This window comes from Cavia porcellus, unplaced genomic scaffold, assembly GCF_034190915.1.
Source record: "Cavia porcellus strain 051 isolate PalLab524CR breed Dunkin Hartley unplaced genomic scaffold, mCavPor4.1 scaffold_5, whole genome shotgun sequence".
NCBI classification, from domain to species: Eukaryota; Metazoa; Chordata; class Mammalia; order Rodentia; family Caviidae; genus Cavia; species Cavia porcellus.
The window spans coordinates 94,869,255-94,941,343 of NW_026947488.1; the positions used below are offsets into that span (position 1 = coordinate 94,869,255).

The 72,089-nt window shown below is 39.8% G+C and overlaps 1 long non-coding RNA gene across 1 annotated transcript; it reads left to right on the forward strand.

Annotated features, from left to right (window-relative positions):
- The first annotated feature begins 3,705 nt into the window (after window positions 1-3,705).
- LOC134475906 (uncharacterized) lies at window positions 3,706-56,090 on the forward strand. The gene is made up of 7 exons (XR_010047232.1): window positions 3,706-4,065; window positions 4,945-5,194; window positions 7,050-7,168; window positions 9,247-9,419; window positions 16,831-16,915; window positions 17,900-18,158; window positions 55,986-56,090. It is a non-coding gene; the product is annotated as an uncharacterized LOC134475906 (long non-coding RNA).
- Window positions 56,091-72,089: the final 15,999 nt, after the last annotated feature.

Here is a 72,089-nt window from a genome sequence, read left to right on the forward strand (position 1 = left end):
GCCTTATGTGTATTGGTGCGGTGTCTGCTATTGCCTGTTTCTCAGAATTGGGGGCCGAGGAGCCTTTCTTGTTGCTGCCTCTTCCCATGCTGCCTCTTCTTCTCTGTTCCTTATATATGCAAGCTTATATAAGAGGCCCAGCTTCTCTCCCAGTCAGCCACAGCCTGATCGAATTGCGCCAGTTAGGTGTTCCCGCTCACCGCTGCGCACCAGGGAGTTACGGACCAGGCAGCCTACGCATCTCCCCTCCTGGCCACCGTCAGGCTCTGGGATCTGGGTTGGGACAGCCTACCGGGTCCGCCGGCAGCTTCACGCAGGCCAGGCGCTTTTCACCAATCCCGTCCAAGAGGGGGATGTATGTCTGGAGTCGCCACCGCGCCCTGCTCCCGCAGGACTGCTCGGCCCAGAAAGTCCTCTGCTGGAGTCAAACTGTGGTAGAGTGTCAGTTTCTCTCACTCACCTCACCACAAGTCAGTGCACGCCTCCCTGCCGTTCGCAGATTGCCGTTCTCAGAGCTTCTGCGCGTCTCTCTCCTTGCCGAGCCGATGTAGAGGCAGCCAGCCGCTGCGCGGCGGGAAACCCAAATCGCGACTTACAATGGCGCGGGGTCCAGCCTCCACACCTAGGCTTTTCTGTTCCTGTTTTAGCACCAGGACTGCATTCCAAGTTGGTTTCTCTCAGCCCAGTTCGTTCCTGAGTCAGCAGAGCATATCTCCACCTGCTTATGTCTTCTTAGTCCGCACCATTCCTGGCTTCTGAGCCTAGTCTTTCAGAGAGCCTCCGGTAGTTGCTGTTATCTGTCCGCCATGTTCTCCCTGCCAGTTCCATTTATTCAGGGGTCTGGACCACTGTTTGGCATGTTGCCATTTGGTTACACTCCACCTCACGGCACTTAACGCTAAGGGGCTTCTCTGTCCTTCTGTGGACTGCAGTCATGAATGTGTTAAAGTTTTGAGAGACAGAAAGACCAGTGGCTGCTACTTTGTTTTCTCGCGCTTCCTCCATCTATGAAATGTTCTGATAGATCTGCAGGAAGAGATTTAGTTGCAGATGGCAGAGGTCAGTGTCTTGTGTATTCAATGTAGTCAATAATAAAGTCAGGACTTATGCTAACCGAATGCTAATCAGGAAGCACAAGGACCTTGGAAAGTCATTATGTCTGGCCGTCGCTTCATGATATTACTCCAGCAGGCTCAGGAGGCCAATGCAAGGAGACTTTTAAACAAGTATCAAGAAAAGGCCAGAAAAATAAGGAAATGATTGAAATGCTACATAGATCCTGAGATTCATGTGATATACTACAGTAGAAGAAGGAGAATTTTAAATGGCATTTCTTTGTAGCAGAAGGAATACTATTATTTCCTATTGAAGGAAATCTGGTCTTCACTCAAACATAAATGTTCTATTTTTCTTGCCTAAATAGTATGATTTCTTCTAAACATATAATAGGTTTCTATGGGTGCTAGTTATAGGCCCTTTGAATGAAGTTGCTAACATACGCCTGTAGCACTCCTCATGGGAAGACATTCCCGCATCCCTGCATGTGGCTGGGCAGGCAGGGAGGAGCAGAGCTGAGAGCATGGTACGGGGATGGGTCTAAGGATGAGCCAACACACAGCTCCCATCTCTGCACCGTCCTCCGAGGCGTCAGCTCTGCATGACCGCTGACTCTCTGTCTATACATTTGGGCCAGACATGGTTTCCCCCTTTGCCTCTTTCTAGTCCTTTGTTCTTTATCTTCAGGGAACATTTATTCCCCTAAAGCAGGGAAAGAAGCTATGTGGCAAAAGTTACATACAACAACTGTGAAGACAATAAGATTCATTATGATGCCCATTCTGGTTGACTATTATCTTCTTTTAAAGTCCTGTAAAGTCTCCAATACTTTGGTTGTATTCGCTACTGTTTTGTTCAATTTTATTATAACTGATGACATAGGTAATTCTTCTTAAGATTGCAAGAGGCAATATGGTAACCATTGTTGATCACCTTGTATTTTGTTTTTACATTATCTATTATGTCTATCCTTTTGATTTGACTGACTCTTTTCTGATATGTCGCATTTGGTTTTACTCTCTTCAAAAAAAGTAATAAGAACTGTGGAAGTAATAAAACCCAAAATGTGTACTTGTCATTGTACAAAAGAAAAGAAGGTGTTCTAAAGGTTACAACTGCATATATGTTTGAGTGTATAAGATGGATAACCATATTACTGAGTTTTTTTGGATCATTGAACAAAACTGTTTGCACTCTCAATGTTTGAAAGTCCACTTTATATGCTTCAATTTTGTTACTTGAACAACTATTTCTAAGATGAGAATATGTAATCTATTAACTAGTAATTTCTTACTGTTTATTTTTTAAATTTTGTATTACTTGTACCCTTTCTGTTTTTTTTCTCCTTAAATAAAAAAAAAAAAAGAAAAAATTACACACACACATAAGTAGAAAAACCTTGTCAGCAGGCAATGAATGATAAGGCCCACAGGGAAGCACTGATTGCTGCCTGTCCATAAAGAGATAATGTTCCTCTAGGTGGGCCAGTGAGATCTTCCCCCGTGTTATTCTCTATGTGCAAGAAGTCGTTACTGCACAGGCTTTGCTAATTGACTAATGTTAAAAGATAAACACATAATGTTAGACCTTAAAATCATTTTAGCATTTGTCCTGTTTTCTCTTGCTATTTTATATATCTGTGCACTCACCCATTTACCCATCCTCCCACTCCCATCTACCCATCCACGCATCCATCCATTCACCTGTTTATTCTTAAATCAGCTTGCTGTGATTTCTAAGAGTATTTGCCGTCTGTTTGGAAGTTCTCATCTTCTTGGATCATAGACTTCTACCATTTTCCTCTGCCCTTTCTGTGCTGCCGGTGGCAGCGCACATGCCTTGTGGCTATTGGTAGTGTACCCCGCTTGTTTTATTTGGGATTCGTGTCACCTGGATCTTTACTGTTTAACTTTGTTGTAAATATAGCCTGTAAGTTTCTGCTCTGCTGCCCTGTTGCTCTAAATTTTTGAAGAGGAGAGTTGAGGACACTGCTTTGGCACTGTCCCTTCCTCAGATCTACTCTAATTCCTTTGAAGAACAAACTTGAAAGCCTTTGTGAGCTTTTCTATTAAAAGGACTGGCTCCCCGTTCCATTGGAGCAAAGTATCCTGGGATCCCATCAGGACTTGGCTTGAAGTAACAGGTTGCTCTAGACCTGTGGGGCTTTCCCCCCGAGAGGGACTCACAGTGGCTGATTTTTAAATTTCACTTTACATGGCGTGTTTTTGGAAATAGTGTATCAGTATGCACTTCAGGCGGGGCTTGAACTCACTAGATCGCCCAGGCTGACCTCAGACGTGTGGTGATTCTCCTGCTTCAGCCTCCGGAGTGTGGCATTACAGTCATGGCCAGCTCACTCTCAGCTCTTTTCCTGCTCAAGCACTATATGTCTATCCTGGACCCTTTATAACGTATGTCACTCCTTTGGCTAGCTACTTAGTTCTTATATTTTTTTGTCATTATATAAAACTTCAATATGAACTTTAGACTTATTTAGGCTGGAAGTTCAGCTTTAATAAAACTCAAAACACATATATATGACTTATAGAACATAAATGTGATATATACATCGTAAATGCATATGTATATATATAGTAACTCATATGGTATACCTAGTTACTTTATAGAATTTCAGTGTTGAAGCATATTTGCATATCCTCTAACAATGTTTTTTTCTTGGCATTACTGGCATTTGGGGCCAGATAATTATTTGGAGACTGTCTAGTACACTAAAGGTAATAATTTGTCAGCTTACCTGGCCTCTACCCACTAGATGTCAGTAGCACCCCCCAGTTGTCCACCCCAAATGTCTCCAGAGAATGCCAAATGTCCCTGGTGGGAGTGGGAGGGTGGATGCCAGTGGGTGGGGGGTGCTGCTATTGAGAACCCCTGGTCTCACAGTTTTCTCCCTGTATAGTTGAAGAGCAGGCAGAGAGGAGCAATTATGTATACACAAGTTTGCACCACTGTTTTCTAGACTTTCCTGGAGGACATAATCACAAAATACGGGTAATTATGTCTACTAATACTTTATAGTTTGAAGCAGAATGTTTGCATGTTTGGAGATGAGAGTGTCGACTTTTAGGGACCAGATTATTATGCAGACAGCCTCTCCTGTGGGTAGGGACTACGCAAAGAGCGCTCACTGTTGGCTCCTGGAATGCAGACGAACACTCCACAGGCAAGCGTTTAGACTTCGAGGGGAACTGGAGAGTCGTTGTTTAGACAATGGGATCCTGTGGGCTTGTCGATTTCTAGTAAGAGCATTATTTTGAGATTGCCTTCTCTTTTGGAATTTCCTTTGATGGCGTTGGCCAAGATGAAGAAGAAAAATACTATTAAGTATTCACCATCACTAAAGACTACTGGGAAGGCAGCCAAACTGGCAAAGGAACAGAAGGCTACTAGCATCTTTTTAACTAGTGGGAAGAATACTAAATTCACTTTGGTAATACCTTTTTCTGTCACCATCTGCTAGAGATCTAGACAATATACTATTGCAAATCCTGCCTGACAACTGGCAGAAATGAGGGAGAGAAAGAAAGAGAGAGATAAAAGGGAATAAAAAGATGATGTACATTAATAAATTTGGCAAAGGTTTTGTTAAATATATCTTAATGGTAGCATCACTAATTCTTTTGGTGTTTTATCAAATAATGTCTTACTATTCACATGTTTTTCCTAAAAGTGTACATTTTAGATATACTAGAAGAAGAATGTGAGGGAGACTTTCTTGTTTGTGGCAATAAAGCTGGCCTATATAGTTTCATAGATGATTTTAGGGTGTGTTGTGGTATATATGCATGAAATATATTTTTAGATTCAACAGATTTTCTCTCTAATGCTATTTGTAGCTGTCAGCCAATGGAATTACCTTATCATCTCCAGGTGTGACATTCAAATGTGGATTTTCAAATCGATTGGTGTGGGAGCCCCTGGTGAGGGGTGAAACACCCTTCCTGTGTGTCTGCATGGGGCACTGTGGATGTTACAGCTCCCGCTGGCTGCTTCCTCTTTGGAGCTCCCCCCTGCGCCACTTCCTGGCCACCATGAAGTAAGCAGCTTGATGTACAAAGTCCTTTAGCCATGGTGTTCCTGCCTCGGAGCCAGCCCACTGGATCCTCTGAAACTGAGCCGAGTAAGCCTGTTCTCCTCATGGTTGTGGGTGTTGGGTATTTTGTGCTGGCAATGGGAAGGTGGACTGAAGGACTGGGTGTTCTTTTCCATGTCTGTCTCTCCCACTGGCTTTGTTGTATCTCCGGGGCAGGGAAATGCTTGATTGGACTTGGTACTTCTGCAATTACCTAGCATGCTACCGGGCTCATCCAGGATGACCTGTAATGACTGCAGCATCGGCTTGCTAGGTTCTGCTGCCTTCCCAGCCACCAGCTCTTTCACCTGGAAATGTTAGCAGCAGCCTGACTGTGCCCTCACCGTAGCTATTCGGGATGCAACGAATTTTTCACAGAATCTGTTCCCACTTGCCATAGAAGGCAGGGCATGAATGAGCTCTAGGGCAACTTAGGAATCCGAGGGACTTTTAACGTTTTGTTAACATGGACTGCGGATCCAGACAGACCTACGTATGAACCTTGGTTTTGCTGTCTGCTAGTGTTGCCTTGGGGAAGTTTCATAACTTTTAATGCTTGACTTGGAAGTGCTCAGTAAATATACTGTAAGTGAATTCATGGTATGTAAGCATCATTTCTGTTTTCCTTAAAATGGAGTAGATAGACAGTGCTGTTAAAGTATTCATCTGGCACACTCAGGAGGAAGGTAGAGAAGTAATTAGATGTTTCACAAACAGACTGTTGGGTATTCACCTGCCATTTGTGTGCCCTTTCTATATATTTGTAATTACTTCTGACACACACACACACACACACACATGTATATAATTTTAGGCATGATTAGCACATAAAATTATTTTGTATTACTATGACTTCCTTTGTTTTCATGCATATGCTTAATTTTATCATCACAGCAACTATGTAGAGTCATCAAGGTTATCATCCACATTTTCTTCAGAAAGATATCTGAGGCCCAGAAATTATTTGCTTTACCTGAAGTTACAGCACTGAGACTAGAACCTAGATTTTCTTAGAATCTTCCAGGCTGTGCCCAATGCCCTGTTATTTTCTTAGTGAACAGGACTTCTAAAATGAACCGAACATTTATTTACCTCTGCACCCCAGGTCCTTTTGATGAAATGCAAAGGGCAAGGGAGTAGAGCCCCAAGTTATTGGGTGGCTTTTATGCTAGGCCATTTAAGTGACTTTTTGATCTCCTCAGTGGGTTTGTGGATGGAATGTGGAGGGAGAGAAACAAAAAAGTAGCCCCTTAAGCCCAACAGCTGTGTTTGTGTTTGCAGCTGGTCTTGTGCACACAGTACCACTGAGAGACAGAATAGCTGGTCTCGTGGCTGTGAGCAGGTTGGGGTGAGGGCAACACAGGCTCCTTTGTGGGCATTTAGGGGGCTTTCTGAAGCATGAGAAGAGTTAAGGAGAAACACTAAACTCTTACTCAAACTACAATTCTCCAGTTTGAAGCATGACTGTCTCTTCTTTTAAAAATAATAGATGAGTTCATGCCTGACAAGCTCCAGGATATAGGCTGGCTCTTGTAGGGTTGCTGGAGGTGAACTGGCTGCTGATGGTTTCAACTGGCATAGAATATTGGTTTCAAGTGTGGATTATGGAGCTAATTGGGCATTTACCAGGTCTAGGTGCTTTGGATATAGTGGTAGGAAAATAATCTCTCATTGCAATGAAGTTTACATATTAGGAGGAATAGAAAAATAAATAAAATCAATAAGTAAACAGTATAATACATTAGAAGGTTACAAGTGTTATGGAGAAAAATTTGCCTGGCAAAGGGGTCCACTACTGGTATTTTCCTTTCTTGTCTGCCCCATGGTAAAAGTTTTATGATGCAATTTTTTATGCTTAGCTTCTAATTCTTGATTCTCCCCCACTAACCCCTTTTGTTTCTAGGGCAGAGTGTAGGTCCTGAGGTTCGCATCTGGTGGGAGTTTGATGTCTTCAACATGGCAAGGATTCAGGAGTAAATGGAGAAAAGCAAAGGAAGACGAGGAGATGAAAATCCCTGACAGGTAAGTAGGCACAAAAGCCCACACTAAACTTCCGCTTTCTTTGCTTTCTTTCACATATATTTAATACCCCTGACATTGGATTAGCTCCAACTTGTCTAAGACTCAGTTCCAGCTATAGAAAATCTTACTGCCTGGCAGAATGCTATTTATAATCTCCATACGGTCCTTTTTTCTATTCAAAAGAAACTTGGGCATCTGCTGTCTGAATGAAATAAACACAGCCAACACAGGGAAGTCCAGACCAAGGAAAGGCAGAGTCTGCACAGATACCAGGGCTGACATTCAGAGACCTCTGGGTCTTCCAGCAGTCACAGCTGAAGGGAGGCTATGCACCAACTTACTCCGATAGGTGAAGCCTTTCTTACGTCGGATTTCTTATGGAAATTCTCACACTGGACAGGCAGTGAGGGCCTGGGACGATGTTGTCACTCGCAGCGGTAGAGCAGATGTGAATCTGTTGTGGGATGTGCAGGAATGGTCTTCCTTCAGTTTCTCCCCATCATCCAGTGAGTTCCCTTTGCTCCACTGCAAAGACAGGTGGGAGCTCAGGGCTGTGGAGAGAAAGGAGGATGATTTCTGTGGCCGATTCCCCATCTTTCATCTACTTTCAGCCCTCTCTCCATGCTACCAAACAGTTTTGGCCGTGCAGTACACTAGGATGTTTATCTTGCCTAACCACACAAGGCACATGATCACACTTGCCACGCAAGCACACACCACGCACATCCCCTCAAGAAGTTCCCCCAAAGTCCCTGAGCAATATTTTCTCTTGTAGTGCATTGCTCTGATTTTTAAAATGCTATCAGTTCATTTTTAAATTGTTGCTTGTCACCAACTAAAAAATTAATTTCATGACTCACAAATTGGTCACGACCTGTGATTTGGATATCAATACCCTGAATCATTTGTTCTCAGCGCAGACAGCTGTTCAGACTTTACTTATTTGTGTCCCTAGACGATGTAATCACATCCATTGAAGTGTGTGTGTGGTAAAATGTGATTCTAGTGTGCCCCTTATCATCCTCAGTCAAGTCAAAGTGACAAAATTATAGGAAAAATAAACCAAAGGAAGAGAAGAAGGGAAAGAGAAGACGGAGAATTCTTTCTGTGCTTTAGAGCACAGCTGGTCTCTTCTGTTCCAGGGAGTACCAGCTCCTAATAGAAGAAAGTTCTGGATTCCAGTTAACATGAAAGCTGGATGTGAGGGCACACGTCTGTTATGCAAGAACTCTGGTAGGCTGAGGCAAGAGGTTCAATAGTTCAGCCCAACCTGGGCCACTCAAGTGAGATCCTAAGTTAAAAACTAAAATTCTACACATACAGATAGATGAATGAAAATTAAAAAAGAAGAAAGGGAAAGGGTCTGGGATATGCTTAGTACAAAGAACCTGTTCAGTACCCACTAACACACACACACGATAGGAGTAACTGCACTACAGTTCTCAGGAGGCATGCCGAATATATTCATGGAGTAAAAATGACACTAAATGTAAGGCAAGTTCACCCTACTTAAAGCTGGCCCTTTCATCCTTTGTGTGTTTAAGAAAAGTTTTTCTTTAAAGTCTGAGTTCCAAATGCAGTAGCATGCAGGTTCTTGAGTGCAGGTAATAAGGATCGACTGCAGCTATATTTCTACCTCCATCTAGATGCCCAGTGACCTGGAGAGTCTAGTCTAAGTGTTCCTGGAGTTTAATTTCCTATGATGCATTGCAACAGTGTAGGGAGTGGCTCAGAATGGCTGCCGCTGTCCTGCCCCTCCCACCTGAGGGCATTTTCTGTGTCAGCCTACATTTCCCATGATCCTCCCCTTGCCTACAATGCACATGACATAAGCATCTTCCTGCTTCAGCCTACATCTCCCATAATCCCCCCTTGTTGACATCACTTCCACTTACCTATGTGCCTACGTATGACTTCCTGCTAGTCTGATAGGCCCAGGGCATATGAGGAGATCCAAGCCGGCCCATCCTATAAAGCCACATCCCCTTTGACTCTATATAAGCCATGTTCACTTCCTGAATAAAGGGACTTGATTGGAATTGGTCAACTTGTCCTCATCTCTCTTTTTTCTTGCCCAGCCCTCCATCCCCTTCCCCTTTCCAGGTGGGGCCTATGGACCGATCCATGGGCTGGATCACAGCAGGGTGGCCAGGATCTCTGCAGACAGGATCTGCATGGCAGAGAAACACACCAAGTCCAATACAGGGCAATGATCTCTCTGGGCTTTCAGCCTAGGCAAACAAAGCAGATGGTAAGTGTGAGCCATGCCATATTTTATGTCTATCATATTTGATACCCAGAGCAATCAACCTTTACTAACTTTCCTTCATGTGAGAAAATAATTTCCAGTTATAATTCTGAAATGAAGCAAAAATGAGTTGAAAAGAAATGTAGTTGATGTTTTGAAATTGATCTTGATCAGTATAATCATGCTAGTAAAAAATAAAATTAAAAACTTAAATAAAATAATAACATAGTACAAAAAAGAAAGAACTGTAGGTGAAAACATTTAATTACAGCAAAGTTTTAAAGTCCTTTATGTCACAATAATGAAAATTGACACTATAACTTCAGTTTGTTCTTAAAGCCTATCTTCTGCAAATTTGTCAATGACATTGTTAAAACTGTTCTCGATATATTCATGCTCAGAGTCACTATGGTCAGATATATTCATCTATCTTTGCTCATAGTTGATTGAAGGGCTTTTTTTATTAAATTACAATTTGAAACCCTTCTTTCTTATGAAGAAGCAGATATCTAAAATAGGCAAGGGCTTAAATGTAATAAGACTTGTTGGAAATTCTTAAATGATTCCATTTCACAAAAATAATTTCAGAAATTTCAATAGTATTCATTTTGTTTTTCTTTTATTTCAGTTTTAGAAGTTTGCAAATATCTCTGCAGTCCAAAAATTTCCACTGAAAATCTTTAGTGATGGCTTTATTTTAAATTTCTATCATTCAGTGATATCTGAGACATTTTGTCTTTTGCAAAAATACAAAATTTTCTAAACAGTAGTGAGCATCAACACCACTTAACTCACTGCTGGGTACTGAGTTACATAACTGAACTGACTCAAGTTCTGTTTGTTTGTCTTTAAAATTACTGTGCTATTAACATTTATTAAGAAATTACTTCTTAAAGAGATATGTGTATAACACCAGGCATTGGAGAATCCAGAATGTAGCAAGCTGGAGCTAGTGTGTGAATTAACTGCTGTGTATAATATGATATTTATCAAAGTGCAGTGCAAATGTAATGCTTGGGAGCTTGTGCTAACATTCAGTACCACCTGATGTGTAGTACTGATGGTGCATCATACAAAGCAGACCAGCTGTATCTGTGTTTCTGGGGATGCCATGGGTGGAACCCAGGGTCTTGGGCATGCTTGGCAGGTGCTCTACCACTGAGCAGCATTTCCAGCTTCCATGGTTTCCTTGTTCTCTGTTAAGTTCTGCACAGGCTTTAACATTGCCTGCACGGGAGTGGACCATCAGTGCAGTCTCACTTCTATAAAACACCCTTGGGAACAAATCTTGGTGAAGATTTGAAGATTTGGTGTCTGAACTGTGTCCCAGTGTGACAGTTACCCACTTCTGTCCTCCCTGGCACCCCAGATAGATTCAGCAACTCAACCCTCTCAAGTTTCTCCTCTTCCTGAGCTCCAGTGGCACGAGTCTAACCTGGGACTCTATCACTTCTCTGTGAGCAGAGAGAGGGAGGTGGGTAGAGAGGAAAGAGAAAAATGAATTTAATCTCCAGCAAGGCATTTGCTACAAGGTACATAAATCTTCATTTTGTACCAAATTCCAAGCCTTGAGGTTCTGAGCTAGCAGCTGTTCTCTGTGGAGGGAAACTCATGCTTTGCTGTAGCCCAGTCTCAAGACAAGAAGTAGCGTGCGCAGTGTCCGAGGTTCCCAGCATTGCACCCCCAGTGTAACTGTGGGCCAACTACCAAGTACTCTGTGTGGAGTAACCTCCTCACTAAGGTGGGATCATAACAGTGTCTGCCTCACAGAAGCCCTGTGGAGACTAAATGGGATCGTGTATGCAGGCTGCCTAATCTATGCCTCATGGATACAAGAACACTCAATAAAAATTAATTAGGGGTTTCACTCTTTTACCAGAGAAAGGCCAACCAAAAAAGAGAACTACAGACCAATCTCTCTAATGAAAATAGATGCAAAAATCCTCAGTAAAATACTGGCTGGCAAAATGCAGCAAGTCATTGAGAAGATTATACACCAAGACCAAATGGGATTAATTCAAAGAATGCAGGATGGTTCAACATACAGAAATCAGTAAATTACATCATCATCTCAACAGATGAAGAAAAAGCTTTTGGCAAAGTCCAACACTTATTCATGATAAAAACCTTACATATAATCAGAGTAGATGATCTTTACCTCAATCTGGTAAAAACCATCTATGACAAACCAACAGCCAACATCCTTCTAAATGGACAAAAACTGAAAGCTTTCACTTTAAAATCAGGAAAAAGACAATGATATCTACTAACATCACTCCTATTCAATATAGTTCTGGAAATATTAGCCAGAGCAATCAGACAAGAGAGAGAAATAAGAGGAATAAGGATAGGAAACAAAGAAGTGAAATTATCATCATTTGCAGCAGCATATAATGATCATTAAAGGCATGAAAGAGACACACAAGTGAATATAGACATTTCTTTCACAGGCTTATTAAGTGCTGCAAAAATTTTGTTTCTGAGACTGACTTGATTCTAGTTTAAGTGAAACCTGGTTTGTCCTTCTAGCAATATATTTTTAAAGGCTCCATCATTAGATATTCTGACTCTAGGTCCATGGGACTAGACTGGATCTGAGTCCAAATGACAGGAGGATCTTGAACCTCAAGTTAGCTTTATTGTGCACCAAATCAAATTTTTGTGAAAACCATCCAGGATCCTTTGTGTGCCTTTTGGAAGTGACCACACCATTAGGAATTCTGATTGTGCTGCTCTAACTGGCATTTTTGAGGGTGAGGGCTTTGTTCTCTCTTTCATCTGTGTCTGTCAGAGGTTAAGTGTCAGAAGCTGATGTAGGTTCACTGCCATGTTAAGTCCAAAACAGTTTGTCTCAGGAATAGGGAATACAAAACTCAAAAGGCATATTTCAATGGAATTTGATACACACTGTATTTAGGGTTTACACATGAGAGAATGTCATTTTTAAAATAATGTTTATCACTAGACACAAAAGAGCCTCTAACTGCTCTTTTAATTTAAAATACTTATTTAAATGTTTAAACCCTAAGAAAGACCATTTGTGCTTCTTCTGAGAAGTGTCTTCATTTCACTTACCCATTTTTGATTGAGTGTTTTATTCTGGGTAGTCTAATATTTTTTGAGTTCTTTACATATTCTAGATACTACTAGTCCTCTGAGGAATAACTGAAAAAATTTTTCCTATTCTGTAGATTTCTTTATCTCTCTGTTGATTATTTCCTTTGTTGTGCCAAAGCTTTTAAATTTGATCTGATCCCGTGAGTTGATTCTCAGTGCTATTTCTTGTGCAACTTGGCTTCTGTTCAGAAAGCCCTTGCTATGTCTATGACCTCAGGAGTTTTGCCTACTTACCTTCTAGCAAGTGCTTCTGTGCCAAAATTTAGATCTTCAAACAAACACGGAATAATGAAAAAAATCAAAGTATTAAGAATGAATGCTGCGCGTTTAAGGAGCAAAGATGGTGGATAGATAACAACTGGCTACAGAAGCTCCCTGAGATAGTCAACTTAGAATTCAACATCCCCAAACAGAGGGAGATAAATTCTCTCATCCCAAGAAGAAATTAAGGCTACTTGCCGACCATCGAGGTCCCGTTGCAACTGGCTGAGGCTGTGACTTGCTGGGGTCCCGCTGCAACTGGCTGGGGTTCCACCGTGACTGGCCAGGGTCCTTCCATGACTTGCCAGGGTCCCGCCGAGACTTGTCGAGGTCCCACCGCGACTTGGCGAGCCGTCTGAGGTCCCACTTCTTCAGCTCACTGGAGGCACAGTTACACTGAGTTCAAGGGTCAGCAAGCCGAACAGAGAGCTGAGTTGGTGGGGAGCCTACATGGACCTGTGGTGAGTGATGGAAGTGGAGCCATTCCATAAAGAGGGGGGCCCCAGTGGATACATTCTGGGACCCGGCAGGACTGGCACGTACAAGGGGCAGCAGTAACTTCAGTCAATTGTTCCCTTCTTGAATAGGATTGGTGGAGTGAGCTAGGCCTGGGTCATATGACCCAGTTGAGACCCAATACGTTATCTGAGGTCAAGTCCCTGCAGCGTTGGTGCACACTAACCACACTGGCCCAGTGAGGCCTCGGAGGTTTGGCTGCTCCGGAGGGGAGGTGGCACAAAGTAATACAGTAGTGCAGGCCACAGCAGCTTGCCTGATCTGGGGGGGGGGGGGGCTGGCATATGCTGTCCCTGTCTGCAACTCACTAGCACACTGCAGTGGGTCATCTAGCCAGCACACTTCAGAAGAATTGTAACCAACAGAGAAAGAAACTGGGGCGTCCTGGAAGAAGCAAAAAAGATGGGAAGAGGAAGAAACAACAAAAAGTCCCCAGGCCCCCAAACCTGAGAACACTGACCCAGGACAGGTAAATACAAAGACGAATGAGAACAGTAAACATACAATGTCAGACACAGCACCAGTGGACATAGAGAGATATATTTGGGACCGCATAGATGAGTTCAAAAATGAAATATTTAGCCAAATAAAGCAAGATATAAGAAGATTAATAAAAGAGATACTAAGCATCCCTCAAGCAGACACAGATGGAAGAAGGGAGGAACTCAAACACAGGAAAGAACCACTTGGTGAAGAATATAAAAAATATAGAATACATGAAGCAGATTCAAAGACATCACCAGGAAATTAAAAACTCTAAGGAAAGATGGCAAATCAGCTTGAAAGAAACTAAGGATAGATGATCCAAACTGGAGGACAATTTTACAATGTGGGAGTATGAAAGGGAAAACTTTTAAAAAATAACAAGGAAACAAGCAGTAACAATACAAAGGCTAGAAGATGACAAGAGGATCTATAACTTGAGAATAAAGAATATGAGTAAAGAATCAGGAGTACAAACACAGAACTACAAAGATTATACACAGAAATAATTGAGGAAAACTTCCCAAACATAGGAGAAGGACATGCTATTCTGATATATGAGGCATATAGAACTCCAGCCACCTACAACCAAAACAGAGCTACACCCAGTCATTTAATAATCAAGATCCCAGAAATTCAACATAAGAACAGAATATTAAAAGCTGTTAGAGACAAGAAACAGATAACCTACAGAGGAAGGCCCATCAGAATAATGGCAGACTTCTCGACACAAGCATCAAGTCAAGAAAAGCTTGGAGCAAAACATTTCAAGCCCTGAAAGAAAATAACCTCCATCCCAGAATGATATACCCTGCTAAACTGAAATTAATGGAGAAACAAGATGCTTCCAAGACTAAGAGGAACTTGAGAAATTTGCAACCACCAATCTAAATCTACAGAGAATACTGCAGGGCATTATATATAGAGAGAAAAGTACTAGGATTCAGTGGCAGGAACAGTGGCAGAGAGGCCTCAGTGAATGGAGCAAAAAACAGAATGAAGAAGATAAGCAGACAACTGAGCATAACAGACATGAGTCAGAGAAGATTTTATTCAAAACTGATGTGATTGATAGTATCAAGTCTGAGAGTATAGGCAACTACACTGAAGATGACAAGACTCTACGATACACATTCTTGTTTGATAACTGCCTGTTTTTGAAATTCTATACTATATACGCAGTTGTGTTTTTATTAATACTGTTATGTACTGACATATTCAGTTATACTATGTCTGATGATATAGCCAATTCTATTGGAGATAACAAGAGACAACACAGGAACTATGGTAGAACGATTTGTACAAAGGTCTTATATGTTTATTCCATTTCATGTGTTTATAGAAATATGGTTTGTTTTGCCTTGCTTTGTTTTGTTTCTCCCTCTAATATAGAAAGGATAGAAATACACGTTAAGACTCATGCATGTGTAGAATCTGTAAACAGTTTATGAGAACTGATCTTATGACACATGATGAAATGCACAGATACTTTGAAGAAAAAGAGACACTAAAATGCCCAGTGCTGATCCTGGAATGTCATAATGTGAAACCCATCAATAGTATTATTTTTTGTTCAGAGTGATATTAGCTTGCTTAGATTTATTCTATCTCAACATAATTGAAGATATGGATAACTGCATGTATGTTTAAGTGTATAGGATTGATAACCATATTTCTAAGTTTTTGATGGATTGTTGAACAGAACTGGTTGCAGTCTCACTGTTTGAATCCCCAGTTTATATGCTCCACTGTATTATCTTGAATAACTATTTGTAAGAGGACAATCTGTAATCATCAATTAGTGATTTCTTACTGTTTATTTTTTTCTCTGAAATTACATATTATTTCTACTTGTTTTCAGTTTTGTTTAGTCTTTCTTTAAATAAAATTAAAAAAAGAAAAAGACACTACAGTACCCAGTGCTGATCACGGAGTATCATGATGTGAAATCCAGCAATACTAGTATTACTAGTATTCTTTGTTCAGAATGATTTTAACCTGCTTTAGTTGTTTATTCTAAACATAAATGAAGTTATGGATAATTGCATGTATGTTTAAGTGTACAGGATTGACAACCATGTTGCTAAGTTTTTGTTGGACAGTTGAATAGAACTGCTTGTGGTCTCACTGTTTGAATTCCCACGTTGCATGTTCCATTTTTGTATCTTGAACAACTATTTGCAAAATGACAATATGTAAACATCAACTAGTGATTTCTTACTGTTTATTTTTTTCTCTGAACATATGTATTATTTCTACCTATTTTCTGTTTTGTTTAGTCTTTCTTTAAATAAAATTTAAAAAAAAATTATGAATGCCGTGATTTCTAACTAGCTAGCCAAACGGAACGCTTTAGGAGGCATCTCTGCACAAAGGCGCCTCAGGAAAACATTAATAATCTGCATTCTATTTTTTCGTGAACTTATAGGAAACTGGAAAATTAAAACATGTAAGACTTGGCACATCCATATTTATATGACGTATTAGAACAAATACATTTGCAATAATTAAAGAGCGCTTGAGAGGTACAGCTGACTTAGGCCACTGGTATAATTCCTAAAGATAAACCTTTAGATTCTGACTTGAATCATCTCAGTTTTTCTGATGGAAAGTAGAGAAGTTGAGGAGTCTCACACATATTTATTTCCTCCTGTTGCATAATGATTATTTATTCAGTATAATTCTGGAAGCCTTTATCGAGTACCTACTATCTGCCCAATTATCACGTACCTACTGTCCAGTGCTCTAGTTGACTCAAAATTAAATAAGATGCCCTGTACTCTGGTGACCAAGACATGTATTACTGGCTGTGACTGTAAACACGGGTGCTACGAGGCCGAAAGCAAGTCTATCTTGGCAGTTCACAGAGAGGAAGTTCTGCTGGTGTGAATTAGAGGAAGAAGTATGAACACAGGCCCATCTTGGAGGGTTTAGAGCTATGAGGTGGACAGTAGTGACTCTGAAGGGCAGGGCACAGGGCAAGCAGGTCACCGCAGGAGTTCCCTTAGTGTTAAAGGGTATTGCTTCTCTTCCACAGCAATGGAAGAACACCAGTGTTTACAAAACAGCATGACAGGCGAGCTAGTGGGGCGATTCCTGATGGCCCTGAGTCTCCTGGAGCAGTAAGTAGCAGAATTTCTGCTGAGCCTGGGAATTTGTTGTTGATGTTGGGATACTAAGGGCAGTGTAGTCAGGGGCTTACCAGTTGCGATGGGGACAGAAAAGGAAGTGACCAGCACTGAGTGAGGGTTCTGGAAAACTGCAAGTAGCGGAAGGTGGAAAAACATTACAAATTTATCATGCAGCCAATTAACACCATTGTACCAACTTTTTGTAGTGACATTCAACAATCAAGGTGAAGACAGTTGCATTGATATTATTGATAACTGCTAATTTCATAGGTACATGTTTTTGTGGCCTTCCTGGTCCCCCAAATGCCTCTAGTCATTCATCTTTCATGGAGATCCATGAAGAAAGCTAAAACGTGCTGGTGTGTCCTGAAGTGTAGGGGTGGAAATATTTTACCAAGAGCAGACGTGACGCCTTTTTGACAAGAGACAAATGTTTCATTCAAATGCTGCATTTCGCATATTGGAAACCGTAATGAATTCCCATGCACCCCTCTCCCCAGTTCACAGTGTCAGGCCAGGCATGGTGGGACCTCAGGCTTCCCTCACAAAATTAAATTTAATGCTACACCCTCCAGTAGAATGATGCATAAATCAAGCCTTTGATTTGCATGGACTGTAGCAAGCTGCTCCATTCTGCACAAATATAAACCCGACTCTGAATATTATGTCAGGGACAGGAACAAAGCAATCTAGGACTTCCAATAAAAGTAGGGTACCCAGTGTAATTCATGCTGATATTACACTGCTCTGTGTCAAGCCTGTTATTAAAACTCTTGTTTTAGCTTCCTTTTTTCATTTCAAAAGAAAATGTTTTTCTTGACCTTCCTGTATTCAGAAAACCAGTGCACAGTCCAACCAGTACTGTTTATAAACTGGTGTCCACAAGAGACACCGTAGATGCATCTATTTTCTTATTTCTGGCCTCCAGTGCGTGCTGAGTTATAACTTTCTTTGCTCCTATTCTTCCCATTGCAGAGGAGCTGACCTATGTTTTTAAACTACAAGAAAAATCACTGGGATCTGAAATGAGGGAGGCTTTGATAAGGAGCATTTTTAAAAATGCAGCATGAACCTGTTCCAAGTCCCCAAAGAGCAGAAACACATCGTGGTCCCGCGCATCTTCCACTCTGCACCAAGGCCCGGCATGTTTACCCTGGAAGGAGGTGGAGTCTGCCTTGTTCCTCATGCCAAATACCTTCCCATGAAACCACAGCTGACAAGAGCAAGTTGCCAGGTGAGCACGTGACCTTGGGAGCTGGGCAGATGACCTGGCATCTGTGGTATAATTTCTCCCAGCAGAACACGAACATTTGTGAGAATTTGGAATGCTCCAGGATCTGAATAAGTGAAAGGCAATGTCTGAGAAATGAATTTATGGCATCTTTAGGAGAGCAAATTAGGATTCATTCAGGCCCTTGTGAATGGAATATACATGAATATTAATTAAACGGCCACAATATGTTAGCCATTCTGCTCAGTAGCATGGGACACATAAAATGAATTTCAAGGAATTTACTGTTAAAGTTAAGGTATATGAGATCTGATAAAATACTGTGCAAGTTGAAAGTATCTGCCTTAAGATCCATAGATGTGAAGGAAGCATACGTTTCTAATTGAAGGAAACTAGGGAAGGCAGAGTGGGTGCAGTTTGGCCACGTGGGATGGAGCCAGGAAGCGGGGACTCCTGGATCGTGGAACCCCATGTATTGGTCACGGATAAGGAATAGTGGCTAGACCCAGCCTCTCCCTAGTGAGTGAGTGAATGAATCCTAGAGGAGAGAAATGAGACTGGAAAGGTGGAGAAGGTGGGGGTGACCCCTGAGCACTGGGTCAGACAGTTCTGAGGGCGAGAATGAAGGCCTGGGGTATGCCCACAACCTGACCTGATCTGTGCTTCTGGAAGACTAATAGTGTCACGGGAGCAAAACAGATTGAAGAGTGGAGAATGGTGGGGGGGGGGGGCTGATGAGTTCTGGAAAGAAGGGACAACAGACCCAAAAAGGAGCGTGGTGGTAGAGCTGACAGGAGGGAAGTGGGTGCTGTGCAAGTGGCAGCCATAGTCCTGGCAATGGAAGAGGACAAAGAGGGTCAAAGGCAGTGCAGAGATTCTGTTGGTTGCACAGAAAAAACATACAAGTTAACAAGAATAGCTTAAAGAACTTCCCTCCTTCCTTCCTTCCTCCCTTCCTTCCTTCTTTCTTTCCTTCCTTCCTTCTTTCTTTCCTGTCTGTGTCTTTCTCTTTCTTTCTCTCTCTCTCTTTCTTTCATGCCAGGAATCAAACTCAGAACCTTGTGCTTGCCAGGTGGGCACTGTGCCACTGACTTATATCCTCAGCCCTTTCTTTTGTTTTGTCTTTTTGAGACAGGATCTCGCTACGCTGTTCAGCCTGGCCTTGAGCTCACTTTGTAGCCCAGGCTGGTCTTGAATTTGTAACCATCCTCCTGCCTCAGCCTCCCGACTGCTGGGATCACAGGTGTGTGCCACCATGCCTGGCTCATTTTTACAAATGTGTTATTATCTTTAAGAACAAAGAAAGAGCCAGGATGTGATGCTGATGCTTAGTATCTTTTTACTTGATGTCAAAATGCAAGTTAATTTGCTCTTGTAAGCCCTTCCATACACCGTAATCTGGGTAAAGTTGAGCAACTTGACTTGGACTTAGGAGAAATGAAATTTTTCCAAATGGTTGCTGTGGTGCAAAATCAGCATAAAGTTTCTTGGTATCTATCATTCTGATTATCCCACTAATATTTCTAGAAATCGTCACGGAGCTCCAGAGTTTCACAAGCCCTAAATAGAGCAAATGGCAAATTTCAGGTACATTAACTTTGTTGATCATGAGCTGCAGATTCATATTGGAATAGAAAAGCATCACGTCTAATCCAAGTTTATTTTGAAAGTACAGTCAGTCCGCTTCATGGTTAAGGTGTTTTCTAATTGACTGAAACACCAGGCTGGCTGGTCTGTAAGCCAGCCTGTCAATACCCATTCTGAAAACAAGGGCAGCCCCGCCGCCTGCTCTTAGGCCAAGTGATTAACTGTGCATTGGTCATTTAGTGTAATAAATGTGAAGTCTGAGTGCCGCCCCAGGCCTCCCGCTGTGGAAATACCGCCCTCTCACCTCGGCAGGTCTGAGCAGGCCCAAGAAACTTATCTTAAAAGGGACAACAGTGAATACTGCTACAGTGCAATGTGGTGCAAAGGAGAGCCCAAAGCAGTTGACTGGACCAGCCAGGCAGTGTGTGGTGTGCTCTGACCACTGCCTCTCAGTCTGAAAGCAACCTACTTTCATGGGAAACAAAAGTGGACCCTTCAGTGATCCTTAAGCTCTCATTTTTTTAACATTTGACGTGTATGGGCTTTAATGAGTGTTACTTCTAGTTTAGGAGAAACACATGGATCCTAGTTTACAGGATGAGTGAAGGTTCCATTCTGAAAAATCCCTTCCCTGCTTTTAGGAATCAGAGCAGGAAGAAGAGTAGAGGCTGGGATGATAGAATCTATTTATCACTGGACAGCGGCACAGAGGCATTGCTTTTTGTTATCATTCCACAGCCAATTAAGGAAATGGGCTGCATTTAATTCACCCAATTTTGACTTTGTCAATTTATTAAACCAACAAAATAGCTGGTGTAGTCTGGTTATTAATCCTGGTTAATGTCTCTGCCTAGATTCTTTGATCCAGGTGATTGCTACTGTAAAAAGGATGTGGTATCACAGAAAATGCAGCAACTGTTTGATCAAAGTAAGCGCTGTCACTTGGGGCAGGGCATATTGAAATCAATGTCCTCACACATCTGCTTGTGATCCCCAGAAATTTGCCTCTGACCTGCATTAAATAGCTGTGGTTCTTGAGCTATTTAAGCCTGATTAAGGTGTTTGTTATGCATTTGCTGGTACACTGTGGTGCACTGTGTCAATTCCTAACTGTCATCGTTGTGATTAAAAAGGGTAGAAGAGAGTGACCCCTATGTGGGCAGTTTGCAATAAATAATAAGAATGCCACAAACCTCTACTCCAATCACTGAGTTTAGCCAAAGTGAATAAAAACCTTTGGAAGGTCTCTAACCAAAAAAATTCCTTAGCAAGTAATGCTGGATTTTCTTATCAATAATTACTTTCTGTTGTTCAGCTATTGTTAGGAAATCTTGTTATGAATGCAAACAAGAAGAATGTAGTTGACTTCAGAGAAGCAGCCCATCCAGGTGAGGGCTGGTGTAATTGGAAGTGTTTTAATTTGGAAAACAATTTATGCTGAGGAAGACAATCCAACCAAAACTTCGGCAATGAAACTAGTTCTATGCTGGGTTAAAAAAATCCTGTAAACCTGTAAAAGGACATGTTCAATGGCTCATTGTTTGCAAGTCCTAAGGAAGGGACAAATGGCAGCAATTAAAGTGTTTCTTATCTGGAGAGCTGTAAAGACCAGCAGAGTAATGTCAAGCAACCAGTATACCTGACTTATTCACTGAGCTGTCTGGGACACTCTTCTTCTGTGGAAGCATACTTTTTAGCGATGATGAATAACAACATTAGGTTAACAACAGGAATAACAAATGTTAATTACACCCTCTACTGAAAATTCTCTGTGACTTGGGCACTCTGCTGAATGCTTTGCATGAATTTTTTTTTCTCCTAACATCAACAACCCAGGTTGATAGTATTTTTACATTTTTCAAAAGAGGGAAAGGTTAAGTAACAGGCCTTGCATGGTGTGTGATGGGTTTGGCCTTCAGTTTAGGTGGTCTGACTCTTGTTCCGGGTCTTCCCTCCATTATGCTATAATTCCTTCCTAAATGCAATGCGTGGGGACAGATTTTTAAAAAGAAGATGCTGTTTAATCATGTCAAGATTCTTAAAGTCATGATGTTTATAAAAGGATTATCATTCATTCATTTAAGAAATATTTATGAAGTATCTGCCACGTGCCTAGCACCACTGATGTTAAGCAAGTGAAAGATTAGGTAGGATTCTGATTTTAGAAAATCTTGTGTCAGCAGGACTAATTTAAGTAAAGGTACGACTCTATTCATACTCATCTCTGCAGGGCGTAGTCATGATCTTTATGCTTTTAATGTGCAAAATAACCATGAATGTAGATTTCCATGCCATGAACTCTAGGATTTGGTTTGCGTAACTGGATGGGTAGTGAGGTCTGTATGCCATGCCGTGAGCTCTAGAACCTGGTTTTTTATTTTTCCAAAGTGGAAATAACTTCTATTTTTGTGCCCGATTGTAAAACAAAGAAGGCAATGCATAATACCATGAAGAACACGAAATCTTCCAAAATCCTTGTCCAGCAACAGTCATTATTAGTGCTTTTTGTTTTTATATTTCTAATTTCCGTCAAAATTTTTCATTTTCTTTTTTCAGAAACTGAGATATAATGTCCTCAGTGTTTCATACCCTACCCATATACCTACTAATGATACCACCTTTCTGTTGTGTCAAAAAATATATACATTTAGAAAATCAGTTAATTCTACATAGTATTTTATTTAGCCATACTTTATTTTGACAATCCTTTAATGGCCAATTAAACTGTTCCTAGTATTTCTATATTTTTGTAAACAACTTTTAATTGACTCTTGTATATAATTTTCTTTACTCTCCCTCATCCTGAAGAGTAATTTCCAGTAATAGAATTGCCAAGCAAAAGGCCACGCTCATCTTTGGAAAGATCTTTGCTAAAAGTTTACAAATTATTTTCTAGACAGTTTGTAGTAATCATGTCTCTGAGAAGTATTGCCTGAAACTGCCTACTTCCAAAGCTCTTGATGGTCAACACAGTGAAAATAATGGCTAACATTTAGACAGGATTTGATCAAAATAGTGTTATAAAATACATTATGTTATTTCATGTGTGCCTTACGACTCCATGAGGTCAATGAGGGCAATTTATTATACTCAGTTTATGGCCAAGGGAGTCAGGGTTTTGAAAGGCAAGACTCGTTTTGAGGCTGTACCCTCCTGGGGTGACCTCCTGCCCAGCACAGGGACGCCTGTGCAGCTCTCCCCCACTTTTCCTTTCAGCAGGGCCTGGCAGAGGCCTGTGTTACCCAAGAGCAGAGCCCACCCCACTAGGGCTGATGCCAGAACCTCAGGGCAGCCAGGGAAGAGGTGAGCATGGAGTAACCCTTTGCCGCTGGCTCCAGGCTCTCCCTCGTCTGCAGCCACTGAGACTAATGAATCAGACATGATTACAGCGGTAAAAATCCGAATGCAGATTTTTGCTGTCCTTACTAATGAGAGAAAAATATAGTAGACCACTGGCCTGAAGGCTCCAGATGCGATTCCATTGTAACTTAGAGTGCATTAAAAGAGCTTCAGTCAGCAAGATAAGTTAATTTTTTTATGACCTTTATAAACTCTTTTAGCCTGTATCTTGGGAGCTTCTCTTAAAGATTAAATTTTTAAAAATCCTTTTAGCTCAGGCCGAAATGGCAGCTGAATCTTTTTTGCTTCAAAGGCTACATCCAAAATCTATAAAGAGATTGTGTTGGTGACAATTATTGTCACAGTAATGATTAGCCAACATGTCATTTTTAGTTTTTACCATTCATGTCTCTGCAGTAATAATCCAATAGAGCACCCTTCTTCACGTAAAAGTTCCACGAAGGATGCACCGTTCCCAGTTGTTTTGCCCACCTTTGCAAATTCTTTAAAAAGCAAACTGGATTGTCACTGAGGCATCTCTTTCACGTGACTCTAGGGTCAAAGTGGGGGTGCGGGACACAGATATCATGGTTTTATTAAAAGGAAAACAAGTCTCCATTTAAGAACTGCTGTGCTAATAACTGAGGCCATAGGCTTTAGTAATGGTACGAGTCAGTTTCCCTAGGCGATGGGTGCCCTTCGGCAGGGAAAGAATGTTGGGGGAATGGGAAGCCTTCTTCAAGGATGGTGTCCAAGATTCAGTTTGTCACATGAAGTGTACAGCTTCTCACCTCTTTGGTTGTAGGGCATCAGTTACTTTCAGACACTGAGCCTTTGCCTGGTGTCACCTGCTTTGGTGACTACAGGACCCATCACCCCCGGTGTCTGTCACTACCTCTATTATATCCAACCTACTGACCCAGAACATCTGTGGCTGACACAGTGAGTTCTGTGTGAGACTCATTCAGCATTTATTTAATCCCTGACATCTACCTACAAGGTTGTATAGAAATGTGACCACCACATCTCTGGGTAATGGAGGTGCAGCCCTGCCGTGTGGGGCTGAAGCAGACCTGGAGCCCCTTGTAAGATGCGCCTCCAAAGTAACTGGATGTGTTAGGATGTGCGTGTGCTTTGGTGGCCTACACTCAGGGTGTGTGCCGACTTCAGGAGAGACTCAGAAACAAGCACACGGTAATCATAGTAACAATTGTAATCAGAGAAAAACAACACAGGCTCGGGTTTTTGCTCCATCTAACTGCTCTGGGTCAATTCATAAACTGTGTTCCAGGTTTGCTTCCCCAGTTCCCTCTTGGAGTCTTTCTCCTCTATTTCAGAAAGTATCTTCCTTGGAGACTGAGCTATCTGCCTGACAGTTATCTATTACTTTCCATGTACACCTCCCTGCTCCCTCATTATATAGAAAGGGTACAAGGCTTTTTTCAAGGCATATAGATAATTAGCTGCCAGACTCAGAATCCAGCTTCAATTGTTTATCTTATAAATATATTGACATCGTCCTGTGTGCTCTAAAATCTAATGATCTGCCTTGATCATGAATCATCACAGGATGATTTTACTGAGAAATGAGCAATGAGAAAGAATAGGGAGGACCATATGAAATTGCAGTGGTGGCCTTTGCTGACCGAATTCACCTATCTAAGAAGATGAAGTTATTTTCCATTTAATCCTTTATGCTGCAAGATTTCAGCCTGGACTGAAAATCATACATAATTAAATATAGTTAATATTTTTGTTGATTTCAAGCTTAGTGATATCTCTTTCTTTCTTTGCTTCTTTCTTTCTTTTTTTTTTTTTCTTTTGTCTTTTTGAGACAGAGTCTCCCTATGCAGTTCAGGCTGGCCATGAGCTCACTTTGTAGCCCATGCTGGTCTTGAGCTTGCAGTGATCCTTCAGCCTCAGCCTCCTGGGTGCTGGGATTACAGGTGTGCACCACCATGCTGGTTTTTCTTTTCATTTCTAATAACTTAAATGAAATGTGCACACACCACATTTTCTAGAGAAATTTCCTTTTTGGTCCGAGATAGAAACGACTGGACTGAGGGCTCTTAAAGTGAATATTGTTTGTAAATTCCTTCTGATGTCCCTCTATCCCCTGACCACCCAGGCAAAGAAGATAGGTGGCTCTGTCCATGATGAAATGCTTCCAGGGTTCCTGGAGCTGATTTTTGCTCTAGAGCCACCGTGAAAGGTCTGAAGATCATTATTTACTAGAAATAAGAAACAAGGCAGAAATCGATTGCTTCACCCTGAGATTTATGTTCCCATTGCTCTTTGTGTGCATCTCTATTTGTCCCAACTTCATGAGGAGGATATTTAATACATAACAGAAGGAGCCTGTTGATTTTGATTTATTTTTTATTTATTATGTGTGCATTCCATAGAGAAACTTTGGAGATCAGTACTTGTCTATGTGTATTTCCGTGTCCTGGGCAGGGTGTAGTTCTAAAGGTTCTGAAGGGATGAAGGAACTTCCTCTGCCCTCTGGGCTCTCTTTTAATACATCACGTTATATCACTGCTCCTGGAGAGGAGCTGGTTGTCTTTGTGTGTTTACGTGACATTGTAAGCACAGATATGAAGGCTAGTTAATTATAATGATGACAGAATGATGCTTTCCAGTATCATCTTTAGGCTATTGTTTTTTCTCCAGACCTCAAGAGATGATTCTCACTAATCCTATCTAATGCTATCCTGGTGATTGATTAGTAAATTAGGTTCATGTAATTCATAAAAGTAAGAATATAGAGATGCTATGAAAATTTAAATTTATTTTGGATTAATAAGAAGATGATTGATAGGCTGATAATATGGGCCCCATCTTTAAAGACTTGATTATTAAGTATTTAGGGTGTTTTAAAAGGCAGGTAGACAGCCAATAAACACTAATTTTTCAAGAACAATTAAACAAAATTGAAAGGAAAGGAAAGTATTATGTTGAATTTCTAACAGAGAAAAACTAAGGACAAAATGCAAAGAGAATGAATATTGTGAGATCATTCAATGTTACTTTGTGTTAGAGGACCATGGGCAGGTGAGCAGGACTACTTTAAGGACCCTTGTTGAAACCCAATATGTACTTGGACCAAATGATTGCTTTTGAAAATACTAGAGAGATATAGCTAAAAGAGTTCAGATTAAGGTCCACTTTGTATAAAATAAATCCTAAGAAAGAGTTGCAATTTTACAAATGGAGAAACCAAGGTAGAGAATCCTGTTCGTAGTATTAAATAGCGAGCAGAAAGATTCTGGGTGGTGTCTTGTAATTTTCCCATCCGGGAGACACAATACCGGACATCCGGAATTTAAAGGAGGGTTATTGTGTTTCTGTGTTACATGGGTCTCATGGGGGGTACCTGATGGAAACCTTACCTAATAAGTGGGAATTAGCAGGGGACACCAACAAGCAATATTCCTCTTGAATTTGTTACGTCTTATGTCTAACGCAACAAATTTCATAGTAAAACCCACCTGAGAAGGTTCTACAGGCTTTAGCAGTGACATGCAGTGATCTAGAGAAGAACCTCAGGCCTGGTGTGCCTCTGTGGACTGGACCTGAGCTCACCCTGAGTTTGATCTAATCTGACTTTTACGTGGAGTTCTTTTACACCTCCAGGCTGTGGATCGTTATTAAAATATTACCCAGTGTGGTGTTTTGGTTATATCTAACTAAGATGAAATATTCTTGGCTTCAAAATACTAAAGACAGAGGGAAAATAACAGATAGTATCAACATTAAATGTTTTTCAGTTTTCATGTTTTATGAGTACATTTGTTTTCAGTACGTAATGATCGCATTCGTAATAGGGAGTTAGCACACACACAAAACACGGCTTAATTCTTGTTCTCATCTCCTTTTCTTTCCCCCTACCACCCATCCCTCCATCTCTCAGTCCCTTTCCTTTTTGTAAAAGATCTATCTTTCTCATTATTTATCTTTTATTTGCTCTTTATTTATACTTCGGGTTTTTCATATGAAAGAAAGCACGCGATGTTTAATCTTGTGTGTTTGATTTATTTCACTTAATATTATGGTCCTGAGGTGCACCTGTATTCCTACAAATGACTCAGATTTATCTTTCTTTATGGTGGGGTGGTGCTCTGTTGTGTGTAGACATCACATTTCAAAAGAATAAGCAGTGGCATTGTCAGGTGAGGATGGAGGAGGTGGGGATGGAAGAGGTGGTAGAACCCAAGCAGAAAATTCTTTTGGGGTGCATTACTGGCCAAAGGGAGAATGATACTGTAACAATTTATTCATATATTTAGGAAGGCAGCAAATTGAAAGCCTGCCCTGAGTGGTACAAATTGGCAGCTATGGCATTGAGGATAAGGTTCTGATCCTGACATAGCTGGCTTGTTCCCAAGTCTTAGATTTTTGCCTCAATGTACACCTTGTCTTCTAAGATAACTGTGGAATTGGAGTGGTTCAGATTTCCTTGGGAGAGTATTAGTTATGGCATCCAAGAGGACAAAATCTTGAGGAATAGCTCCTGTAGGGATACAATTCCAGAAGAATGAGAGAGCAGGAAGGGAGCAAGGAGCTGCTCACATAGGGTGAGGTAGTGTTTGCATAGATGCGTCTTCTGTAGGCCTTTGACCGCCTCCAGATTACTTACAATGTCTAATACAGCAGAAATGCTATGTAAGCGGTGGTGATGCTGCATTGTTTGTGGAGCAGGAAAAGGAGAGATGTCTGCACATGTCCAGGACAGATGCAGCGTTTTCTTTTCCATATATTCGGCTGTGGTCAGTTGAGCCCGCAGTGCAGAGTGTGGGAATGTAGAGGACAGTTGTGTGGCTGCATGAGAATTGCATGTTGCTTTGGGTGTGCTCACAATAAATGACTGTTTGCATAGGGCATGCATTTTTCAAGGGACTCATGTGAATGCTACCAAATATTTTTAGCTGTGCTGTTTCTTATCTAACTTATTATTTGTTAATATTCGCCAAAGTTAGTGCATTTGTACAGAGTGGGAAGTGGAGGGAGGTTCCCTCTGTGAAGACACAGGGAAGAATTGGTTGAGCTATTGATTCACTTTATTTTGGCAACTTCACTGGAAACACTTAATTTTCAAAATGTTTGCTTCCCTTCTAAAATCAAGGGATTTAAGAAGCAAAAATTTGGACATGAGCAGGATGGGCCCAGACCATCAGTTTAATCACAGCTCTCCACCTGGCCCCGTTCACACACAACTCTGGAGTTGGTCAGTCCTTGCTTTGGTGGCTCCCAAGAAGGCAGGGATGGCTGTTTATATTTGCTTTGCCACCTATGAATCCCAGAGGTTAATTTCTTTTTTTTTAATTTTTTAAAAATTTTATTGAAGGAGAAAAAAGAAAAAAAAAAACAGAAAAAGGGTACAAGTTATACAGAATTTTAGAAAAAATAAACAGTAGGAAATCACTAGTTAATAGATTACATATTATCATCTTAGAAATAATTGTTCAAGTTACAAAATTAAAGCATATACAGTGGTCATTCAAACAGTGAGACTGCAAACAGTTCTGTTCAATGATCCAATAAAACTCGGTAATATAATTACCTATCTTATACACTTAAATATGCATGCAGTTTGTTCTTTAGAGCACTTTCTTTTCCTCTCTTTTGTACAATGACAATTACACAATTACTTTTTTTGAAGAAAGTAAAACCAAATGTGACATAATAGGACAGAGTCAGTCAAATCAAAAGGATGGACATAATAATGTAAAAACAACATACAATGTGATCAACAGTGGTTACCATTAATGCCTCTTGCTATCTTAAAAAGAATTGCCTATATCATCAGTTATAATAAAATTGAACAAAACAGTAAAGAACAAGACCAACAAAACCAAAACATTGGAGACATTAGAGGACTTCAAAAGAAGATAATAGTCAACCAGAACGGGCGTCATAATGAATCTTATTGTCTTCATAGTCGTTGCCTATACTTTCGAACTTGGTACTATCAAGCATAACAAAATAGAGGAAAATCAGTCAAAACAAGATGGTGAGAGCAATACAGGGTTTCAAATCAAGTTAATAGGAAATCAATGTGGGTTACTATAATATATTTTTTATTTATTTATTTTTCCCTTAATTAAAAAGATAAAAATGAAAAAGTAGATAATAAAAAGGAGACTGAAATAAAAAAAGAGGGCATAACAACGAAATAATGGTTTTAACCTGTTGTATCTTATTGGACTTTATTATATGTGATAATATAAACAAAAACTTTTATAGACAAGGAGATTATACAGAAACCATTGTTCATTTTCTGTTATTTGATTCTAAATACCCTGTAATACTGTCATTCTCTTGAACGGTTTTACATTGTCTTGATATGTTTGATGCTACAGTATACGAAGTTATACCCAAAGATTTTAAAGAAAGAGACACTATGGTAACTACTTTTATGTCGAGATTATCTTGTGGTGAAACACTATTTTGCTTAAATGGCTATGTTTTGACCAGAAGTTAATCTCTTTATTTTGAGAGATACTAATATAGTATGCTTTTAAATAATGAATATTGTTAAAATTAATAGCTATGAAATACTAAGCATTTACCGAGTGCTGTGCATTGTTGTAAGCACATTAAGTAGTATGTTAGAGGTGTTACCTTCTCCCTCTTATGGATTGGAAATGTGAGACTTCTGCTCCCCCAGCAAGTAGCTGGAGACTAGGATCATGTGTCCCTGCACCCATGGTGTTCAAGCTTTGACCTTGAGCTCTGCTGGTATAGAAACTGTTCACACACTAGTCCTGATCACTTTCACATGGTGGTGCCTGGCTTGTTATTATTCTGCCCTCAAATTTGGTGCAGTCATAACTTTAGGTACAATCAGTAATTGTGAAGCTGCCTAGACCTCTATGGTAATCTTAATAAATGAGATGCTTATTAATAATATCTTAAATACCCTATTACTCTTTGAAATGTCAAACCAAGCTAAGAATAATAGTATATTATATGATATGTTAAAATAGTCTAGAATTCAAAGCAATCATATTTTTAAAGAACAAAACGAATGATTGCTAGTGTCTTCTCCAGCAAATAGGCAGTACAGAATCTTTTCCTGAGTTGTTAAATATGGTGCTGGATTTAAGGTTTCATCCAATAGAAAGTCACTCTTTTCTTAAAAAAAATTACACTTTAATATGGATTAGAATGTAGTGGGCACCACCACTCTTGACAAGAAACTGGTAAAGCTGAACTGTGCTACACAATTCCATCATGTTATCAGCCAGGTCAGATTCACAGAGAAAGTGAAGCAGGGCCATCGTAAACAGCTGGAATGCAGAGATTCTGAGTGTATTGACTTAGGAAACATTCCCTCATGTGCATATACATGAAGGACAACAGGGCTTTGGCAGGCCCAATGCCCAAAACACAACTGAAGCCTCAGAAAATAAAGAAAAGCCACAAAGAAAAAATACTCACCAGTGCCACGCCAATGGCACTCCCCATGGCACTGAGGGCCGCCCACTGGGTCCTCCTGGGAACCAGGTCTCACGCTTTTGGAAGATGCCCTAAGAGAGTCTTGTGTACCTCAGTTTCATGCAATCAGAGAAAAGCTGTCCTGACTTTACACAGATTCAGTGGACAATAGCTTCTGAATGAAAATCCACATCATCTAAGAAAGGAAAATACTTGCCTGCATTCTCTCTTCATGAAGCCCTGTGACCTCAGTCCTCAGTGGGCAGCACCATTGTCCGGCTTTCGGCCCTGTTGTTCAGTGAATGACAGTGAGAGGGACAGAGGGCCTGGGTTCGAACCCCCAGAGCTCTGAAACTCATTTTTAGCAGCTGTGTGGCAGCGCAGGAATGAACTCTGTTCTTGTGGGAGCTGAAAGAGGAGGCCTGGCCAGCCTGTCGGGAGGTCTGCCCTTTCTGGACTATGCTGCATGGGGTGTTTTAGGCTGCATAAACTCTGAAAGTGCCAGAACATTTATTGATAACAATTTATAGCTGATAGATAGCTTTGTGAAATAGGGTAGGAATCCACAGAAGCCTAACCATGGGTCAGCAAACCCACAAGGGTTTGCTCTAGGACTGGGACCAATGTCATCAGCAGAATTTACGGGAATGCCACTCAAGCCGGCAGGGCTCTCAGCAGCCTTTCTTGGATCCCATCAATTACAGTTTAATAAGTCTTTCCTACCTTAGGGAGAGGCTCTCACACTCTGCTCTGCTGCCCTCAGGTGCACATAGAAGACAAAAACAAACACCTCTTTGTTGCTATGTGGCCCCCGAGCAGTGTGTCCTGGGCCTTGTCACTGATCTTTGGTTTTCCCTGGTGGAGTCTGTTTGCTCCATAAAACATTTCACACTCCTACATGGTTGTAAAGTATGCATTGAATGTATCTGTCACTCAAAAGAGCATAGCAGCTAAACTTGTGCTTGGACACAGCCAAAACCTTGTGTGGAAGGAAATCGGTGGTGTGCTGGGTGTGGGTTGGCTCTAAATTTGAGGTCCTGCAAAGCTGGTCACTGCAGTCCAGATCAGCTAGGTGTTGCCCTCAAGACTGCTGCAGGGTCTGTTGGACTCACTCCTGTCTTCTCCTTGAGAGGCTGGTCTGAGACTGGCTCTTAGGGAGTCATCAATGGGATCAGCGGCTTGCAAGAGGACTCTTGGTCACTCGCAAGGAAAAGCTCTTGCTCACACAAGATAAAGCCACACGACCTTTGAAACCTGGGACATATCCTGAGAAGTGTGTCCTTTGGTGGCATCACTTAAAACCCAAAGTGTGAACACTGAAGGATATACTTACACAAACTAAGAAGTGGCAGCGCCATTAGGTGAGATGATTTGCAGAAACATTGTTGCATATGTAGTTTGTTATTGATGAAACATTGCCATGCAACACATAACTGAGCACACATTCACAGCCACACTTACACATTCATGTTTGTACAGATGGACCTAATGTCCATGTACATACGTGTATGTGTCTCCACAAGTTTTAGAAGCGCTATTTTAGGAATGGCACATTTTAGGAATGATCCATCATTGCTTGTTGATTCTTCTCTGCATGACTAACACATTATATTCCTTATCTGATCACAGCAGCCTTTGGTCAGTAATGGGTTGCTGACAGGAGCCAGGCTTCCCTCTAAGACTTAAGAGACATCATGATTCAGAAAGGCGTCTCCAGCTATGCTAAGCAGATGTCTAAGGTAAAAAGAAATCCATGTGGGAAGAAATGGGACAGTCTTGTACTAATACTGCTCATTCCTTATTCTTAAATGTTATGTCACTATTTATGTCACCATGGGTCGATTTCACTTTTCACCATTATTAGTTTGGAAAATGAATTCAAGACCATCAAATCCTTATTAAATAACATAAATATAAAAGCATAGGTGAAGCCCACCCAAGAACTATATTAGCTTGTTAGGTGTCCATAACAACTGTTCACTGAAGCCAAGGTGGTTTCAGACAGCAGACATTTATTCTTTCATGTCTCTGGAGGCCAGAAGTCTGCAACTGAGGTGTCAGCAGGGCCATGGTCTCAGGAAACTGTAGGGGAAATTGTGTCCTATGCCTTCCTCTTGGTCTCGGGGTCTGTCAGCAATATTTGCTGTCACTTGGCTTGCAGATGGATCACTCCCATCTTGCCTCTGTTAGTGCTTGGCATCCTGTCTGTCTGTCTTCTTTTATGGGGACACAGCCATCTTGATTTGAGGACTTGGCTAATCCCTGTATAACCTCATCCTAAGCTACTACATGCATTTCCAAACACAATCTGAGGTCTCTGGAAGGGCTTCTGGGGGACACTGGCCCACCGAGGGTGACCCTTAGGGAGACCTCCGGCCCTTTGCTCGCATACTCCTTACTGCAGTAGGTGACAGTGTATTAATGTGTTGCTCCTTAGAAAAGCAGACATGGCTGACCCAGCAGGCAGGCCGGGGAAATAGAAAATCTCCACACATGGGTACCTGGTATAGCAGCTGTCATGGGCATTTACAGAGCTCAGTGGATCAATATTAAGCAAATTCAGTTTGTTAGTCTCATTACTACACTCTGAATGCTCAGGGGCCACGTGTGGCTGGGGACGGCACCACTGAACAGTGAGTGACAGAGTGGCTCCATCACTGCAGAAAGTGTGTCGGGCCAGTGTGGGCTTGAATGTGGCACCTGAGAGCCCAGGTTGGGGGCTCGGGAGGGCTGGCCTGGGAGTGGGCATGGAGGAGGAGGGCCTGGAATACTGGAGGAGGGAATCTTGCTCCGTGGTACTGTGATGTTGCCCGAGCCCACCTTCTGCCAGGTGTGACTCTGTCTCCTTGATGCTGAGATTTATCTTACATGCAGCAGGTGCTCCCTGTGTGTCTGCCACACCTCTGAGGGAAGGTGAATCCTCAGGAGTGTGTAAATCTAGAACACCATTTTGGTGAAACCAGTCCCGCCATGGGTAGCAGAGTGATTAGTCCCCATAGCAGGATATCTGCCTCCGGCCATTTGCTATTAGTATTTAAAAACTAAATTACCACTGGTAAATATTTAGGGCTTTGAAAGAATTTGTTCTGCAAGCAGCACTGACCTTTTTGGAAGGAAACTAAAGAACAGGTTCAGCAAATCACAAGCGGCATCGGCAGCTGCTCTTGATGAGCCCAGTGAAAGACGGTGTTGATCAGAGGGCCAAGAAGGTCTGCAGTGACTTCCCCTGAACGTGAGGAAAGGAAAAGGATAAAGCCACAGGCAGCCAAGTGGAGAGAAATACTCTTTAAGTAAGTAAGATGACAGTGTTGGAGGTGTGCGCTGTTCACAAAACCGTGCTCCTACAAGACCGCGACCATTTTTTTTTCTCTTTCTCAGGAAAGGGAATAAGAGGGAGCCCTCTGTGATCCTTTTCATTTGCGGGGAGAAGCTGAGCACTGCCTACTGACTAAGCAAGACTGGGAACTGAGGCTTTATCTCACTAAAGGTTCAGGGCTCAGCCAGCACAGAGAAGGACTAAAGGGATGCACGCCATCCTCTCCTCTCGCCCCATTGTCTTTTTTCTGGTTTAATTTTAAAAGGAATAAAACAAAACAACAGAACAAAGCAGATCAGGACAAAACAACGCAGGCAACACAGGACTTCACAACAAGACAACCAGAAATCAGCAGTGGCTACCACGGTGTCTCCTGTTCTCCCTGAAATAGTTGTCCAGATCTTCACACACAATGAATTCAAACAAAACAAAACAGCATAAAACTGATTATAACAAAAGAATGAAAGCATTACTGGCCTTCAACACCAGACAGTAGGAAATCAACAATGGCTACCACAGCGTCTCTTGTTCTCTTCAAAGTACCTGTCCATATCTTCACACATACTGAAATCACATTGTAGAAAACAGACTAAAACCAATCAAAACAAAGAATAAAAGCATTGTTGGACTTCAAAACAAGATGATAGGAAATCAGCAATGGCTATTACAATGTTTCATTTGCCTAACAGTAGCTGTTCATACTTTCAAATATAATAAATCATTTCTTGTGAATTCTTTAGGAGAAATTCTAGGCATGTTTAAGCCTAGGCATGTATAAGCCTAGGCATGTACATCTATCCTCTCTGTATTAGAGGGAAAAATAAAATACAAGAAAAATAAAAAACAAAAGAGACACATAGCAATAACAAAGAACCCAAAACGATAACAATATATGCTTTCAAAACAAGGCAGTAGGAACATAACTAAGGTTGTTTTGCATAGTTACCTTCAAAAGAGTTACTCAGATTACCAGATATAAACATGCAAAGTTGATCTAATCTGTTGAATGCTAACTGCTTTGTTCCAAGAACTAATAGAATTAGTAGTACAACCATCTTAATTATCCTAAATATACATATACAAATTTTTATCTTTTTGCTTTTCTCTTCCTTCTTATCTCCTGTTCCCTGAGTTACTTTTTCCCCTTTGAGTAGTTTCTTACACTTTCGCCATATTTATTGAAGATTTTGTATCTTATTTACTCTCTCAGTTCTTATACTAGGGAGACAACATGATGTTTACACATGTGAGTATGATTTATTTCACTTATGAGTATGGTCTCAAGTCACATCCATCTATCTATAAAAGCCTCAACATGATCCTTCGTTATAGCTTAGTAGTACCCCATTGTAAAACAATACCACATCTTTTTTATCCATTCCTCAGTTGATGGGCATTTAGGTTGTTTCCAAGACTTGGCTATTACAAGTTGTGTTGCTATAAACATGGATGCACATATATCACTGTGGTATGATGCTTTCAATTCTTCTGGGAGTATGCCCAGATTTAGAATTGCAGGTTGAAATGGGATTTCCAATCCCAGCTTTCTGAGAAATCTTCAGACTGACCTCCACAGTGTTTGTGCCAGTCTACATTCCCAGCAACAGTGCAGAAGAGTTCCTTTTGCCCCACAGCCTTTCCAGCATTTGTTTTTGTTGGTTTTCTTGATCCTGGCCATTCTTTCTGGAGTGAGATGGGATCTCAACGTTGTTTTAATTTTCATTTCGCTAACAACCAATGATGCTGAACATTTTTTCATGTATTTATTTGCCATTTGTATTTCTTTATTGGAGAACTGTATGATATCTCAGATGCCTATTTTTGGATTGGGTCTTTGAATTTCAGGGGTCTGATTTTTTAAAATTCTTTATATGTTCTAGATAGAAGCCCCTTGTCTGAAGAACAGTTGACTAAGATTTCCCCCCAATTTGTGGGATTTCTTTTCACTCTGTTGGAGATTTCTTTTGACATACAAAATATTTTTGATAAGACAAGATCCCAGTTGTTGATTCTGGGAAGTATTTCCTGTGCAGTTTGATTTTTGTTCATGAATCCTCTGCATAATCTTATGTCTTCAAATTTTTTACTTACTTTGTCTTCCAGCAGATTTAGTGTTTCTCTGTTTTAATATTTAGATCTCTGATCCATTTTGACTTTAGTTTAGTGCATGGTGATAGGCCTGGATCTAGTTTTTGATTTTGGCATATGGAAAGCCAGTTTTTCCAGCACCACTTATTAAAGAGACTGTCTTTCTTCCAGTGAGTAAGTTTGGTCCCTTTGAAAAAGATAGGTGGCTGAGTGTATTGGTAGTTGTGATCATAATTTCTAATCTATTCCATTGATCTTCAGGTCTCTTTTTATTCCAGTACCATGCTGATTTTATCACGATAGATTTGTAGTATAACTTCAAGTCAGGCATTGTGATGTCTCCTGCCTTGCCTTTATTGCCCAGAATTGCCTTTGCTATTCTAGGTCTTTTCTGATTCTAGACGAATTTTAGGAATGATTTCTCTAGATCTGTGAGATATACAAGTGGTATTTTAATTGGGATTACATTAAATCTATATAACAATTTTGGGAGAATGGCCATTTTCACAATGTTTGTTCTTCCTATCCATGAACAAGGAATGTCTTTCCATTTTTTTAAAAAAAATTTTTTATTAAAGCAAAATGATTCTCTTCAATTTATTTTTTCAGGGTGTTATAATTTTCACTGTATAGATCCTTTACTTCCTTTGTTAGATTGATTCCTAAATATTTCATAATTTTGGATGCTATTGTGAAGGGTAGGTTTCTCTTATTTCTCTCTCCGTGATTTTATTGTTTGTGTACAGGAATGCTATTGATTTTTGAGTGTTGACTTTGTACCTAGCCACATTACTGAATTTGGTTATTACATCTAGAACTTTTTCAATGCAGTTTGGCGACTTTTCTATATAGGGTATTAGATCATCTGCAAATAATGATAATTTAACTTCTTCCTTTTCTGTCTTATTCCTTTTATTTCTCTCTCTTGTATAATTGTTCTGGAAAATGTTTCTAGAACTAGGAGGGGTGATTGTCTTGTTCCTGATTTTATAGTGAAAGATTTCAGTTTTTGACCATTTAATAGGATGCTGGCTATTGGTTTGTCATAGATGGCCTTTATCAGATTGAGGTAAAGTCCATCTATTCTGATTTTCTATAGGGTTCTTATCATGAATGAGTGTTGGACTTTATCAAAAGTTTTTTCTGCATCTATTGAAATGATCATGAAATTTTTCTCTTTGGCTGTATTGAAACAGTACATTACATTTATTGATTTGTGTATGTTGAACCATCCCTGTGTTCCTGGAATGAATCCCACTTGATCATGGTGTATAATCTTGATGACTTGCTGCATTCTATTTGCCAGTATTTTATTAAGGATTTTTGCATCGATGTTCATTAGGGAGATTGGCCTATAGCTCTCTTTTTGGTTGGATCTTTCTCTGGTTTTGTTGTAAGAGTAATATTTGCTTTCAGGAATGAGTTAGGGAGAATTTCTTCCCTTTCAATTTCATTGAAGAGTTTGAGCAGTGTTGGCATTAAGTTTCTTGAATTTCTTGTAGAATTCAGTTGTGAATCTATCAGGACCTGTGCTTTTCATTGTTGGTAAGGTTCTAATTACATTTTCAGTTTCATTACTTGAAATTGGGTTGTTCAGCAGTTTTACATCTTCTTGATCCAACTTTGGTAATTCACATGTGTTTAGGAATCTTTGCATTTCTTCTGTGTTATCAAACCCACAAGAGTAAAGATTTTCAGAGTAAGTATTAATGATCTTCTGTATTTCCCTGTAGTGATTTTGCCCTTTTCATTCCTTATTGCATGAGTTTTTTAGTTTTTTCTTTACTTTTTAAAATAAGGTTTGCCAGGGGCTTATCGATTTTATTTATTCTTTCAAAGAACCAACTCTTTAATTTGTTAATTCTTTGCATTGTTTCTTAGTCTCTATTGTGTTGATCTCTGCTCTGATTTTTTTCTTCCTCCCTTCTTTGGGCTGTGAGCTTGACTTGCTCTTCTTTTTCTAGACATTTGGAATGTAGCATCAGATTGTTTATTTGTGTTCATTCTGTTTTTCTGATGTGGGAATTCATTGCAATAAATTTCCCTCTGAGGACTGCTTCATTGCATCCCACATGTTCCAGTAAGCTGTATTTGTATTTTTGTTTGCTTGTAGATATTGTTTGTTTAATTTCTTCTGTGACCCATTGATTGTTCAGGAGTGTATTATTTAATTTCCATGTGTTTATTGAATTTTTCGGTTTCTTTTGTCATTAAGAAATTTCTAGTATCATGGAACTATGATCAGATAATATACGTGGGATAATTTTGATTCTTTTGCATTTATTTGATATTCTATGGGCTATATGGTTTATTTTAGAGAATGTCCCATGTGCAGCTAAGAAGAATGTATATTCTAATGTTGTTAGATGGAACACTCTGTATGTGTCCACCAAGTCCATTTGTTCACAAATTTGGTTCAATTCTGCTACTTCTTTGCTAATTTTCTGCCTTGTTGATCTGTCTCTTTGTGTCAGTGGGGTGTTAAATTCACCTGTTATAATTGTGTTATTGCTTATTTCATTTCTATTAATATTTGTTTTACATAGCTGGATGCTTCCATATTTGGTGCATATATACGTAGGATTTTTATCTTTTCCTCTTTTAAGTTTTCCTCTAACTGGCATGTAATGACCTTCTTTATATCTTCTGATCATTCTTGGTTTGAAGTTCACATTGTCCGCAAACAGAATAGCTACCCCTGCATTTGGGGGGTTCTTGTTGTATGAAGTATTGTTTTATATCCTTTGACTTTCAGTCTATGAATTTCCTTTTGGGTTAGATGGCTTTCTTGTATGCATATTGGTTGGATGTTGTTTCTTGATCCATTCTGCCAGTCTGTTTCTTTTAATGGGCAAATTGAGGCCATTTACATTAATGATTATAACTGATATATAATGGCTTCTTTCTTTCTTTTGTCATGTTATCATTCTGCTGTTGGTTATTTTCCACCTGTTTACTTGTTTATCTTGGTTAGTGGCTTTTTTCTGTTGGTTTTCTTGAAGTTGTAGTTATTTTTATGTCTATCTAGAATATCTTTCAGTATCCTTTGCAGTGTTGGTTTGGTAGTCATGAAGTTCTTCAGCTGTTCTTTGTCATGGAAGTATCTTATTTCTCCCTCAATTTTGAAGGACAGTTTTACAGGGTGTATCAATCTGGGTTGGGATGAAAAAAATGGCGGCTTGCTAGAGGGCTGGATGCAGAGTCTCTGGGGAGAAATCAGATCAGATGCTAGAATATGACAACATGGAGAGGGCCAGACAAATGGATAATGATTCTTATTAACCAAGGCAGTAACCCAAGGGAAGAATAAAACTAGGAAGAGGAAGGAAAAGCATGGGTGGAGAGCTGAGGCCCAACGTGCTCACTGAGCCCTGTTCTGTGCTGTACTAGGTGCACCTGGAGGATCTAAGGTCGCGCTGTAATCGCAGCTGCTGATAATGGGAGTCCGCAAATCCCAGGCCCTTAATGGGAGGATGTGGCACAGTGAGCAGCGGATCCAAGGGGAAGAGCTGTATTGGCTCTCAGCGACTGCTGAAAATTGGGACCTGGGTCCCTGGCCGCACCGGAGGAGACTGTGAGGAGCTCCTGGGCTCCAAAGCCAGACACCACACAGTTTTCTGACCAATCTGTGCTGTCCTGGGAATGCAGTGAAGACATGCAGCTTAGAGTGCAGTGGACCCAAGGAGAAGATCTGCATTGATTCCCAGTGAGGTCTAGGGACTGGGTCCTGTGGCTGCTCTCACTGGCTGGAGGACATCTTGGAACTGGGCAGAGCCTGGCACCATGGCGGCATCAGTGACACAAAGAGGACTGGTGGAGGACATCTTGGAGTTGGGCAGAGTCCAGCACCACCGCAGTGAAGTCAGATAGTCACCCCTGGTGCAGAGAGGACTGGTAAAGGACAGCTTGGAGTTTGACAGAGCCTGGCACCATGGTGACAGCTGCCCTTGGTGCAGAGAGAACTGGCAGGGTCTGCTGGGGCTGAACTATGCCTCTGGTTGGGACCCAATAAGCAGATACAAAATTGTTGCAACTCTGTGACGTCCACAAGATACAGCCTAACTTATGGATTGACTGGCACAGAGGCTCGAGGCTAGCCTGCACCATCCCTGCATCCTTGCGTGTACCTCAGATAACAGCAAATTGGGGAGGGCAGCAAAAACTCTAGTCAGCATGCTTTGGAAAGACCCTAAGCAATACAGAGAGGGCCAGAGAGCCCCAGGACACACAAGACTGAAAGAAACTAGAAACATGACAAGAGATAGAAATTTTTAAAAATCTCCAGCTGCTGAATCTGGGAAAATAAGCCCAGGAGAAGTAAATACAGAAGATAAACAGTGCAGTAACCATCCAATACTAGACACAGCATCAGCAGATATAAAGAAATACCTTCATGACCTCATAGACCAGTTTAAAACTGTACTTCTGATCCAAGTGAGGCAAGATATAAAAAGGTTAATTAAAGAAATAATAAGCCTCCCCCAAGAGAACACAGATGGAAGAATGAAGAAAATCAGAAAAGAAAGAGAAACCTCTGATGAAGAATTTAAACATAACCTAGAATACATGAAACAGATCCAAAGAGATTACCAGGAAACTAGAAACTCCATTGAAAACTGGCAAAATGCCTTGACAGAAACTAAAGTAAGCCTTTTGAAACTTGAAGAGAGATTTATGATTTATAGTCAAAAAAGAAAAGACTTCTTATAAATAATGAGGAACCAGAAAGAAACAATTCGAAGACTGGAAGACTACAAAAGGATACATAACTTAAGAATAAAGAACGTGAGTGAGGAAGCAGGAGTAACCAAAAATAAGCTACAAAGAATATTCACAGATATATTAAAGGAAAACTTCCCTCCCAAGCATAAGGAAAAAGAAATGATATCCAGATAAATGAGGCATACAGAACTCTAGCCACCTACAACCAAAACAGATCTACACCCAGACATATAATAATCAAAATTCCAGAAATCCACCCAAAGAACAGAATACTAAAAGCAGCCAGGGAAAAGAAGCACATTACCTACAATGGGAAAATTATCAAAATAACAACAGATTTATCAACACAAACTCTCAAAATGAGAAGAGCCTGGGGGGGAAATAATCCAAGCCCTGAAAGAAAATAATTTGCAACCAAGACTGATGTACCCAGAAAAACTCTTTCTCTCAAAATTAATGGAGAAATAAGATGTTTCCAAGACAAAGAGGAACTGTGGGAGTTCATGGTCACCAACCCAACCCTACAAAGAATGCTGAAGGACACTCCAGAGAGAGAGAGAGAGAGAAGAAGGGATACCAGGATTCCAGCAACAGTGGCAGAGAGGCCTCAATGAACAGGGCAGACAATGGAAAGAGGGAGTAAGGTGGACAAATTATAGCAGACATGAGGCAGAGACAGTAAGCTATAGTCTTTAATATAGATAGCCTTTATACACTAAAATAAAAAAACAGGCAGAGTAGGTTAGGAGGCAGGCTCCATTGAGATGCTATGAATGGGAAATACACTCAACCTGAAGGAGGGTTAATAAACTGAAAGTCAAAGATGAGAAAGCAAAACTATATGTGACAGGAAACCAGAGAGAAATAGGGACAACTCATCCAGCAGCTGCAGATAGATTGGAAAGCTATGACACTTTTGGGCAGTGTAGAACTACACAGCTGGAAGGAAGGAAAACCCTATGACTTTAGTGAGTAAAGGAGTACAGCTATAAAAATAGCTATGTAATACTATGCTTAACTATATTAAACCTGATGATGTTGACATGTCTATTGAAAATAACAAGAGAAAGCACAGTAACTCACAGATCACCTAATATTGTGGTCTTATGTGTCTTTTTCATTGCATGTTTTTCTAGGAATTTGTTTTGCTGTCTTGTTATGATCTATTTTTCCTTATAATATAGAGAAGATAGATATACATGTAGAAATTCACACATGGGAAGACATTTTTAAACTATTTATGGGAACAGATTATACAATGCAAGATGCAATGAACACTACTCTGAAGAAGAGACACTTAGAAACCCAGTGCTAATTCTGTAACATAATGATATAAAATCTAGGAATACTATTATTCACTGTTCAGAGTGATACTAGTCTAGTCTCTTAAATTCAATTTCAGCATTCGTAAAGATAAGGACAGCTACTCTGAAGAGAATGAGAGATACTATGGTAGTCATTATTGACTTCCCTCATGTCAGATCTTGAAGACATAAAAAGCCTTCATCATCCTGTAATGATTTGATTAGTTCTGTAATATGCAGTATGTATTCAATGTATGTGAAGATGGGGACAACTATTTGGAAGAAAACTAGAGACAATAAGATAGACAGTGAAGATCTCCAGTGGACTTGCCTTGAAATCTGTATTTCTTTAAATTGTTTCTTTATGAACTGTTTTGTTCTGTTTTGATATGTTTAATCTTACCCTCTTTAAGATAAAAAAAAAAAACAAGTGTATAGGACTGATAGCCATATTACTAAGTTGTTGTTGGATCATTGAGCAGAACTGTTGGCAGTGTCACTATTTGAATGTCACTGGATATGGTTTAGTTTTGTAACCTGAACAACTATTTCTAAGATGACAATATGTAACTTATCAATTAGTGATTTCTTAATGTTTATTTTACTGTAATTATGTATTATTTCTACCCTTTTTTCTCCATTTTTTTAAAATTTCTTTCTCTGGGTTGGAAAATCTGGGTTGGAAGTTGTTTTCATTTAGAATTTGAAATACTTCACTCATGGTATTCTTGACTTTATTGTTTGTGTTGAGAAGTCTGCTGTGATTCTGATGGATTTTCCTTTATAGGTGATCTGTCTCTTTTCTCTAACAGCTTTCAATATTCTGTTCTTATGTTGAATTTCTGGGATGCTTATCTGCTGTGCATGAGCATAGATTTATTTTTGTTGCGGTTAATTGGAGCTTTATTTGCTTCACTTATCTATATGCCAGTTTCCTCTCCATGTCTGAAAAAGTTTTAGCTCTTACTTCTGTAAATAGTCACTTTATATCATTTGTGTTGCCACTTTCTTTTTTGTTAACACCTATCAATCTTATATTTTTTGCATAATCTTTCAACTGTTGAATTATTTCCTGATTCCTTTTTATTTTTTGAAAGATCTTTCCTTTCTTGCTGAAAGTATATCTTCACATCCATTCAATTGGTTTTGCGACCTTTTGATGGAATTTTTGATTTCCTGGGTATTTCTTTGAATCCATTTCATGTGTTCTATTTGTTATTTTGTTAATTCAAGGTTTCCATCTTTTTGCAGTGCCCCTCAATTTTTTCAACTATGTCTTCTTTTGATGTGTTCAACATTTCTTTTATTATGTTTATCATTTCTTGTTTTATCTGGGAGGTTACTTCTGATCTGAGTTCCTTTACAGCTTCATGGAGTTATTTCTTTACTTCAGTTGCTATCATTTCAGAGGTTTCAGGTATATGACTTATACTTTCTTCTATGTCCATGTCTCCAAGGCTTGTTTGGGATGGGCTGGAGGTTTGAGATTGCATTTTGTGCCTTTGTTTTGTCATTTTCCTGTATTCCCCTGAGGAAGCCAAATGGAAGATCTCAGTTGTTTACTGGATTGGGGATGTCTGTTCATACTGCAGGGTGTTTCCCCAGTTAGGTGGAGGTCATTGGTCAAGACTTACCAGGTCCCTAGTAGCACTCACAGGCTTCTCAAATGGGGAGCATATGCTGGTGGACTTTCAACACACCCCATATGTGGCACTCCAAAGCTCCCTGGCTCTTCCTCAGGCTGACAGAAGTGTGCCAGGTCTGGGCTGCAACCCTCAGCTTCAAGGCTAGAGTCCCTCTCTACCCTCGTGCTCTAGCTCAGGCTTGGGCTGGCACCTGGCTGGGGACCTGGATTTTGAAGTGGGCTGGGTGCTGTGTCCTTGGCTGATGAGGCCTTTGATCTTTGCAAAGTTCACTGAGCTGCTATGCCACCCTTGGAGACATTCTTAAAACTGTGTGTGTTCTGTCTGATAGCAAGAGTCCTGCGTGGAAACAAGAACTGTTCCTCTTGTGAGAGGGCTGTGGGTGGTGTGTCTGTGTGATACTGTGTGTGGCTTCCTAGGGCCGTCTGTCCACCTTAGGTTCTGTCTGTCTGTGTCTGCCTGTAGCTGTGACTTCTGTGGCTTTCAAAGGATAAAGGTCCCGCTCAACAGGAAAACACACACACACACACACACACACACACACACACACACACAGAGACACAAACAAGTAAGGAGCAACAGGGCTCAAGGAAAAGATTGAGATCCAGAAATTATTGCTAGTGAGAACAAATTCATTCATCTTGATATTTTACCGATAGTTTAGTGTAAAAATAAATCAGCAAGGTATTAAGCTGCTGTCACTGTGTGTAAACACCCAGGCCAAATGGTTTATCATGGGAGAAGCAGGAAGGAAGAGCTGATCTTAATGAAAACAGTTCTCAGGGCACTTCTCTGTTTGAAAATGTGGTTTAATCTAATGCTTCCCTTTCCCTTCTTCTCTCATCTCCCTTCCCCCCATTCTTATTCTTCCATACTGGAAAAACAAGCCATGGGGGAAATTCAGTCACGCAGGTGCGAGTGCACGGATTTCTTCAGGTTGCAGTTCCAGGGTTGAGGAAACCTCATTTAGAATTTGGAGTTGGCTGAGTTGAGGAGTGAATTCTGCCTGCTGTGGGCTCCTATGAAGTCACTGATTAATATAATTAAAAGCCTGAGTTAATTGCATTACTTTCCATTAGCTTTCACTGTATACCTGTCTTCCAAAGACCTGGCCAGCCATCCCCATGGGGCTTTCCGGCCCACGTTTATTCAAGTGAGATGGCTGCTTTCAAAATCCAACCTTTCATCAATTCCCTATTAATTAGCTAAATGCTGCAGTGGATTATGTGTTCCAGCCTGCCAGCTGGGTGGCAGCCTCCCAGAGCAGAGCTGTGGCCCCCTTGGTGCCTTCTCCAGCCCAGTCATTGGTATTCCAGGACAAGTCAGCTTACTGTAATTTGAAATTGGTCTGCCATCCCATTAGGAATCTGCCCGATCAATACCAAGTGAATTAGAGTTTCGGTGATCTGATTAACTCCCCATTATTTTCTACCTGGGCTGATTTAGAATGCATGATGAGACAATATTCCAGTTTCTTTGCTTTATCCCAGTTTAAGTGAAATATAGACATCTAAGGAAGCGGTGCCTGTGCATTTGATTTGGCTCGCGGTAATAAAGTCAAACACCATGAGTATTTCCCTCATCATGACAGTCTTAAGTGACTGAGGGCTGCCGTTCCACACCCGGGAGAGCTATGTGTGGCAGGGGAGGAATAGGTGAGAGCTCTCCTGGCTCCCCTCTCTCCTTTTTGGGTCTATTGTCTGAACAGGCTCCAGCAAGGCTTTTCACAGTTCGACTTCCTGATTCGTCATAGATCAACAATAGCAGCTTGTGACTGAAGCCCTGGGTCATGTGGCTGGAAGGCAGACTGTAATTCTGCAAAGTTCCCTGACAATACAGTCTTCTGATGACTGCAAACAAGCTCAGTAGCCAGTTGGTCAAATGTGGACCTTGGGGAAATGCTTGGTGTCCCAGAGAGAAAATTTGGCTTCCTGTGTTGCAAAAGTATTTGCTGAATGGGGAGGGCTTCGGAGACACCTGAAGAATGGCTCCTAGAATCTTGAAACTCAAATGAGTAGGTAGCAGAACACTAAAATAACTCAAAGACTGGTGCTAAATCCTTGATAAATGCAGTTATGTTACTTTCTTGTATGCTTGCATTTGGCCAAACATTGCCTGGTATAGTTCCTTAAATTCTGTATTGATATTTATTCCTATGTGAAATTCAAAATGAGCTTATCAGTTGCTTTGATAGTGCCGACTTTTAAAAATAACAGTTAAATATTTTTCTAATATATCTGAGCTTTTATAACATGGAACTTTCTTTAAATTAATGATTCTAAAAAGATTCAGCAGGCTTTATATATAATTGGAAATGATGACCCATTAATATGGTCTATGGTGTCATCCCATCGTTCTCTTCATAATTACATAAAAATTCAGAGTATTCAGTGTGCAAGGATGACAATATTTGGCTGGAGGTGGCCTAATATGGTCTACTAGCTAGTGCAGTGGCTGGGCATTGACAAACACTGGTCAGTTAGTCTCTTGACCTTCACTGCTATTCTTCACTTTTGATCCTTACTCAGCTAAATACTTCTGTCTCACATGTTGTGTCTCTCAATTATAGTTCATGCAATTTAAGTAGAACAAAATTATAATGATGACTTATGAAGACAAGCTTTGAGGTTTTCTCATACTGATTACAGATAGGTAAATTCATCTTCTTACATCAATTATTGGAACAGTCCATTAAGATGGTTTTGTGAATATTTTAGACAGATCAATTTGGAGAGTGTTACAGCTTGTGTCTAGATGTCCCCCCAAAGCCTGATGCAGTCATAGTAGGGGTTTTACAGGAGGTGCTTTGACCTGGGTATGAGACGCTAGGATCAAAAATATGATGTTGGGATTGATTCATGGGCAATATGAGGACTAGGGATGGGAATGCTACCTGCCTTGGTATCCTGGATGAATTGTAAGAGGCAGAAAGAGGGCTGTCCTGTGTTACTATTTGTTGCTTGCTGGTTGGCAGGTTTTGCTACCTTCTGCCTGCCAAGAATGGTTTTTCCTTAGCAATCCCCCTCTGCTGTGCTACCCTGCCTTACAGCCAACCAGTTATAGACTGAAATCACTACAAAAGTGTAAGCCAAAGTTAACCCTTCCTCCTTTAACTTTGGGTGTCAGGTATTTTGTCTCAGCAATGAGAAAAATAACTAAGACAGCAAGTAATAAATGTCGGAATTTGTTAGCTATCTCTTCTTTTCCCTCATACATTTATACAGTCCAATAGCATGTTTCTTGTCAATCTCTACTTTGATCTGCTTAAAAATCTTCAGCAGACTAGAAAAAGAAGTTTCAGAACAAATGAGTGTCAGATACTTTTTGTGCATGTAATTTAAATGAGAAATTGCTAGGATAGTGCCAATCCTCTGAAACATCTCAAATTTTTTCACTTGGGAAAAATTAAAGTTGCAGAAAGAAATGATTCAAACTCCAGCTAGAAGGGAAATGACTGTGTATTAATGCAAAGCTGGCTCTGGACCTCTGTTAGGGGCCTGCAGCAGGCTGTGGAGGGTTGTTTTGCGCCATGCCATTGCTAGGTAAGTAATTAGATGCCGCTGAGACTGAGGAATGCAGGGAGGGTGTGGTCCAAAATAGCTTGTCTTGCCCCTTGAGGAAAGAAACAAAGACAACAGGGGGAATGTATTTATAATTGTTTGTTAGTACTCAGACTTAAACCATCGCAGAGGCAGCACTGACATGTTAAGGTCATTGTGCAGTCCTGACACCTGGTTCCAGGACAAGGCACACAGCCTTCCTGCCCAGAGCCCAGTGATATCTGGAAGGGGAAGCTTTCTTCAGAACAGCTCTGCTCTGAGCTGGGACCTGGTTTAAATTAAGAATTTATCTGTCATACATTTCTCACATAATTAAAATCCCTGGGGAAGAACTGATCATTTAAGCAGCATAGGAAGACACCCTGCAGTTCTAACGTGACTTCTAAATAAAACATTGGTGATTATGCTAAGTACTCGGGTTCACTGGACCCAGTGCTAATGCCTTCCCAGCACGGCCTGCCTTCCTCAAAGGTATAATGCTCTCCATAGCTACTTTACAATCAGTTTTCACAGCCGCCGACGTGGACACGTGTCTTGACTGAATTCTTTCTTCAAGGACACCGAGAACTGAGGGCCAGGCACGTGGGGGCTGACTCTCTGCTGTTCAGGACCTGGCTTCCTGGTGACACTGTGGCTTCTCTCCCTGTCCCTTGGGTTCGGAAGCTTCTGTTCTGCATAGATGATCCCTTCACATCAGATGCTGAGCATCTATCCAGAGCTCACACTCAAACGCTCTCCTGTTGCACTTCTGCTCAGTTAGTTTTCAGATCTGCTCCACTTCTATCCTTTTGTGATTATTTTAGTAACATGTACAATGTAGATTTCCCCCACATGAGTGTCTTTCCTTTCCCTGCAGTACTGGGGATTAAACTGTTTGGGACCTTTGCACTGAGCTGTATTCCCAGTCTTTTAAAGACACTTTTTTATTGTAGACTTTCTGTCCAATTTATTAACATCTTTTTGGATATTTTTTGTCTTGTATAAAACTGTTTTCTTAGCTTAGTGTTCTCTGTCACTAACACAATACACAGTGGCGCTCACATCCATCCTGCTTTCATACGGTGTTTAACAATGATGGCTACTTTCTCTTTTGATTAGTGCTTGCTTGCAGCATGTATTGAACACAGTCACCCTGGGGAGCTGCTTTGTAGGCATATCCTAGCCCAAGTCTTTTAACTTCTCCTTCCCCTCATCTCTAAAGATGGGCATAGGGCTGACTAACTGAGGTCCTGGCTTATGTGACACCTGGTCCATACCCCTCTGTGCTGTCACCGTGCTGCATGGGGGTCTTCCCCTCGCTCCTCTCTGCCCACTTCCACCTTCCTCTGTGCTGACAGGCTACGTGTAGGTAGACGGTGCCCTTCATCTCCTTAGCACTGGGGCTTCTGGCTGGGTTCAGCCAGCGGGGCCTTGGCCAGAGACAGGAGTAAAGGGTAGGTGTCTGGATGTGTGTTTTCCTGACTCTCCCTGCTGAATCTCCCTGGATTGACCCCCTCCCTCATTCAAATCCATGACTCCTCTGGGGGGCCCTTATGCCTCCCCTGATTATTATACATTTTGCGGACTATAAGGCAAAATGGCAGTTACCTTAAACATAAGTGATTATATTAATATCAATTTATGCACATCAAAAATCACTGTTACAGATTTGCTGACTTGTACATAGGCAAAGCATAAAATACACATAAAAATTTATCATCTCTGGATCACTATATTTGATGACACCATACTGCTGCATTTTACTGATAGTTTGAGTGTTGCTTGAAGCTTGACATATAACCCAAAGGTCACAATTAAGTTATTAACTGGATGGGAGAAATACTCATACTTTGCACTTACATGTTGCCTCTCATCATTAATGTGTATGACAAATAGGAGCCAATCAATATCACAGTCGTGTATTTAGAAATGACTTTTTCCTGGTGCTGGGTTCATTTCAGTTCAGAGGCCTTTTACTAGTAAGCCCATAAAAATGTGGGCAAGCTTCAGGTTAATTGACAAGATTCAAGTGGACATGGCCTTCTCCATCTGCGTCTCTGCCCCTGCGTGATTCCATGGATGGTGAAACTCTACAGGCAGTTTGTGTTTTATTTCTGTTTCTGTAATGCGTTGTGGGGGACCTGCCATGTAGGAGACATTCAAACAAGTGCTTGTAGAATGGACAGGTGAGTACGTGATATAGCAAACCAGACATTTTCAGGTGAAAAAGAGATCTATAGTTTTAAGCTTTTCTTGAAGATTATGCCAGTTTTCCTGGAAGTTAGAAAAGAATCTGTCCTAACCAAATGCTTTCATCCCACTATGTCAAAGGAGAACAAAGTCTATTCCTCTGAATTTAGCACTTTCAGCTCCTTTGGTCCAAATGAGGTAAAATTCAGGAGGCTAGAATGGGTCTCAGAGAGTTTCACCACAAAGAAAGCCAGGACAAGTGGGCAGGAAATCACCCCCGATTTTGTCAGTCATTGCTTAGGAGAACAGCCACCTCCAAGGGTGCCGAGTCAGGGAGGGTCCTTCAGGAGCTAGACTCCTACCCCACCACCTGCCAACCCCAGATGAAACGTAAAAGCTCAAATGGATTGTAAAGAGGTATGGTCACGGATCAGATCAGAGAGCTAACCAGGACCCTTGTGGGCTCTGACACATAGGAGATGCTCCATTACAAATGAGTGAGTGGATGCATGGGCTTTGAGGGGGAACAGTTTTGATTTTGCCCCAGGCCAGTGGAATATCTCAGAGCTTGTAGCCATTTCACTCATGCCTTGGGTGTTGGGGAGAGTTTTGGATTTGTCCCGGGTCATGAGGAGGAATCCTGCGGCTTTCTGAGGCAGGGAGCTGGTCACCTTTTCCTGGCAGGGTGGTGGCCAGCCTGGACACATCGGAGCTGACAGGCTGGTCATGTGCAGTGGGGCTGTCCACACTCACAGCAGAGACTCTGCCTGGAAATGAAGGAAATGAGATTGGAAGGAAGGAAAGCAAGCTCTCAGCTTCATGTGACAACAGGTGAAAGGAACATCTGTAGGCAGAAACCAAGTTAGCATTGAGGAAGAATAATTTTGTCATTTTTATTTTCAAAAACCAACATGAAATTGTGCAGTGTTGTGGAGTGACATGACTTGGATAGCACAAGTGACCTGGAGGCTGTTCAGTGTGGCCCCTCCTTGGTCCTCCAGCCTGGGGCTTGCTGCATCTTTCACCTCGATGGTACACGAGCTTCCACAGTACTTGGTGCTCAATGCTCCACTCAAACATCACTGCTCTTCAGAGAATCTAAAACCAAACCAGATGCATCCCCACCACCAAACACTTTGTGAGCCCTGATTTGGTATTAATGACAAGGGCGTGCAGTACAAGACTCCCGCATGGCTGGCTCTGGAGACAGATCAAGATTGAGCTATGGAAAGAGGCAAGAACCTTCTGTGGTGAAAGGTGAAATAAAGCTGCTTTGGTCCAGATTCTGCTTTTTAGAATTGGAAGTAATGTATTTAATCTGAAATTTAAAAAAAACTTCACAAGTAGTTCTTCCCTTACATTATAATTAATGTCATTTTGGTTTAAAAAATCAAAGAATCTAGGATAAGTATTATAAAGAATTCTGTCCATCTATTTTCAAATACTGCTGATTCATTCGTTGATGGCTAAGCTTTCACTCTGGGACACATTTTAATACATAGAGAGCTATTTTAAGGTTTTTTCAATAGTGAATGGAACAAGACTATGAAGCTGATGTGCTACAGACGAAGAGAGAACACTCAAGGCCAGAGTGAGCTGTGGGTCAACTAGTGAGGTTAGAAAGGAATCCTCTGGTCTACACCAGATGAATCTACAAGGCGGAGCCACCACCAAGGCAGAGGTGGCTGGGTAAAGCCTCCACTAGCAGAGGAGTCAGAGGGTTACAGGGAAGTGTTTTGCTGGAGAGGAAAACACAGTAGAAGCAGTGATGCTTTCTGGAAAGAAAAGCAGAAGTCTGAGCCTGTTCTGCACAGATGGTCAAGATCAGCAGGCACTGATCTGGATTCAATCAAGCACTGCTTAGGAAGAGAGCCTGGTCACTTCCAAGGGTGATGAGGTGGGCAGAGCCCTGAGGAAGCCCGTGAATTAATTCACGGCTTGGTCCACAGCCTGTGACGCTGCTGGGAGGAGAGGAAAGCCTTAAGGTGTGGGGCCTCAGGGGATTTAAGTGAAGTGACTGTGGGATTGTGGTGTCTTCTGCTCTCCTACTCCTCTTCCTCCTCTTCTTGACTGCTGTGACATGAGCGGCTCCCTGTCGTGATGCTTCACCTTGCTGTAGGCCCAAAGGCAAAGGAGCCTAGAACCATGGACCGAGTCCTCTGAGACCGTGAGCCACAGTAACCTTTCCACCTGAACTGCTGGCCTCAGGTATTTTATCACCCTGAAGGAGGCTGACAACACACTGCTCTAATCCATTTTAGAAATGTGGTGGTTATGAGGCTTACCATGTGACTGCTCTGCCAGACTCTATGAAACCATCATAGGAATGGTTACATCTTTAAATAAAACAGTTTATCACTAATTATTGATATTTAAAGTATAAATAAACTGGATAAAAGGGGTAAGGTTGAAGTTGAGGGAAAGAGAAAAACAAACGCCATAGGAAGACCAGCCTATTTGTTTTTCGTGTACTCACTGAAACTATGGTGGTGGTCTTGCTCCAACAGATGCACCTATTATTGGTGATCTCCTAACAGTTTCCCTACATTAGATTCTTACCTCCAAATTGTTCTACTCCTCATTGGATAAAAGTAATTAGCTAATTATTTTCTGCCATCTGGTCCAGAACTGACTGAAATAGGAAGGAGAATTGATTTGGAAATTTCCAGTAGCAAATGGTTATATAACATGTGCTATATGCCAGACACTGTTCATTTGCACAACAAACTTATTATTATGTTAGTTGCTGCGAAAACTGAGGCATAGAGAAATCAGGATATTTGTTCAGAGTGACAGCAAGTATGGTCAGAAGGATTTATAAATGCTGGACAGTTTTTCTTAGAGGTTCTTTCATACAACACAGCTCACAATTGTAGAATCTGGTGACTCCAAGGGTCACAGTTGGGCAGGGTTGGATACTCTCTTACAGCTTCTTTTATCTGTCAAGTGTTCAGTTTGATTTTTCTGCCCTGTTTTCTACTAAATACTCTAGGTAATAAAAGTGTGTACTCCAGTTTTAATAGGACTTTCAGAGTTTTGGAAGTTTTGTAACATTCTGAGGCTAATAGGGGATTCATTTTGTAAGAAAATTAATATTGTGTTTACAGTGACACTGTAGCCTTACTTTATTCTTTGTTTCATTTAATTCTTGTGATTTGTAAAAGTGAGGGAAAAGTTTGAGAGCATGTTCAAGACAGAGTGTTTATAGTTTTCACTGTTTTTCCTACTAAATTATATAGAGTAGATATAATTCCATCAACACTCTCAAAAGTCAGCTAGACTTTAAACACCATGCGCAAAACTTTGTCTTCATCCAGTTTTGTACAAGCCACAATTTATTTCTAGCTTAGAGTTGCTTCTGAAAAATCTTTATAGGGTTCTGTTAATTAAAACTCATTCTGACCCATGGGCTGAAATATTCAGAAATTATTAAGATTCTATCTCATTTGTATATTGATAGCCACACTGATGCCATCAATGAACATCAGGAATCTGCAAGGGACTTTTAGTCACGTGGCAGTACAGCAGGGTGCGAGTCCTCAGCTCAGCTGAACATCTCCTGTGAGAGTTGCTTGGAAGAGACCTTAGTTTCCTTTTCCAATATTCTGTTTCTGGGAATTTGATTTGTGAGGTGCTATATATTTGGGATCTTTAAGAGCTCAAAATGGATGATTTTTAATTTTTCAGGCTCCCATTGATATTACTCTTCTAAATTTTTAAGAGGCAAATTGTAGCAAGATTTTGCCTGAATTCACTGCTACAATGAAATATCAGCAATTTATGTCTCGCAAGGTCTGTATAATGATGTCTGATGATGTCTAAGTTAGTGGGATGGGATACCATGACCCACTGACGTTGTAACAAATGGGTCCTGGAATGCAGTTTCCTCTTGTGGGGCAGAGGTTATTAACAGTAGATGTAGGAATGGATCAGGAGCTACTGAGTTGATTAATAAAAGCGATATTTTGTTAATTTACTTAATTACTCATTCTCAGGTTACTCACAGATTCGTTACATCCTTCTGGTCAGTATGTTTGCTGGGCCTTCTGTGCACCAGGAATTGGGAGGTTTTTAATTGATGAGTACTTGCTTGCAATGCATAATGATTACATTCACTGTAGGGAAGTGGACACGCACATACCTCACCTCAATTCCCCCTTCCCCTGGCCCCTTCTATTCTGCCAGAATTAAACTTATTTATTTATCTATCATAAAAGACCTCATAAAGTTCACCATCATATATACAGATTGAATAGGCTAAAAACCATGTAAAACATGAAAAGGAATTACACTGAATCAAGATATACTTTTAGATGCACTGTTCATGCTAGATTACAGTAACTTTTTGTCTCTTTTTCCTGTCATATGTCTTTTTATTTTGCTCTTTAGTTACATATTAAGCTTTTCATATAAGAGAAAATATGATATTTAAGCTGATTTACTTAATATTATGTCTCATGCATCCCTTTTCCTACAAATGACTCCAGCTCATCCATTATGGCAAAGCAGCACTCTGTTCTGTGTCAACACCACATCTTCTTTGCTGATTCGTCTGTTGATGGACATGTAGGTTGTTTCCAAGAATTAGCTATTATGAGTTTTGCTGCTAGACACATGAGCATTCATCTATCACTATAATGTGATGTCTTTAACTCTTAGGAAGACACCTAGGAGGGGAAAAACTGGGTCAAGTGGATTCCTACTTTTAGTTTTTGAGAACTCTCCATACTGATTTTGATAGGGGTTGTATCAGTTTACACTTCCATCAACAATATGTTTATCCCATGAATAATGGTTATTTTCTCCTCACACCCTCTCTAGCATGTTATCACTTGATTTCTTCCTAAATTTTTATTTTAAAGAGATTAAATCAAGTAACATAAAACAAAATAAAGCCAATCAAAGTAAACCAGTGTGAGTGACACAGGACTTCAAAACAATATGAAATCAACAATGGTTACCATGATACCTCTTGTCTTCGAAGTAGCTGCCACACCTTCAGATGTAGTAAAAATAAAACAAGCAGAACAGAATAGAATCAATAAAGACAAAACAATGAATAAATGACTTCAAAACAAGATAAGAGTAAATCCAAAATGGCTACCATAATATATCTTGTTATCTTTTAAATAACTGCCCATGCCATTGGATATAATAAAATCAAACAAAACAAAACAGAATAAAACCCAACCCAGCAAAACAAGGAAAATGATATAGAGCTTCAAAACAGGATGATAGGGAGTTCACAATGACTACCATCTTCAGAAGGAGATTCCCATAGGTGCTACGTTGCATATTGTTGTTCTCTAAATAGATGGTCAGACTACCAGCTTTAGACCTGCAAAGTCAGTGAAACACAAAACACTACAGACATTAAACTGTATTTTAGCTCAATAGCTATCACTGCAGCCTGTGTTTCTCTGAATCAGCCAGTCACTTACGGCAGAGGGTGGGAGGTTGGCTCTTCTTGTTTCCCAGCCCATGCACGCTGGCAGGGGCTGGCATCTGGCTCTCCCCACAGTGGCCCATGTGTGGTGCTGATTTGCAGGGAGGGCTTCTTTCTTGGTGACTTCTTGTTCTCTCTATTGCTTGATTTCTTGATGGCAGTCATTTTTTCTGGAGTGAAATGGAATCTTAGGGTTGTTTCAATTTGCTGTTTCAATTTGGCTGTTTATGCTTCTTCATCTGAGAAATGTCTATTCATTTCAGATGCCAAATTCTTAATTGGGTCTTTAAGTCGGGGGGGGGCTATTTTTTCAGCTCTTTATATACTCTAGGTATTATTAGTCCTTTGTCTGAGGAGTAGCTGGCAAGAAATTTTCCCATTTTGTATGTTGCCCTTTTTTTTCTTTGCTGATACTTTCTTTTGCTGTGTAAAAGTTTTTTAACTTGATGTGATTTCAGTTGTTGATTCTTCAGAAAATCTCTGCCTAGATCCATGTCTTCAAAAGTTGCATTTCATCTTCCAGCAGACTATTCTGTGCTAATGTTTTGGCCTTTGATATATTTTTATTTTAACTTAATGCATGATGAGAGATATGGATTTAGGTTAACATCTTTGGTGGGTGGATAGCCAGTTTTCCCACGAGCTTTGTTAAAGAGGCTGTCTGTCCTCCAGTGAGGGAATTTGGCGTCTCTGTCAAAGACAGTGTAGCTGAGTTTGCCTGATTCTGTACCTTTTATTCTGTTCCATTAATCTAGATTTTTTTTTTTGCCAGTATCATGCTGTTTTTATCCCTCCAGCTCTGTAGTATAACTTGAAGTCCAGGATTGTGATGCCCTCTGCCTTGTCCTTGTCCAGATTTGCTTTTGCTATTCTAGGTTGCTTCCGGTTTTGTGTGAATGTTAACATTGCTTTCTCTAGCTCTGTGAGGAATGGCATTGGTATTTTGATTAAGATTACACTAAATATATATAACAGTTTTGTAATACTGGCTTAATGATCAAAAATTTCTTGAGGTGCTCCTTGCATGAAAATATGTTATATTTCCATCAATTTAAAGAAAAGTGTTTTTTCAGGATACATTTGTTGGAGAACCTTTCATCGTTTAGGGTTTGAGATACTTCATGTCCTGAACTTTAGGGTTGTGTAGAGAAGCCTGCTGTGGTTCCAATGCATTTACTCTTGCATGTAATTTGTTGCCTTTTTCTAACTCTTTTAGGATTTTGTCCCTGTGTTGAACTTCTGACACCCTGAGTGTAATATGACATGGAGAACTTCTATTTTGGTCATGGCTATTTGGAGTTCTAGCTGTCCCATTATCTGTAAGTTTATTTCCTTCTTATATTTGGGATATTTCTGCAGGCTGGTTTTTTAAAATGCCATTTGTGTTGTCTTTTTATTTTTCACTTATTCCAATTATTCTTAGATAAGTCCTCTTTGCTTCAACTAGTAGTTATTGGATCCACTTTTCATGTTCTCTTGTTTTTAAACTGTTTTTGAGTAGTTGATATTTGAAGGCATCATTGTCTTCTGGTTCTGAAATTCTGTCCTCACATTGGTCCATCCTGCTGTCTATAATTTCAGTTTGATAATCTGGATTTTGATTGAACTCTAATTCTTTGGTAAACTGGTCACTTATGTTTTGTATCATTTTGTTTAGCTTATCTAGTTTTATATTAATATCTTCTGAGAGCTCCTGAATCTTTTGATTACTGCATTCATTATCTGTTTAGATATAGCTTCTCTAATCCCACTGTATCTTTTTTTTTGGTACCTAGATCAAACTCATGACCTCCTGCTTGCCAGGTAGGTGCTTATGCCACTGAGCTAAATCCCCAGACCCTGACTGAATATCTTTTTGAGCTGTATTATAACCTTCTCTTTTGAGTAATCCAGGTGTGTGTTCATTCTATTTTGTTCTTTGATGCCCTCTGGATTAGTTTTTGAGGAATTGGGAGTTTTATGAGGCATTTTGTTGCCTGACCTTCTCATGTTCCGTGTGTGTGTTGTCTTGTGTCAAGGTTTTCAGATGCTTATAGTGTTCAACACTGTTTACTAGTACAAATATCTCTAGTTGCTTTTGAGTGTTGCAATTTGGGCATGACTAAGTGTAATCATTTATCATAGTCAATCTCTCGTTGCACTGTTACTTTGGGAAGGGAGGATGTGGCATTGTTATCCCAGAAACCAAGTTCTCTGGGAATGGACTCTAGTGTTGTTAATGCACAAAAATGATCTGAGTGTTGGCTTACAGAGAAATAGTGACAATGACCCTATTTCTATCAAGGGAATCAGCTACAGTAGCATAGCCCAACACCACAAGAACCAAGTATGTATCACCTGTAATCCTAGAGAAGAAATTGGCAATTACGATGTAAACATTAAGGTAATCCAGGTATTAACTCACAACTAATATGTACTAAATGTGGCAGCTATATCTTTGCTTATGGTAGTAAAGAATTCAACAGTAATTTTTCAGAGTACTATCAAAACAAACCTTTATGGTAATACTACTAAGGATATAGGGTTTGGGAATGGAGGAATTAAAAAAGAAAACTTTGAAACCTTAGACTTTAAGATATGAGAAGGAGGAGAGAGAAGTGGTCTAAAGGACCTTATTAAGGAGTACCAGGACATCTATAGAATTAGGTAAAAGTAAGACCAAAAAAAAAAAGCAAAAAATAGAAGATTAAAAAAAGAAAGAGGTTATATATACAGTAAAAATAAGAAATAATTAAGGGGAGACAAATTAAAAGGAGGAAGAGGAAAAAAATAGAGAAATAAAAAGAGATCAGAAACAAAACAGGACAAAGAAAGATAACATAAGCCCCAGAAAACTGGTGGGGAAAACAAGAGAGACGAACAGAAGAGACACACAAAAATATTAAATTAAAAACAACACTCACAGAAAATAAAAACAACCAAAATACAACCAAATGAAAAACAAAAGAAAAAAATCATATCTATGCAAATATGAATATAGAAATATATATATAATTTTCTTTATCTTCTGGGTGTAAGCTCTGCGATGGTATCCATCCAAGGCTTCCCCTGCTCCTGATGGTAGGTGGGGAAGGCAGTTTTAGCCAGGGCTGTGCTGCACACAGTCATCAGCAAGCAGGTGAAGGATTAGAGTGTGGCTGCCAATTCTGGGGCCTTCTAATCCACACAGATTCAGGCTGATCGATCTCTGGTCACTGGCGTAGAGCCTGAGTCATTTAAATTAAAACCCTCTGGGTGTCTCTTGCTGGCCTGATCATGACTTCCTGAGCCTGGCTGTCTTCTGCAGTTGCCTCTCACCCAGCCAGTGTGAGAATGTAATACTGGGAGACCTGCAGTGAGGCCACCTTACAGCTGTTCTGCACCCTGGGTTCAGTTGGCCCCTCCTTGGAATAACACGTGATTGAGGACTCTCTCCAGGGGATGTGGCGGGCACTTGAACTGCAATTTCTCTCTAGCAAGAGAATCACTACTGTGTCTCTCCCTGAGACCTCTGGAGTCCTTTACTCTGACTGGGTACTAGCAACTTAAATGATTGCCAGCCCTAAACAACGAAGGGATTTACGTTTCTATATTCACTTGACAAATGAGAAGTTCTGGCAAGGGTCAACCTGAATTTCCCGCAACAGTAAGCTAGTGGGAATGTGGCTGGCCCATCCCTGCAAGGGAGATGCGTGCTTCCCATCCCTATTTAGGAGACTGCATCACAGTATTAGTGTGTGTGCAGAATGAAGAGAGAAAGACAGTATAAATCCTCCTTTGTTTGAGACCACATAGCCCATTAACCCAGGTAATTTAGCGAGGTTTTGGGTTTCATGTGTTTCCTCAGTGTGACAGTGTCCCTCTGGTCCTTTGCAGGGACAATACATTTCTGGGTCCTTGTAAGCTCATTAGTGTTAAGAGCTATTTGTGAAGGCAAATTGCCCCTTTTGTATCATCCTTCAAGTGGAGAGATTTGTTGAAATGTATTACTTTCCCCAGAGCTATAAGATTTTCTAGCCAGACCTCTTAAAAAAAGGTATGCTTAACTTGTGTGTGTTGATCATCAACAAAGGGGACTGTGAAAATATTATGTACTGTAAACACTTCAAAGAAAAAAGGAGGCAAAGGGGATCAAGAGATGGATGGAGTGGGAAGGGAGGGAGAGGAAAGGGAATGAAGAAGGAATGAAGTTGTGTTTTATGCGTGGGTTGACCCCCTATAAAGAATGTAACAATCATGTACTGAAAACATATACTAATAAAAATGACATGAGTAAAAGGGATCTATGATTGAGATTAAGATTTCTTTATTCTTTGAAGGGATGGGCTAGGAGTAGTTAAATGAAAGAAAAGTAACAAAGCGCCTGTGTGATCTTATCAGTAAAATACTTAACATTTGGAAATATTAATAAAAATTACGCTGCCAATTTAACACTCACCTGCATGATGTGGGCTTTACATTAAGTTGAAAACACCAACTCCTTCCTTTCTCTCCTTGAGTCCTTCACCCCTCCAGGGCTCATCTGCTGTCTGCCAAGCTCCTTGCAGGCCCGACTTTGTAGGAGGGGTCTGACTTAAATGTTTAAGGAACCTGGGGGTGTTAAATTGCTAACTATTCACAGTGTATGAGTGCCATACACACTTGCTTTTTAATTATTGAGGTTGTAATATTCAAAAATTAAGAAAAGCTTGTTACATATCCAATTTAAAAATGACTTTGGGATGATTCCACTCCTCAATCTTGTCTCTTTAGGAGGATAAATGAGAACTGATGAATTATACTAGCCAAACCTTTAGGATATTATGAGATGTTAAAAAAAAGTAATATGAAATATTTTTCAAAAAATTTCTAGGCCAGAGCTAGGGATTTAACTCAGCAGCATAAGTGTCCACCTGGTGAGTACACAGTCATGAGTTCAATCCCCAGTACAAAAAAATTTTTTTTCTAGCTCCTTTTCCTTACCCCAGCGACTTCAGCAGCCAGCAGGATCCCTGTGTGTGTGTGTGTGTGTGTGTGTGTGTGTGTGTGTGTGTGTGTGTATGTGTGTGTGTGTGTAATACTGGGAGGTAAATGAGCTCAATTCACCAATTGTAAGAAATAGGTTAACAGAATGGATCAAGAAACAGGATTCAACAATATGCCATACACAAGAAACATATCTGATTCAAAAGGAATCTATAATAGACTAAAACTTACCAACAAATTACAGCCTAGGTCCGAATGGATTCATGGCTAAATTCTATGAGAAATTTAGAGAAAATCTGATGCCAATACTCCTCAAACTCTTCAATGAATTGTAAAGGGAAGCAATTCACCCTAACTCATTCCTGGAAGCAAGTATTACTCTGATACAAAAAACAGAGAAAGATCCAACCAAAAAGGAGAATTATAGGCCAATCTTCCTAATGAGCATAGATGCAAAAATTCTCATTAAAATACTGGCAAATAGGAAGCAGCAAATCATCAAGAAGATTATACATCATTACCAAGTGGGATTCATCCCAGAAATGCAGGGATGGTTTAACATATGTAAATCAATAAGTATAATATACCACATCAATAGAACCAAAAGCAAAAATCACATCATCATCTCACTGATGATGAAAAAGCTTTTGATAAAGTCCAACACTTGTTCATGATAAAAATCCTACAGAAACTCAATAGATGGTATCTACCTCAATCTGATAAAAGCCATCTATGACTAACCAACAGCCAACATTATACTAAATGGACAAAAACTGAAAACTTTCACTCTAGAACCAGGAACAAGACAAGGATGCCCACTATCACCACTCCTATTCAATACACTTCTGTAAACATTAGCCAGGGCAATTAGACAAGAGAGCAAAATACAAGGAATAAGGATAAGAAAGGAAGAAGTTAAATAATCACTATTTGCAGATGATATGACAGTCTACATAGAAGGTCCCAAAAACTTTATCAAAAGACTCCTAGAGTAAATAAGCAAATTCAGCAGTGTAGCTAGATACAAAGTCAGTAGTCAAAAGTTAATCTGCGCTGTTTCGTTGTTATGCCCTTTTTTATCTCAATCTCCACTCCATTATTTACTTTTTTATCTTTATCCTTTTAATTAAAGGAAAAAAATAGCAGGATATATTATAGTAACCCATTTTGACTTTTCATTACCTTGATTTAAAGCCCTGTATTACTCTCACCATCTGGTTTTTAACTGATGTTCCCCTATTCTGTTTTGCTGGATAGTATCAGGTTCGAAAGTTTAGGCATCAGCTGTGAAGATAATGAGATTCATTATGACGCCCATTCTTGTTGACTTTTAGCTACTTTTGAAGACCTACAATGTCTCCAATGTTTTGGTTTTGTCGGTTTTATTCTTTACTGTTTTGTTCAATTGTATTATAACTAATGATATAGGCAATTCTATTAGAGATAGCGGGAGACATTATGGTAACCATTGTTGATCACCTGTATTATGTTTTTACATTATCTATTATGTCCACCCTTTTGACTTGACCGATTCTGTTCTGTTATGTCACATTTGGTTTTACTCTCTTCCAAAAAAGTAATAAGAACCGTGGGAGCAATGAAACCCAAATGTGTAATAGTCATGGTACAAAAGAGAGGAAAAGAAAGTGCTCTAAACTATATAACTGCATGTATATTTAAGTGTATAAGATAGAAAATGATATCACAGAGTTTTATTGGATCAATGAACAGAACTGTTTGCAGTATCATTGATGGAATGTCCACTTTACAAGCTTTAATTTTGTGACTTGAACAATTATTTCTAAGATGACAATATGTAATCCATTAACTAGTGATTTCCTACTGTTCATTTTTTTTCTGTAAATCTGTATAACTTGTACCCTTTCCCTGCTTTTTTTTTCTTTTCTCCTTAAATAAAATTAAAAAAAAAAGTTAATGGCATTCCTGTACACAAACAATAAACTCACTGAGAGAGAAATTATGGAAATAACACCCTTTATAATAGCATCCAAATAAATGAAATACTTAGGAATCAACCTAATAAAGGATGTAAAAGACCTGTACATTGAAAGCTATAGTACTCTAAAAAAAGAGATTGAAGAGGATGTTAGAACGTGGAAAGACATCCCTTGCTCTTGGTTAGAAAGAACCAACACTGTGAAAATGGCCATTCTCCCAAAACTATTTTACAGATTTAATGCAATCTTGGTAAAATACCATTAACATACCTTAGATCTAGAGAAAACATTCCTAAAATTCATTTGGAAACAGAAGAGACCTAGAATGGCAAAGGCAATCCTAGGCCACAAAGGCAAGGCAGGAGGCATCACAATCCCTGACTTGAAATTATGCTCCAAAGCCACAGTGATAAAATCACCATGGTACTGGCTGAAAAAACACAAAAAAACAGATCTGAGGATCAATGGAGCAGAGTAGAAGATGTGGACACAACTACAAAGATGCTCAGCCATCTTATTTTTGACAAAGGGGCTAAATATGTTCGCTGGAAAAAAAAGATAGCCTCTTTAATAAATGGTACTGGAAAAATTGGCTTTCCACGTACTGAAGACTGAAACTAGACCCACATCTATCACCATGTACTAAACTAAAGTAAAAATGAATCAAAGATCAAAATATTAAAATAAAAACACTAAATCTACTGGAAGACAAGGTGAAATCTTGAGACATAGGCAAAGAGTTCATGAACAAAATGCAAACCACATGGGAAGTATTTCAAAGAATCAACAATTGGGATCACATCTTATTAAAAAGCTTTTGCACTTCAAAATAAATCACCAACAGAATCAAAAGAAAACACACACAATGGGAAATAATTTTAGCCAGCTATTCCTCAAAGGACTTATATCTAGAACTTATAAAGAACTGAAAAATGGGGAGGAGCAAAGATGGCAGATAGATAACAACTGACTACAGAGGCTCCCTGAGATAGTCAACTTAGAACACAACATAATACAGAGTGGGGAGCCCCAAACAGAGGGAGATGAATTCTCTCATTCCAAGAAGAAATTAAGGTGAGAAGAACCAACCAAACACAGTCCTAGAGCTACTATTGGAACAGCTAAAGGTTCAGTGTTCCTGCTACAGCAGGTGACTTGCCGACCATCTGAGGTCCCACCACAACTTGCTGAAGTCCCACTGCAACTTGCTGAGATCCCACCACAACTTGCCAAGTTGTCCGAGGTCCTGCCACTTTGACTCACTGGATGCACAGTTACATTGAGCTTGGGGGTCGGTGAGCCAAATGGAGAGCTGAGTTGGCAGGGTGCTTACATTGACCTGTGGTGAGTGATGGGAGTAGAGCCATTCCATAGAAAGGGAGGCTCTGGCAGATGACATTCTAGGACTGGGCAGGACTGGCAAGTACAAAGGTGAAGTCACAAGCAGTGACTTCAGTCATTTGTTCCCTTTCTGAATGGGATGGTGGAGTGAGCCAGGCCTGGGTCATGTGAACTGGTTGAGACCCAATAGGTTATCCAAAATCAACCCACACAATAACCACACTAACCCAGTGAAGTCTCAGAAGTTTGACTGACCTGAAGGGGAGGCAGCACAAAGTAATGCAGTGCAGGCCACAGCAGCATGATTGACGCAGAGGGGAGGTGGCACAAAGTAATACAGTGCAGGCCACAGCAGCTTGACTGATCTGGAGGGGAGGGGAGGGGCCAGCATACACTGTTCCAATCTGGAACTCATTAGCATACAACAGTGGGAAGGGTCATCTAGCCAGCACGCTTCAGAAGAATTGTAACCAACAAGGAAAGAAACTGTGGCCTCCTGGAAGAAGCAAAAAAGATGGGAAGAGGAAGAAACAACAAAAAGTCCACAGGTCCCAACCCTGAAAACATTGACCCAGGACAGGTAAATACAAAGGAGAATGAGAACAGCCAACATGCAATATCAGACACAGCACCAGTGGATATAAAGAGATATATTCGGGACCTCATAGATGAGTTCAAAAGTGAAATATTTAGCCAACTAAAGCAAAATATAAGAAGATTAATAAAAGAGATATTAAGCACCCCTCAAGCAGACACAGATAGAGGATGGGAGGAACTTAAACAAAGGAGAGAACCATTTGATGAAGAATATAAAAAAATATAGAATACATGAAGCAGATTCAAAGAGATTACCAGGAAATTAAAAACTCTAAGGAAAGATGGCAAATCAGCTTGAAAGAAACTAAGGATAGATTATCCAAACTGGAGGACACTTTTGCAAAGTGGGAGTATGAAAGGGAAAACTTTTTAAAAATTACAAGGAAACAAACAGTAACAATACAAAGGCTAGAAGACAACAAGAGGATCTATAACTTGAGAATAAAGAATGTGAATGAAAAATCAGGGGTACAAACAAAGGAACTACAAATGTAATTCACAGAAATAATTAAGGAAAACTTCCCAAACATAGGAAAAGGAAATGATATTCTGATATATGAGACATACAGAACTCCAGCCACCTACAACCAAAACAGAGCTATATCCAGGCAAATAGTAATCCAAGATCCCAGAAATTCAATATAAGAACAGAATATTAAAAGCTGTTAGATACAAGAAACAGATAACCTACAGAGGAAGGCCCATCAGAATCATGGCAGACTTCTTGACACAAACCATCAAGTCAAGAAGAGCCTGGAGCAAAATATTCCAAACCCTGAAAGAAAATAACCTCCAATCCAGATTGATATACCCTGCTAAACTGTCTCTAGAAATTAATGGAGAGACAAGATGCTTCCAAGACAAAGAGGAACTTGGGAAATTTGCAACCACCAATCTAACTCTACAGAGAATACTGCAGGGCATTCTAGAGAGAAAGAAAAGTACTAGGATTCCAGGAACAGTGGCAAACAGGCCTCAATGAATGGAGCAGATGAAGAAGATAAGCAGACAACTGATGGCAAAAAAAGAGCATGAGAAATGAGGCGGAGAAGACTTTATTCAAAACTGATATGATTGATAGTATCAAGTGTGAGAGTATAGGCAACTACACTGAAGATGACAAGACTCTATGATACACATTTTGGTTTGATAACTTCCAGTTTTTGAAGTTCTATACTATATACAAAGTTGTATTTTTATTAGTACTGTTATGTGCTGCTATACTGAATTATACTATGTCTGATGATATAGACAATTCTATTGGACATAACAAGAGACAGCACAGGAACCATGGTAGAACTCTTTGTACAATGGTCTTATATGTTTTTTCATTTCATGTGTTTATAGGAATATGTTTTGTTTTGTCTTTCTTTGTTTTGTTTCTCCCTCTAATATAGAAAGGATAGAAATACTTTTTAAGACTCATGCATGTGTAGAATCTATAAACAGTCTATGAGAACTGATCTTATGATACATGATGAAATGGACAGATACTTTGAAGAAAAAGAGACACTAAAATACCCAGTGCTGATCCTGGAGTGTCTTGGGTTTATTCAATCTCAGCATAATTGAAGATATGGATAACTGCATGTATGTTTGAGTGGATAGGATTGACAACCATGTTACTAAGTTTTTGTTGGACAGTTGAACAGAACTGTTTGCAGTCTCGCTGTTTGAATTTCCACTTTACGTGTTCCATTTTTGTATCTTGAACAACTATTTGTAAAACGACAATATTTAAACATCAACTAGTGATTTCTCACTGTTTATTTTTTTCTCTGAATGTATATATTATTTCTACCTATTTTCTGTTTTGTTTAGTCTTTCTTTAAGCAAAATTTTAAAAATGCAAAAAAATAAGGAACTGAAAACAACAGGACCCTCAAATTCAAAGACCCAATCCAAAAATGGGTATCTGAGATGAACTCACATTTCTTAAAGAAATGCAAGTGGCAAATAAATACATAAAGAAATGTTCAACATCACTGTTCATTTGAGAAATACAAATTAAAACAATATTGAGATTCCACCTCACTTTGGAAAGAATGCCTGCCATCAATAAATCAATTGATAACAAATGTTGGCAGGCATGTGGAGAAAAAGGAACACTTCTTCACTATTGGTGTGGGCATATACTGGTGCAACCACCATGGAAATTAGAGTGGAGATTCCTTAGAAAACTAGGATTTGAAATCTCATTTGATCCAACTATTCTCTTTTGGGTTATTTTCCCAGAAAAATTGAAAATGTCATGCCTCTGTGATATATGTACACCCATGTTTATACAGCACAATTTTGCTAAATCTTGGATACAACCCAAATACCTATCAACCGCAGAATGGATAAAAAAGATGTGGTGCTTTATACAATGGAATATTAGTTAACTATATAAAAGGACAATCTTGAGGCTTTTATAGGTAAATTGAGGCAACTTGAGACCATATTCATAAGTGAAATAAATCAGACTCACATTTATAAATATTGTATTGTCTCTGTAGTCTAAAAAATAATAAAAATAAAAAACTGAAGGAGTAATAAGATCCAAAATGTACATTAGATAGTATATTAATGAAAGGGAAAGAAAGTGCTCAAAAGGATGAAATATCTGGGATAGATTAAAGAAGAACAAAAGGAAAAGATTTTATGTATGTAGGCACACATATATAAAAGTATGTATGCATAGGTATGCAATATAGGTAACTATGATACTAATCTCTGTTAGTTCAACAAAAGAACAGTTTGTGCTGTCATTGTTTTTTATGCCTAAGTTTTACAACCTGAGGAACTATTTCTAAGATAACAATATGCAGTATATTCACTAGTGTTAATTTCCTACTATTGTTTTGAAATTCTGTATCATTTCTGCCCTTTTTCAGTTTTGCTTTTTAAAATAAATATTTTCTATATTACCATCAGTGTTGTCCTCTAAGAAGTATATATTTTAAGAGTGATCTGTTAATCACTGGGGTTCTTTTCCATGGAAATTCTCTTGACTATGCTATGAAACATTTTCATTTATGGGAGATAGATTAAAGTTTGAAATAACCCCAAAGTATTTAAAACTAATGTCTAGTGAATAAGGCAGGGTAATAATATTTGAGGGGTGGGTGGGGCTTTTGTGTCCCAAATCAGTTACAACTCTAAAGTGAAGGAGGTAGATCTGTGGATAACCAGCTTTGAAGATGATTCTTAAGAATTCTCACAAATCATTTGGTGCATAACATATGTGTGTACACCGTTCAAAGAATATAATGTGAAGAACAGCAATTATTTGAATAAATAACTTTTGTATGTTTATTAAAATTTTCTCTTAAGGAGTTATAATGACAATAAAAGTAATTAAAACTCAAAAATATGCATACTGTATTCTTTGATAGCACAGGATGGCATTACATATGTGAAGCAGTTCATAAAGCGAAGGATATATAGTTATTTGAATACTTTTGAACTTGCAACGTGAACATACATGGCTTATCTGGATATGTCAATATCAAATTGAGAATGTGCTTTGATTTTATTCTAAACATGACATTTTCTTGAAGTATTTATGGCTAACTTTTGAAACTTTGTATCTGGAATACATTATTATTATAATACTATATCAAGATTTTTTATGAAATTTTAGTAGCACACTAGTGAGTTACACATCACAAGCTATCCAGAAGGATTTAAATAGCTGTCTTGGGCTGGTTCTTCATGAGCATGAGCATATTCAATTCATCATAAACAAATGACAGAGCAAAAGGTATGGCTTTTGGGCTAAAGAAACATATTTTTGAAGCCTATTTTTTACCATAGAGCAATTCATTTTGGACTTCTATTCCTGTCCTTGTTCTGCATAGATATAGATATATATGTGTGTATTAGTCCAATCTTATTTGGCTAATACAATAAAACTGGTTTGTGAGCATAGTCCATTCTGGAAACATGGTTGCAATCCAAAACACTTGTGTACCAAAGCAAATTTCCTCATAAGAAATAATGTAAATGATTTGTTCCATAACAGAAAACTGTTCATATACAAAATTTAAAAAGTGATTACAATATTATAATATAATACAAAATAATAATGCAAAATATAAAGACAAATTAACCTGCACTTATCTTTGAAAAATGTCATGGCTGGTGTAAGGGAGACTAGAGTGGGAGATTATTGTATGATTTTCACTGTCACTAGTAGGATCACTGTCCTCTGTTGGCTCTGTGGAATCTTTGTTTATTGCAGCTTTAACAAGGATCATAGTCAGTGATGATTTTCTCTCCTTTTGAGAATCTTACAGAACAGTGACACTGTGTTATCCTTAAACAGATTCATTCCTTGGAGTGCTACACCTTATTTGGGTGGTACTTTTCCACAACATTCTGCCCTGTTTCCCATACTTTACACCTTTCCCCAATCCCACTGAGTGAAATCCCTCTGCCTTTTTCTCCTTCTTCTCTAGATGGTCATCCACCATTGTACAGTGAGAGAAAGAGAGAACTGCCCTTGACTCAACTGTGATCATGTGAAGTTCAGTGTGATGTTCTAATTGTATTGCAAGACATCAGCTGTCTATCGAGTTAAAATTTCTTAGAAATGTTTACCCCTCTTGTGCAACAGTTATGGACCAAGTTACAGTCCAAAGTTTTGCTGTATGGACAACATGCCTGGTGTCCAGTGGGGTCCACTGACACAGGAGATAATATGCTTGTAATTTCTTTATAAGCAAGAAAAAACATTAATAGCCCTAATGTAATTGAAAATGGCACCCATAGCTGTCTTTCCTCTATACTTGCCATGGTGCTGGTGGACCATGACCCCATGAGCAGTTCTGAACCTGAGTTCCAAATTGGAACATGTGACAAGCTAGTCTCAGAAGTGGCACTGACAGTCATTACCAAGGGACAATATTTTTCTGAAACTACATCTAGCACTCTAAAATCTAAAATGAATCTATGATTAAGCTTTTTAAGGGTAGTTCTAATTTTTTAATGTTTTTGTATTTACATGAGTATGCTAAAATTTTCTTATTGCCTGATTACTGAATCAATAATATGATTGCCATGCTGTGAGAATCTATTGTGATTACACTTTTGTTATACTGTACCCATGCGCGGCAACCAGAAGTTGAAATTAACCTTTAATTATTGTTGTTAAAAAGATCATCATCCCTAAATATAATCTCAAGGAAAATTCCTGGGCTTGTTCCAGTAAGAACATGCCCCATTTCTCTTTACTTAATCAAAAGACAGTGACTTTTGTTGCATGAGAACTATAACATTGCACTCTGGGAGAGGAAACAGACAATCACCTTGTGATCTCCAACATGGATGCCCAGGTTTGTAAATTTAATAAAAAGATAAAAATATAGCAGTGTTTTTATCTGAAGCAATACACTTTGATTAAATCTTGCCAGTTTGATGCTAACGGTCTTTCTGGGTAGCAAAAAGGTGAGTGAGAGCTTTAGACAAGATGATAGCAACAGACAAATGTGAAAGAATATGAAGATTTAAAGAACCTTTCAGAACACTAAAGAGTTTAGGAAATTAAAGTCATCAGTATGGCTTTTTGCCCTGCTGACCAGTCTCCACTGATGGCGTTCATTCACTTCTCTGCCCCCGAGTAGATCTGTCTCCTCCCTCAAAATGACTGCTTCTTAGTCTGCAATGATTATCTCGCAGGTTCGTCTTTTATTAATATTTAAAAATAAAGATGCACCAGAAAGTAATATGCATGTTATCTGATGAGTCAAATCGATACCTATCAACCAAGCCTCCATGCTCTTATAACTACAGAGAGATAAATTTTGGAAAGTGAAGATGTAGACACGAATTTATAAAAACATTAAAAATTGCTTTTGTTCACTGTAACATATAGGAGGCAACCAGGGTTACTGTAAGGTGTGTTATAATGCTTGGCTGTGAGACACAGCTTTACCATGTAAATGCCCAGCAGGGATCTGAATCACAGGAACTTTGACAGTGTACTGCTTGTAATAGACATCATGTAACTGTTTATACAGATATAAGGCATAGATAGGGCAGGTGAGAACAAACTATAATTAGTGTTGAGATTAACTTATATTCTTTCAGTCATATTTCCTAGTTCTTAGTCATATTTCCTTCTTCTTTCCTAGTATCACATATCTGTGAGGATGACATTTTGATAAAAGAAGTGAGCACTGGGTTATGGATATGGTTAGAAAGCAGAGTTTACCATATTGGTTTAGCCAGGAACATTTGTTCTGAGTAATATAAATAGCAATCAAAGAACCTGACATTACCCAACTAGGTATAGCCTAGATTTTGTTGTCTAGATAACAAAAATAAATTGAACTGGTTTCCTCTAGTGATACACAGTCATAGTTACACTAAAATGTATTAGTTTGGCACAGCTTTCAAAAGTGCACCGTCTGTGAGATAAAGGAACCATAATGGCTTCTGCATGATCTATTATTTTTGGCATATAAAAAGAAGTTATAATGCTGTTCTTTAAAATTTATGTTTTATAATAAAATGAATAATTCATTCACTCATCCACTGACAAGCAGAATACTTAAATTAATGTCTCAAAGTAAAAAATCAGCACCAAACTGGAAAGCTGAGCTTGAAGGTAGAGAAAGAAGCCTGGCTATTAGGATATAATACATTTTCAGAAGATAACTGTAATATAAAATGAGTCTGAAAGTCATTTATAAAGAACAGGATATTAAAAGCTATAAGAAAAAAAAGACCATTTATCTATTTGTGTACTATTTGGAAGACTTGAGCCAAATGTTTCATCAGTGATCTGGGTGCCTTCCAATAAATTAGGCAGAGGGTGTGTGTGTGTGTGTGTGTGTGTGTGCACAGGATGTGGGTAGAAGGTGGGTAGCAGTTGCCTTTTCCTTAAAGCTTGGATTATTTAAAATTTTATTCATTAATTCAACAAATGCTCATTGCATAGCTGATATGTGCAAGGCAGGCTGCCAGGCAATGTGATTTATATACAAGGAAACTAAGGCACCATACCTGAGGCGTTCAGCATTTATGAGTGGAGATGGCATACCTAAGATAATTTAAGACAAGACTTATTTTTTAAAATAATTCTGAAGTGGACTTTGAAATGGAACTGACGTATTAATGATGAAAGCTGCAGGAATAAATTTTACTCACTGATCCTATAACAAAGCATCACCACCACCACCATCATCATCCCGTCATCAACATAAGGAAAGTGAATAAAAGGAAACAGGTGTGTCCCAAGCCCCGTCCAACGTGCTCCATGTGTGCACATGCATGCTGTCATCCAGCCACTTGGGTACTATCCATATCTCCACTGAACAGATGGGGAAACTGAGGGACAAGGAAGTTCGGTAGCTTCTGCAGGATCATAAAAGGTGGCCAGGACTCAGTTCTTGACCCCAGGGTTTGGTTACTGCAAATGATGCCCTCCCAGGCGTTGCTGTCCATGTGCACTCGAGTTGGCCCCATTCCCTGGGCAGCTGTAGTGGGCACTCTGAGATGCTGGATTGGGAGGACATCTGGCTTTTCTGTTTTCTTCAGAGTTGTCAGTGGCAATTTCCAGATAGTTAAAAACAAGTTAAAGTGCTCAGACCTTGGCTTGAAATATAAAGCAATGAGTGTGACACATTCTCCATTGTGTTGGAACACATCTCGGTTCTGATCTAAAATGCCCAGAGTCTCACATCTGAAGGTGGGGCCTGGTCAGAAGCGGGAATCGCTGGGTGTGATGACTGGGGAAGGTTTGTTCTTATCCTCAGCACCTCCGTTCTCTCTCTGCATCCTGGCAGTTTTCCTCAGCCCTCTGCCATGCTGTTTCTGTCCATGGGTTTAACCCACAGAAACTGTGAGCTGAAATGAATTTCTTCTCCTTTAGATTGAAGATGCCAGGTACTTTGTCTCAGAGTCTAGAACATGAGAAATACAGCGTCTGCCACTGTGGAGAATCTTTGCTTCCTAAAGTCAGTGCTTACCAAAGTCGGTCAAGAGAGGTACACATCAATATGGATTGGTTAAATTCTACCAACAATCAGAGTGCACTGGGCTGGGGTCTCTGTGTTCCTGGCCTTTAACAATTTTGGGGTCTTCAAGTTTTTTGTTTTCATGTTTAAAGTGAGAAAATTAAGTGAGGTGATCTCCTGTGTTTACTTCAGGTCTTATGTTCTCTGAGTTTGTGCTTTTCTGAATGAAGCAGACTCAGGAAGCTCTGGATTCAATGATGATAAAGGTTTTTTTTTTGGTGTGTGTGTGTGTGTGTGTGTGTGTGTGTGTGTGTGTGTGTGTTTCATTTTTATTGGTACCAGGGATTGAACTCATGACTGCCTGCTTGCAAGGCAGGCGCTTATGCCACTGAGCTAAATCCCCAGCCCCCGATGATAAAGTTTTTGGTGCAGGAAAACATCAGAACTCAGATAGAAGGCATCTGTGCATGAGCAGCCATCTTTAGTGCAGTAACAGCTTTAGCGAAGTCAACCAGTTTATAGTGCATAAAAATATGT